Source organism: Denticeps clupeoides, unplaced genomic scaffold (assembly GCF_900700375.1).
Source record: "Denticeps clupeoides unplaced genomic scaffold, fDenClu1.1, whole genome shotgun sequence".
NCBI lineage: Eukaryota > Metazoa > Chordata > Actinopteri > Clupeiformes > Denticipitidae > Denticeps > Denticeps clupeoides.
In genome coordinates, this window is record NW_021629752.1 from 44874 (window position 1) to 116261 (window position 71388).

At 48.3% G+C, this 71388-nt stretch overlaps 5 protein-coding genes and 1 pseudogene across 6 annotated transcripts in view; 2 read left to right on the top strand and 4 right to left on the bottom strand.

Annotated features, from left to right (window-relative positions):
* Positions 1-722, top strand: part of LOC114773287 (titin homolog) — a 19190-nt gene extending 18468 nt beyond the window's left edge. The window contains exon 12 of the mRNA XM_028965812.1: positions 176-722. The gene's annotated coding sequence lies outside the window, so the exon portion shown is untranslated. The remainder of the gene's footprint in view (positions 1-175) is intronic.
* Positions 723-20449: 19727 nt separating this feature from the next.
* LOC114773291 (uncharacterized) lies at positions 20450-23753 on the bottom strand. Its single transcript, XM_028965816.1, has 4 exons — positions 22828-23753; positions 22336-22354; positions 22149-22241; positions 20450-21522 (listed from the first exon to the last, which is right to left on the bottom strand). The coding sequence occupies exons 1-4, from the start codon at positions 22990-22992 to the stop codon at positions 21080-21082; spliced, it is 720 nt and encodes a 239-aa protein (XP_028821649.1). The 5' UTR covers positions 22993-23753; the 3' UTR covers positions 20450-21079.
* A 150-nt stretch (positions 23754-23903) lies between these two features.
* Positions 23904-39956, bottom strand: LOC114773290 (multiple epidermal growth factor-like domains protein 9). Its single transcript, XM_028965815.1, has 6 exons — positions 39468-39956; positions 37790-37988; positions 29108-29247; positions 28568-28717; positions 26194-26463; positions 23904-25059 (listed from the first exon to the last, which is right to left on the bottom strand). Exons 1-6 carry the CDS (start codon positions 39583-39585, stop codon positions 24602-24604), a joined length of 1335 nt encoding a protein of 444 aa, XP_028821648.1. The 5' UTR covers positions 39586-39956; the 3' UTR covers positions 23904-24601.
* Positions 39957-40405: 449 nt separating this feature from the next.
* Positions 40406-55742, top strand: LOC114773286 (golgin subfamily A member 1-like). Of its 2 annotated transcripts, XM_028965810.1 has the most exons (24): positions 40406-40589; positions 40914-41159; positions 42096-42189; positions 42529-42603; positions 43480-43577; positions 43667-43699; positions 43783-43911; positions 44938-45107; positions 45186-45297; positions 45499-45594; positions 45680-45805; positions 46315-46410; positions 46488-46583; positions 47279-47374; positions 47892-48044; positions 48719-48814; positions 52626-52715; positions 52838-52940; positions 53041-53168; positions 53666-53824; positions 54218-54277; positions 54490-54714; positions 54824-54910; positions 55061-55742. In XM_028965810.1, exons 2-24 carry the CDS (start codon positions 41016-41018, stop codon positions 55139-55141), a joined length of 2547 nt encoding a protein of 848 aa, XP_028821643.1. In that variant the 5' UTR covers positions 40406-40589; positions 40914-41015; the 3' UTR covers positions 55142-55742. The 2 variants fall into 2 exon arrangements, with proteins under 2 accessions (XP_028821643.1, XP_028821644.1); XM_028965811.1 differs by lacking the exon at positions 42529-42603.
* Positions 55743-58770: 3028 nt separating this feature from the next.
* On the bottom strand, positions 58771-65405 carry LOC114773289 (uncharacterized). Its single transcript, XM_028965814.1, has 5 exons — positions 65290-65405; positions 64363-64522; positions 63970-64278; positions 61757-61916; positions 58771-60754 (listed from the first exon to the last, which is right to left on the bottom strand). Exons 1-5 carry the CDS (start codon positions 65329-65331, stop codon positions 59968-59970), a joined length of 1458 nt encoding a protein of 485 aa, XP_028821647.1. The 5' UTR covers positions 65332-65405; the 3' UTR covers positions 58771-59967.
* A 4357-nt stretch (positions 65406-69762) lies between these two features.
* The window catches only part of LOC114773288 (olfactomedin-like protein 2A), a 3242-nt pseudogene continuing 1616 nt past the window's right edge, over positions 69763-71388 (bottom strand).

Consider the following 71388-nt stretch of genomic DNA (forward strand, 5'->3'; position numbering starts at 1 on the left):
TCTACGGCAGAATAAACCCTGCCGGGATAATCAGCATTTTGCTTTATTGCGCTTTTTGTAATGATGAGATTGTAAAAATGTCCAGACAAAAGAAACATTCTGAAAAGGCGGTGGACAGATTTATTGTGGAAGAAATGCCTGAACGTGACTGTCGTTGTATTTTTCTTCCCTGTAGGCTGCCTTAATAACTGAATATGAACTCTTGACCGATGCCTTAACCTCCGACCCGGGGAATTGTGCTACGTTTGCTGCTGCTGCTGCTGATGACGACGACGACGTCGTTCTTTTCGTCCCTTTTTCCTCCTGCCCGAGTCACATACGTGTGCATGGTGCCTTTTCCCTCCAAATCTCTTCCTTCTGGCCGTGTGCAGGACCAAAGCGCTGGGCCAGTTCTGACGTGGACTATTTGTGGCAGCGGCGAAGGGAGCCGGTCGCTGTACCGCAGGCTTCATTTCTCCGAGGCGGCGCCATTGTGGGGAAGTCTGTATAGTGTATGTACGGGGAATAAAGTTCGCATGTAATCATGAATTCATATATTTGTACTGCGGAGTTGTCGGATTGAAAATATATTTTCATGCAGCTTCTTTTTTTAACGGAATGTTGGTGTCTCATGGAAACGTGTTTACATCCTGAAGGGAACGTTCCTCCACGCACAGGAGACAAGCGCTCACGTTATATCCATTATATCTGTCTTTACAGAAATAAACTGATAGAAACAGGAAGTGGCTGGTGTGGAATTATTACTGACCTTCTCATGCTGGTTGATGTGGTGTCAGATGCCACAAGGTTCCCACCAACTCGGCCATCATCGGGTCACTCATAAATACGACCGGAACCTGTAATTCTGATATTATGCTGCATTGGTGTCATGGTGTCGGGGCCATCTCCCCCAAACCCAGTTCCAATCGAGGAACGCTAGTCTACAGGCCTGGCCAGAACATTGCTGAGGTTGGTTCAGCAGCAGCTGGTCATAACATGGGGTCTTTCTCAGCCACTTCGTGTAGGAACTTTTTGTTTTGTAATAAAGATTTTTTTTTTTTTTTTTATTTCTCTTAAACATTTTCCACATTTTGCCTCCTGGAAATTCCACATCTTTTAAATGTCCACAAGGTAGCAGCCAAGGACGCCATAAAATCAAATTAAAATTTTATTTGTCTCATACACTGTATGATATGCAGTGAAATGCTTTTAGCGACTGCTACAGACCTCAATATTGCAAGTATACAAGGAACCAATATGCAAACATAACCAAATATTACAATTTTATGTCTTTAACATAAAACAGCTAGGGTGAAGGTGTGCAAATGGGTGGAGTCAAAGTATAACAGAAAAGAGACGCTGCCGGGCCTTTTTCACAACAAATTTGACTGAACTGGTGACAATCCAGACGAACTGTAACTTTTTTCGTTTTAGTTTAGTCTTTGCATCCAGTGGTCATTTTAAGCTTTATTAGTCTCTGTTTCATCCAAACTCAAGTCAATTTTAGTCTATAAAATTGTATTAATTTTTTTTATTAATGCAACTCTGTTTAAGCCAGTTAATATAGTCCCTGGTAGAACCAACAAAACCAACATTTTCTTTTAGTCAAACCCATCAAGGTTCGTGGTGTGGAATATTTGGTTATTACATTATTACAGTGCTGAACTCTCCACCAGAGGACCGTCTTCCTGTGAACTTTCCAAGGACACCTTCGAGTGGCACAGGACCAGTTTAATTGGTGCTGTCTCTTGAATGACTAGGAAATTCCCGCTGGTTCTAATTTTTCCATCCCGTTCTGATGTCTTGTTTGACTTCCTCCCGTAATAACAGGAGCCACCTTGCTGCGAGCAAACAGAGGGCCTTCTGTTTCACGCTTTATCAGAGGACCAAAGAAACCTAAAATAGCAGCTACCAGGTCCGTCTCCGTTCTCTTCTCACCAGTCTACAGAGCACATGTGGTACGTGAGATGAAATGCACAAACTCTCTTTATTCACTGTTTTGCAGAAAGACTAAGGCTGCAAAACATTGTCCCTGTTGCATATACACCAGTCAAAGTCTGGGCGGCCCAACTCGTGCATGGCTGCTGCATTTTTTACCTTATAGAATGAAACTGAAGACGTGGGAATATGAAATTAAATAGGTGAAGAAACAAGAAGTTGAAGATTTGCATCTCCAAATCGGGGAGCTTTTTCTGAGCATTGGGAGGGCGCGGCCCTGGATCCACCCACAGCATTACCTGTGAATTCATAAATGCACCGGCCTAGTGGGTAACACACTCGCCTATGAACCAGAAGACCCAGGTTCTAATCCCACTTACTACCATCGTGTCCCTGAGCAGGACACTTAAACCTGAGTGTCTCCAGGGGGACTGTCCCCTGATTGTAGGGCTCTCTGGATAAGGTATATGCTGTCAATTTAAATATAAATTGACCCCTGTCCAACACAGCCAATGGTGGGTAGACAGTGGTGACCTAGCGGGTAGGGTAAGGTCCCGTAAGGTCCCCTTGATGAAGGTCCCGTCCCCACACACTGTTCCCTGGGCGTCTGTCATGGTGCCCACTGCTCACCAAGGGTGATGGTTAAATACAGAGGACACCGTGTGTTGCTGAAGTGTTTCACAATGACAATCACAGCACTGCTCTGCCGCTGTTAGAGCGACCTCTAGAGGCCAGGGACTGCTACAGTAAGAATATACTAATAAGGTCTGGCAGAGAAAAGGTGCCTCTAGAACAAGACCAGATTTTAAGTGAAGTGATTGTCACATGTGATACACGGCAGCACAGCACACGGTGCACACAGTGAAATGTGTCCTCTGCATTTAACTCATCACCCTTAGTGAGCAGTGGGCAGCCCTAGGAGCAGATAAGCATCTTGGTGCCCCGGCAAGTTCCACTCAGCAAATGTGAAATATGTTTCGCAGGTGGGAGGTGGAAAAACGTCCCATTGCTGTGAAGAGGAAGCCGCCCTGAGCTTTCTGGTCATTTCCACTGTCGATTTCACAAATATCAGCTATTTAATCAGTCAGCGTGTAATGGTTTGCAGTAAAGGAAGCATGCTGCTCGTCTTTAAATTATAGCTCTGCGGTATCTCTAGCTCTATGCACTTACATAGATGTATATTGCACCTGCTTGTAATGTGCAATGGCTAAAAGAATAGATTTTACTGGACCTTTAAACGAATTGCATTTAAATGTCAGTGTTTTGGGGTTCTTTCTAACTACAGCATTCATCTGCAAATCCTCCAGATTTGATGGCAACAATGGAGGTAAACTGGCACATTTTGCCAACTGTGAATCATGTTGCACCAGCTTCAATTTAGCAGGATTGTTTTAGTGGACACAACAGGACAAAAGACCAAAAGTTCTACTCTATTCAGGGTAGAGGGTTCGGGCTTTAAATGTCCAGGTGGAAGATGCTTCTGTGGGTCTCGAATTATCGTCCAATATGGACCAATTGGTGGGGCTAGTGAGTCAGTAATGCTGCTTCTAATTTCCCGTCTTTTACACACACTAAAGATGAACTCGGCATCTTGTTAAATCCTGTAAAATGCAGTACGGAAGCCACTGGCAACCAGACACGCCCTGTTGGTGAAACTGGCCGGACAAGGAAATAATTAGGAGGTCCGTTAATGTCGGCGTTCATCAGGAAACAAGTTGTATTTTTAGCTCTAGGAATGGAGCACAATAAAACTCGCTCAAACAGCTTGGAGGCACTTGAAGAATTCAGACATGAAGTAAGAAGGAATCCATGAACTGGTTTCTCCTGATTCCAGAGCGAGAGACCATCTGAGGGACAATCTAAAAAAAGGAAAAGTGAAGTGATTGTCATTGAGAAACACTGCATGGTGACACAATGAAACATGTCCTCTGTATTTAACCGTCACCCTTGGTGAGCAGTGGCCACCATGACAGGTGCCCGGGGAGCAGTGTGTGGGGACGGTGTCTCCATCTAGGGGACCTCAGTGGCACCTTGGCAGATCGGGATTCGAACCAGCAACCTTCTGATTACAGGGCCGCTTCCTTAACCGCTAGGTCACCACCGCCCCCGCAATCAGCACTATTGTGCACTATTACTTCATCAGGTTCAATTCATGCAAAGTGCAAATATCAGCATTACGGCATTTTTCTTCTGATTTGGTCAATGACCTGATACGGTAGGAAATGTAGATTTACAAAAAAAGAGTTTTTTCATGAAAATATTTGTGTGATTGTATCTGCATATTTATGGAGTAATAAGTACTTTACTTTACTTTACTTCATTTAGCAGACGCTTTTATCCAAAGCGACTTACAATAGGAAGACACCAGCAATTCTCGTTCGATTTCTATAGAATATCGAGTTTACAAACTAAGAGCCCTGATAAGGCTTAGACTTGTCATTGAAGAGCATGCTCGGAGATTGTTTGGTGGTAGACTAAGAAAAATTATAATGTATTTATACATTTTGTATTTGTTAGTTCAATGTGTACGCATGTGCTTGTGTAAGTGTTAGATTTGTCTGATTGTTAGATTTTTAGTCTCCTTTCGTTTGCCGATCTGAGAGAGCGTGTAGGAGTGTATCTAGGTAGTAGTGTGTTGATGTAGGAGGGCGCAGTTCCATTTACAGCCCTGTAGGCAGCATCAAGGATTTGAACTCAATGCGAGCAGCTACCGGGAGCCAGTGGAGGGAGGTAAGAAGAGGTGTAACATGGGTGTATTTTGGCTGATTGAAAATGAGACGGGCTGCCATATTTTGGATCATCTAAGTAGACGTGAAATGAAATATGCGGTGAACCGGTGTGGGCTGGACGTGCCACTTCTTCACATCGACTTGAACTGAAGTAAAAGTGAAGAAAGCAACAGTGGTGTCATTTACGTAGAATTACGGGAAAAGCTGAAGAGCGAAACCGAGAGCAGAATGCCACTGAACTTGAAGAATAGTGGATCGTGGGTGGACGACTTGGCAGCAGGCCTGGCAGCTACCGCACTTTCTCCGGTAGGTGAGGCCTGTGGTTAACTGGAAGCTGAAATGTTGTACGTCCCTTCAAAAATACTACAACTGGACAACCAGAGACATTTTTTCATGGTGGCCACCCTGAACAGAGCAAAAGGCAACAAGACTACGCCACTGAACCCGTCATATATGTCAAATATGGCGGGATATGCCACACAGAAAAAAGGCAAGGTTCCCTTTGCAAGTGAACTTAAATGTGGATTCAAATGAATATTTTAACATTCTTTTACAACAATATTTCCAACTGGCAGCTTTAAATGCACTATTTTAAGGTCCCCTAGATCAAGGTGTCACCGCATGCTGCGCTGCTTTGTCACAATGACGATCAATTCACTTTCTAAGATCAACCTTTATTAGTCCCACAAGTGGGAAGCAGCACACAGTTGTTCAGCTCTTTTACTGCTGCCTCTGAAGATCGTGTGTAAGGATTATGGTAATAAAGTACCCTCTTATCATATCTGAAATAAGGGTGGAGCCACGGCCAGCTGATCCCGATACCAGGTCTGAGCCATCGGAGGGTGGAAGTAGAAGAGAAGGGAAATGCAGAATCCATCACAATTCACAAGTTGTCGATTATCTTTATTCATCAGCATCAATTTATATGGAAATTATAAGTATTTTTTTGTTTGTTATAATCCTGACTTTTTTGGAACCTCCAGCTCCACGTTCCAGACCGGAGTTTTGTGTTTGTCTGATGTTGCCTGAGTTCCTGATTCATGTGTATAAATGTGTCCTGCTGTGTCCTGGCCCTGTCCCGTCATTCATATTTAAATGCTGTCAACAACAACATTTATCTGCTGCATTTGACACCGTTAACCACAAGACTCTCTTGTCAATCCTGAAGAGGCTTGGAATTCGGGGCTCAGCATGGCAGTGGTTTGCTTCCTACCTTGATGAGCGATCTTACCAAGTGACTTGGAAAGGATCCACCTCTACCTCACGTAGACTCTCCACTGGTGTCCCTCAAGGCTCAGTGCTAGGTCCTCTCCTTTTCTCCCTCTACACGAGATCACTTGGTGAGGTCATTTCTTCACATGGATTATCCTACCACTGCTATGCTGACGACACACAACTCCTCTTCTCCTTTCCTCCCTCTGATCTTCATGCTGCTTCCAAAATCTCTGCATGTCTAACAGACATCTCGTCTTGGATGGCAGCCCATCACCTCCAACTCAATCCCACCAAAACTGAACTAATATTCATTCCAGCAGATTCTTCACCACATCAGGATCTTGCTATTTACCTGGACAACTCGCAGCTCTCTCCTTCTACAACAGCCCGCAACCTTGGAGTAACAATAGACAACCAACTCTCCTTCTCAACTCACATCAGCAATCTTTCCCGCTCATGTAGATTCCTTCTCTACAATATCAGACGAATCCGCCCTTACCTGTCAACCCAGGCCACCCAACTACTGGTTCAGTCCTTAGTAACCTCACGACTGAACTACTGTAACTCCCTTCTAGCTGGTCTACCACTATGTACCATCCCACCTCTACAACTCATACAAAATGCAGCAGCACGACTGATCTTCAACCGTCCCAAATTCTCCCATACCACCCCTCTGCTACGTTCCCTCCACTGGCTCCCAGTAGCTGCACGCATCAGGTTCAAAATACTGGTGCTGGCCTACAAAGCCAAACATGGAGCAGCACCATCCTACCTCACAGCCCTTATTACACCTCGCACTGCACCTCGTATACTCCGAGCCTCCAGTACTGCTCGCCTGGTCCCTCCATCTCTGAAGGTAAAAGGAAGTCGCTCATCTAGACTCTTCTCCATCTTGGCCCCTCGGTGGTGGAATGAACTTCCCCTCGAGGTCAGAACAGCTCAGTCACTGAGCACCTTCAAACGACAGCTCAAGACCTTCCTCTTTAGAGAATATTTAGATTAAATTGTAATTTTCTTGTTGTCGAACTTTGTGTACAGAATCCACAACAGAGTGAATAAAATAGATGTATTCATAGTTGGGGTCCTAGTGAACCGGAATTGATCTCTTCATCGATGGTAACTTGAAAGCACGTTGTAAGTCGCTCTGGATAAGGGCGTCTGCCAAATGCCATAAATGTAAATGTAAATGATTTATTTCTTATAACGCCCATAGTCACATACAGTACGTCTCAATGGGCTTTGACAGGTCCTACAGTTGACCCCGCCCCCACACTTGACCCTTCTGCACACAAGGAAAAACTCCACATAAAAACCTCTAGGAGAGAGAAAAAAGAAAGGAAGGAACGTTGGGAAGGAGTGATAGAGAGAGGGACGTCCTTCCAGGGTAGAGTGGGCCTGCAAGTGGTGTCTGACTGGTGATGATTTGTCCAATAAGAGAAAAAGTCCTACAGTTGTAGATGTGGACAAGTTCAAAGATTAGTATATAGAGTGCAGAGTAGGTTCTAGTCCAGTGTCATGGTCTACATTACGTGTCCATCATGATGCTGCTGGTCCACTTGAAGATCCCTGAAGCTGTAGTTGTAACGGTGGTGGTGGCTGTGGTGACCCTCTGGTTTGTTTCATGCTGAGTCGTCGTTTAGCAGTCGTCAGGAACCAGGATTCATCTGCTGGTCTCTTCACTGGAGTCTGCCAGTAGTCTGGGCGCCTGATTCCGTGTCAGACGGTGGTAAATACGTGGTAATGGTGGTATATTTGTTGTGAGCCGCTGGGTCAGTGACTGTGTATTTTTGGTTTTTAAATGGCTTTTCCTGCCCTGGCGGATTCATGACACTCATCCATTCAGTGCTGTTCACGTAGAGCGATTTGATCTCTGTGTGTTCCAGGATTGCTCCGGGCCAGGTTTTGTGAATGCCCTGCCTCTCATGCCTTTTAAAAGCAGCTTCTGTTGACTGATGACGTCAGGAAAACCCACAACTATCACAGATCTCCATGAATGAAAGGACTGGAAGCTGCTGCAGAAAGTCTTTCTACAAGCTCTGATCCTTGCAAAAGCATTTCTTTCCTGTAAATGGCAGAAATAAAATGTAATCTTGCATATTTAATGGTGCTACTGTAGCACAACACACAACTACATGGCAACAACATTACACAAGCATTAATAATACACTTTCCTTTCATAAATGACCTGTATCTTAATAATAATAAAAAACTATGAACGTATAAAATGATGTTTTGGCGCCATGTAAATACATTTATCATGTCATGTGATATTTATTTCTATTTTCCACTCCTCCGTTTTAAAAAGGGGGAGATAATGTGCATTAGAGGGAAGTACAGCCACCCAGAGGGATGTTAATTTAATGCGTATGAACGTGAGAGTGTGGGACGAGGTCAAACGCAGACAAGCCACACCGAAGCCACAAGAAGGACGTGCGTATAGACATCGAGAAGATGGGCTTCCCCACCGATACCGTCCTGAACGTCACTGTCCCCGTGGGTTCACAAACACGACAAATTAAAAGCTTCCTTCAGGGAGTCGTCGTGTTTGTGGTCGCCATGGTGCCAGGTCCTTTGCCAAAAAGTGATCCCCCCTTATAGAAACCTGTTGGTTGTCGTGTCACCTTTCATTCAAAACCAGAAGAGGTTCACAGGGTCATCTGAAATAAAATAAAATAATACCTACTGTTGTGAAAAGGCACATTTTCCACTGAGGCAAGTTCTGCAATTCTTCAAAGAAATCACATGTTGGTGACGCAAACCACTATAGATTTCGACATTTCTTTTTTTTGTTTTTTTTTCATTTTAGTCCCAAATACTTCTCCAAACTTCTAGTTTTCTGTTCAGCCACAGACAGAATGCTGACGTTGAAATTACAAAAAGGAGCATTGATATTACTGTGAAAAGAGGTTTAAAATCTTTCAGGTGCAACAATGTGGAGATAAAGCTTGCAGTGCTGAGAAGACGAAGAAGTGAATAGAGTGCTATAAATGATGAAATATGATGAGCTAAAACAGGGGTCTACCCTAATATTCCATATAATGGCATGGAATTCCATAGAAAATGTATATGGGATAAATATACAGTTTCTCATGCATGATATGTAGGGAACATTGTGGATGTGTTCCATGTTTAAATTACATCATTGATTACATAAGGGATGTGTGCACTGGGAGTAGGAGCTGCTAGACGGGATGGATGCTGCCAGGCTCTTGATGACATTGGCCCAGGTGAGATCTTCAAAAAGCTAAATTCCAGGAAATGTGAATGTGGCCTTTTATTTTGTTGGTGTTACATAACAAGGCCAGAGACCAGGCGCTCTCTCTCTCTCTCTTTATTCTGTACTTAGTGTTGGGGTGGTAGTAGCTTATTTGGTAACACACTCGCCTATGAACCAGAAGACCCAGGTTCAAATCCCACTTACTACCATTGTGTCCCTGAGCAAGAAACTAAACCCTAAGTTGCTCCATGGAGACTGTCCCCATAACTACTGATTGTAAGTCGCTCTGGATAAGGTCGTCTGCCATGATCCGGACTGGCAGGGGTTACTCCGGATCCAGAGTTCGGACCGGAGTTTCATGTTAGTCTTGTGTAATGTTATCTGATCGTGTTCACCTGGTGTATATTTATCTAATTGTATAAAACTATCCTGTTGGTGTCTGTTCGCCGTCGGGTCATTGTGCGTGTTCATGTTCCCTTGTCCCGTGTGTAGTCTGTATTAAACCCCTGTCCTGTGATCGTGCGAATGCGTCCTCCTTCATCGCCATGCCCACCCGTGACAGAATGACCCGACCATGTGGACGCAGCCGATCTACGCCCCGCTGAGATCCAGGGAGCCGTGGATGGTCAGGAGGACGTCTGCCCCACAGTTCCATGTTCAAGGTTCCATGTATGGACGTCCCCCGCCGCCGCCATCTCATCCGGATTCCAGCGACGCAGCTCCGGTAATCACCAGTGCCCTGCCCAAGCTCCAGTCCATGTTTTTAAAGTTTCCCCAAGAGTGACGGACTCTCGGCGGCCTACGAAAGCTACCGTGGGGTCGAGAGGATCTGTCACGCGGTCCATGTTCCCCCTGGCGATTCCGGAGGCAGGGAGTACCGACGAATCCGTGCGACCGGACCTCGATGGCCTACGAAAGCTACCGTGGGGTCGAGGAGACCGGTCGCGCAGTTCAGGTGCTCCCGGCGTTAACCGAGACGAGGGAGGCGGCGAACTTCCCAGCGGGGCGTACCAGAGACTGACCGGAGTGACTGATACCTGCGGACGGCGGACAGGATGCCGGTCCCCCACGGACAAGCCGTGCTTTGGCCCGGGCCTGACGCCGCCGGTGCAGGACAACCGCCACTCGTCCTTATGGACTTCTCCCCCCTTTCATGAACCGTTTTGTGGGGCACTCCCAGTGGTAGTGCCTTTGAGGGGGTAGTACTGTCACGATCCGGACCGGCAGGGGTTACTCCGGATCCGGAGTTCGGAGTTTCATGTTCGTCTCGTGTAATGTTCCCTGATCGTGTTCACCTGGTGTATATTTATATAATTGTATAAAGCTATCCTGTTCGTGTCTGTTCGCCGTCGGGTCATTGTGCGTGTCCTCCTTCATCGCCATGTCCAGCCCACCCGTGACAGCGTCTGATAAATGCTGTAACTGTAAATTGAAAAGCGCTGGGACCTGGGCGCCTTACTCTGGAACCTAACCCACTTGAGAGTAAAATACTCTCTATACTCTCGCTCTGCATTGAAATGGATTGGGGTCATATAAACTCATTTTAACATAGATTATTTTCTTCATTAATACATTTTTAAGTTCTAAATGTGAGGAGCCGAATGATTGAAACTCTCACAAGTGTTTCTTCATTCTAAGCACATACTAGTCAAATGTCTTATCATTGTTTCTTTAACACAAAAATAATTTTTCAAAATGAAGTCTATTTAAATAGAATATTAATAATATAATTCTTTATAGTCTTTGCAGTATGCGTCCAGAAAAGAATAATGTCTGTCATGAGACAGGAACAGGTAATGATGGTAGACAGAGCAGCCCAGAGAAGTACAACTAACTTGAAAGCACGTTGTAAGTCGCTCTGGATATGGGCGTCTGCCAAATGCCGTAAATGTAAATGTAATGTAACAACGTCTGCCACGAGACAGAAAAGAACAAGCGAAGGCGCTTCAAGTTCTTTCAACTGATCAAAAACATCTGGAAGCGCATTAAACCAGGACCAAAGACCACAAAGCGTAATATCAGACATGAGACAGAAACAGTGAAGCTCAGTCTAGAGCATCATATCCAAGAAGAAAAGAAGAAGCGAACCTGCTTCAAGTTCCTTCCATGGATCAAAAAAGTCTGGAGGCGTAAACAAGACCGAAGAAAATTAACATAGATGGAAATCAAGTACCAGCGACTGAAGCTAAGCAGGACACTTCTGGAAAACTCAATGTTAGAAATGAAAATAAAACGGCAAAGGAAGGAAAACAGAGCAGTCTTGAAAAGAAAAGCTGCAGCCATGATGGAGATAGAGGAACAGCAGAGCGGAGCGGTCTTGCAAGATTCAGCGGCAGCCATGATGGAGATACAGGAACTTCAAAGCAGAGCAGTCTTACAAGGTACAGCGGAAGCCATGGTGGAGACAGAGGAACAGCAAAGCAGAGCAGTCTTGCAAGATTCAGCGGCAGCCATGATGGAGATAGAGGAACAACATAGAGGAGAAGTCGAGCGAAGGACAATGTCAGCCATGTCAGCCATGATGGAGATGAAGGAACAGCAGAGTAGAGCAGTCAAGCGAAGGACAACGTCAGCCCTGAGAGAGAAACAGGGATAGAAGCTGAGCAGAGCGGTCGAGCGAAGGACAACGTCAGCCATGGCAGCCATGATGAAGATGAAGGAACAGCAGAGTAGAGCAGTCGAGCGAAGGACAACGTCAGCCCTGAGAGAGAAACAGGGATAGAAGCTGAGCAGAGCGGTCGAACGAAGGACAACGTCAGCCCTGAGAGAGAAACAAGCATGGAAGTAGAGCAGAGCGGTCGAGCGAAGGACAACGTCAGCCATGGCAGCCATGATGGAGATGGAGGAACAGCAGACCAGAGCAGTCGAGCGAAGGACAACGTCAGCCATGGCAGCCATGATGGAGATGGAGGAACAGTAGAGCAGAGCAGTCAAGCGAAGGACAACGTCAGCCCTGAGAGAGAAACAGGGATAGAAGCTGAGCAGAGCGGTCGAGCGAAGGACAACGTCAGCCTTGAGAGAGAAATAGCATAGCAGAAGCACAACTTGTGGAGCACCATTACTGATCTATCACAGTGACCTACAATGCCAGCATTCAACAAGTATAGATCTATAACGCGGTTAATAACACCCTTCTGATATAGATGATGCACGACCCATCTACTCATTATTTCATCACTGAAGCAAAGCAGATCAGGAGAGTTATAAAGCAGAACAAACCTTCATGAGACACAGATGAACAGATACAGTTCATCAACCATCATGTCTGAACTGCTCGGCCCGACAGCGCAGAGTTGCTGCAATGTTAAAAATTCAACCCTCGTTTAACGTTAACATAGAAAATGCAACGAGAATAAAAAATAACTAGAAGCCAAAATTCCAGGGGAAATTTTGATGGGTCTGTCCGGGCATTGGTCACAGCTGCGGGCATGGAATTTGTAAAATGGGAATTCTTTAATGTGGTACTGCCTTCGGACTGACCACTCCGTTGTTTCTTTACGTTTGACGGTCTTCGCGTGGCGGTCTTTAACGTAAGACATGTTCTTTTTTGCCATTCTCAGCACAATAATAAATGGTCTGTCTTTCTGACAGACCCAATGATGTTTAAAAAAAAATAAAGTAAAAGAATGAATCAATTTAGTATTGCAGCTTGTATCTCTTATTCTTTCCTGATCTTAAGATATATTTCAATGTTTGGTGAATTTACATTTATGGCTTGTACCAGATGTTCTTGTAAAAAAATAAAGGCAAGACCTGTTTTAAAGACCCTCAGTCTGATGTTACCTGGCATGAAAGAGGCATGATGGCACAATAGAGGTTAAAAGAATAAACGCTTTCTAGTTTATTAACACACCAGTAGATTAATATTGCAGCTACGTGTAAATATCGCATTGTGGCGGCGGAGGCCGGCCATGAGTTGGGACCAGCCTGCCTTGCGGGTGAGATACGTGCCGACAGGACGGGTGCACACGGGTACTATTAAAGGAGTTTGGTCTTTTACCAACTACTGAGGTGCCTGACACGTGACGTGGCCTGGCTGACACGCTTGATGTAACATTGCTATTCTCTTTTGGTTCCTTTACATGCTACACAATTAAACGGATCTCAATGTCTAATACAAAAATGTCCATTTCTTCTAGAAAGCACTGCTGGAAGGTTGCAGGTGCATTACAAAGTCCAAAGGGCATCCGCTCCCACTGGTAGAGACCCATTGGAAGTAGTCCCGCGGGTCTACTTCGACTTGCCAATAGCCGCTGGCTAGGTCCAGGGTGGAGTACCATATGGCCTTCTTCAGTCCAGGCAAGGATTCTTCGATACGAGGGAGCGGGAATGCATCCTTATGGGTGACTGCATTAAGCTTTCTTTACTTTACTTTACTTTACTTTACTTTACTTTACTTTACTTTACTTTATTTAGCAGACGCTTTTATCCAAAGCGACTTACAAGAGGACACCAGCAATTCTCGTTCGATTTCTATAGAATATTGAGTTTACAAACTAAGAGCCCTGATAAGGCTCAAACTTGTCAGTGAAGAGCATGCTCAGAGATTGTTAGGTGCTAGACGAAGAAAAATTATAATGTATTTATACATTATTTTTCAGTAGTCCACACAAAACCGCCCGGTCCCATCTTTCTTTTTCACTAGGACCACTGGTGCTGCCCATGGACTAGTGCTTTCTGTGACGATCCCACTGGCCAACATCCCTTGCAGCAGGTCACGGAGCTCAGGATACAGACTGGGGGGAACTGGTCTGTACCGTTCCCGAACTGGAGGGGCATCCCCTGTTGGAATCTGGTGCATCACTGCACTGGTCCAGCCATAATCCTCCTCATGGTCAGCAAAAATGCAAGTCCACCGCTGAAGCAGATTAGTCAGTCACTCCTGTTGGTCTGTAGTCAATCCGTCCCAACGTGATGATCGCTGTCCCCTTTGATACTCACCGAGCATATATCGACCTCCACTTCACAACCCCCGGACTGCCGCAGTACCAACTGTAGGGGCCCCTGGATGTCTGTCTGGTTTATGCGTGTGAACTGTGCCAGGGGTTTAAGATTTGGCAATTCTACTGGATAGGGTTGTGGGTTACAAACATGGAGGGGTATTCTGCCTGACCTCATCTGCACCAATGCCCGGCCGATCCTCCACTCTCTTGGCTCCCCTCCCAGATCTTCCACCATCACACAACAATTTGTGTGTCGAATCGCTTGTGGCACGCAAGCCCACACAATCATCTCGGTCTCAGTGGGCAGGAGGACTGATCCCTGGCGATGCAAACGAGCAGTTCCCTGGAATTCGGTCGTGAACATGTAGACTTGAAAGCTGCCAGACCAGGGTGGCCATTCTGGAAGAGGGCCTCCCAACAATGCGTAATCACGTTCATCCCAACGATGCCATAATCTGACTGGAGGTAGTCATTGTCCACTATAACGACCCCCTTCGCTGGCACCACCACCCCCCTATCTGAAAGTCCAAGATAGCATACCCAATATAAGGTAACTTCAGCCCATTGGCAGCTCTAAGAGTCAGCCAAGATATCTCTTCAGCCCCCTGAACTGGTTCCTTGCAGACATACTGTCGAAACAATGTTTCAATGAATAGAGTCACCTGTGAGCCGGTATCTAAAATGCAGGGGATTTTCTTCCCTTGGATCTTCACCTCGACCTCATGTCACTGTCCAACGTATGCGGGCTTAAGTGGAGTTTCTGTTTGAGTTCCACCCTCGGCCACCCGCCCAACAGTGGCTGAGGTGGTCAAAAATCCTGGGGTGGGGCTTGTCGTTGGGGGCACTCCCGCTGCATGTGGACAGGCCGGCTGCAACGCAGGCATATCGTCGCCCTTGGTCATCCCACCTAAGGGTCCTCTCTCGCCTTCGTGACTGCCAGTCATGGGCTTCAGACCAGCCATAGTCTCGTGCACTGGACTCTTCAGCGTCTTTCTCCAGCGAACTTTCTCAAGCAACATGGTTTTCAGATGTTTCTGTGCTTTTGTTTTGCATGGAGATTCAACACCTCCGTTTTCCAAATCTTTGTCAAATGGCAAGAGGTGTGAAATGCCTGCCACAGGTTCTTGTGATACCCTGCACCTCTTGGTCATCAACCAGTACATCATTGGGCCAACTTCCAAAGAAACATGGGACCTCTACACCACCTTCGAAGTTTGTAAAAAGTTTGCCATCTTCAATCCTCTTGAAGCGTCATCTGCTGGATTATCCTTGGAGCAAATTTACCTCCATTGCCAAGGGTTTGATGCCCCTCGGATGGTTGGTATTCCATTAGCTACAACTGTGTAAAACCTTTGATCCTCATTCTTGATGTTTTTTAACACTGAAGCACCGGGGCCTGGGCGCCTTACTCTGGAACCTAAACCACTGGAACCTAAACCACTCTCGCTCTGTATTTAAATGGATTGGGGTCATGCAAACTCATTTGTAAGATTTTTAACATAAATAATTACTATTAACATATATCATCTTTTAAATGAATACATTTTTAAGTTCTAAATGGGAGGTGTCAGAATTGGCTCCAGGTGATCGCAACAGCTGAAGCCAATTCTGACCGCCTATAAATGACTGTAACTCCGCCCATTCTGCAGCGGCGTCATTTTCGTGGACTCTGTGCACGAACTTGAGTTATTTGTATCTATTTATTTCCCAGCATGTCCCGCCTCTGCGCTTCCTTCCCCCGTCAGCTCGCCGACGCGACAGGAGGAGCTGAATGATTGAAACTCTCACAAGTGTCTATTTCAAAAAGTCTATTTAAATAGAATATTAATAATATAATTCTTTATAGTCTTTGCAGTATGCGTCCAGAAAAGAATAATGTCAGTCAGACAGAAAAGAAGAAGCGAACCTGCTTCAAGTTCCTTCCATGGATCAAACAAGTCGGGGAGCGTAAACAAGACCGAAGAAAACGAACAAAGATGGAAATCAAGCAACAGCGACTGAAGCGCAGAGTTGCTGCAATGTTAAAAATTCAACCCCCGTTTAACATTAACATAGAAAATGCAACGAGAATGAAAGTGTTTTAATGTTTTTTAAAAAGAATGAAACAATTTAGTATTGGAGCTTGTTTTTAGCTCTAGATTTTACATGTAGGCTGGGGGGGAAATAAGATATATACAATATACAAGCAGAGTATTAGGTTATAAGTGTCTTAGAGGGTATCGGAGGTCATGGCCCATGTGGTGTGCTAATCCTGTTAGCCGGTACGAAAGTCTGTATTGTCCACACATTTGTGTTGAAGCTGCTCTGTGTATTCTTTTGTTAGGCAGAGAAATTGTCTTATACTTTACATTCGTGCAAACTAAGTTAGGAAATCAGTAAATTTAAAAGGTGTTGATTTGAGGGGTAGAACGCGCGATCAGCCGAGACGTGGGCGCGTCGGACGTCTGATGACGCGTGTGCACGCGCACTCGTGACGTGACATGTGTGGAGATTGTCAAGACTCTGGACATGTGAGACACCATACGGTCACTCTCCGGATAGCCAACACACACCCGATGTAGTATGTAGTCAAAAGAAGCGTATTAAGTTCTGAGTAAACACCTTGTTGGCCTTCATTCTATGATTGGTTGAGTAAATTACTATATATATATAGATTATGATTAATAAAGTGAAGTGATTGTCATTGTGAAACACTGCGGCACAACATACAGTGCACACAACAGTGTGTGGGGAAGGTACTTTTGCTCAGTGGCACCTGTGCGGATCGGGATTCGAACCAGCAACCTTCTGATTACAGGCCACTTTCTGAACCGCTAGGCCACCACTGCCCCAATCCAAATTGAATTGACCAGCGTTCTATGATTGGTTGAGTAATTTCCTATATATAGGTTATGTTTGACCAGCCTTCTATGATTGGTTGAGTAATAATCTATATATAGATTATGTTTGACAAGCCTTCTATGATTGGTTGAGTAAATTCCCATATATTAGTTATGATCGAGCAACTTTATATATATAGGTTATAGTTGACTGACCTTCTATAGCTGGTTCAGATGTTATGATTAACCAGCCTTCTATAACCAGTTCAGTAAATTCTTGACCAGCCGTATATAATTAGTTGAGTAAAGTCCTATATACAGGTTATGACTGACCAGCCTTCTATAAATCGTTGAGTAAATTCCTATTTATAGATTATGATTGACCAGACTTCTATAATTGATTGAGTAAATTCCTATATATAGGTTATGATTGACCAGCATTCTATAACTGGTTGAGTTAATGCCTACATACAGGTCACATGATTGACCAGCCTTCTATAACTTAGTTAGGTAAATTCTTAACCAGTCTTGTATAACTAGTTGAGTGAATTCCTATATATAGGTTATGTTTCAACAGCCTACTATAACTACCTAAGTAAATTCTTGACCAGCCTTCAATAACTAGTTGAGTAAATTCCTATAAATAAGTTATGATTGACCAGCCTTCTATAACTAGTTGAGAAAATTCTTAACCAGTCTTCTATAACTAGTTGAGTACATCCTATATATAGGTTATGTTTGGACTGCCTCCTAACTAGTTGAGTACATTCTTGACCAGCATTCAATAACTAGTTGAGTAAATTATATAGGTTATGTTTGACCAGCCACCTATAACTAGTTGAGAGAATTCCTATTTATAGGTTATGTTTGACCAGCCTCATAACTAGTCGAGTAATTTCCTATGTATAGGTTATGATTGACCAGCCTCCTATAACTAGTTGAATAGATTATGATTCATGCTGATTTTTAGGCAGTGCTCCGCAGTATTTCCAGTGTTTGACTCTTGGTTTTAGTTCCATTAAAATCCATTAAATTGTACTTGGTCTCCTGTTTAACTGTCCCATTTAAAAATCTCATGGACAAACATTGTACATTTTGATTGAATCACCATCTTAGCTGTATTAGTATTGTACTTTTTTTTTACCTGTCTGCTACACAGAGACGTGAAAAACGCTGGGATTCCGCAAGCAAGAGGTCCAACAACTCACCTGCTCATTTATATATGATGTCTGCAAATCAGGGAGCTGCTGCTGTGATGGCAGCATTTCACACTCTTTTCTTCTCTCCACCACCTTCAGTTAGACAACGGGGACATTTCCAGCAGTCCTGGAGGTTTATTCTGAACACTTTCTCATCATTCACTGTGGTGGGCTGGTGGTGGGTAACACGCTCACCTATGAACCAGAAGACTAAGTACCGTTGCGTTCCTGAACAAGACACTTAAACCCTGACTTAACCCTCTGAATTAAGGCATCGGATAAATGCCACAACAGTAAATATAATTCACTCATGTTAATGAGCATCTATCTCATCAAGCGGTTGACGATGATGACAATAGTGAACAAAGCCGCCATGATGGTAAAAAGAGGAAAAAACACAGATTCATCAAACTTCACTTTCTCCTGTTACAACAAATGTGAATTATGTTTCTTGTGTTGGATTCTTCATCTTAGTCTCCATGACGAGTAGGTGCATCCAAAGTGACGCCAACGATGATGCCAACCAGGGTTTGGCTATCTTGTTTGCCTAAGAGTGACTCTATGATATAGTGATTTTATTCATGAGCTGAGCCCACCTCTTCATAACTGTGTCTGTGTTTTAAGTTACATAATGAGTGTAGTAGCATTAATAATAATTGCCTCAATGTGCTGTGCTGTGAGATTAAGTCAAGATTAGGTGCTGATCTACTGAGTTTGGCCTTCAGCCGTGTTCAACAATGAATGAAAGGGCAAACAGCACAGCGAATGAGTCAAAAAAGAGACACGAGAAAAGGCCGCCCTCCATCAGGGGCAGTGGTGGCCTAGCGGTTAAGGAAGCGGCCCCGTAATCAGAAGGTTGCCGGTTCGATTCCCAATCCGCCAAGGTGCCACTGAGGTGCCACTGAGCAAAGCACCGTCCCCACACACTGCTCCCCGGGCGCCTGTCATGGCTGCCCACTGCTCACTCAGGGTGATGGTTAAATGCAGAGGACAAATTTCACTGTGTGCATCGTGTGCTGTGCTGCTGTGTATCACATGTGACAATCATTTCACTTTTTTTTTTTTTATCACACAGTACAAGGCTGGTCAGGTGAAAAGCTCGCCGTTGCTTAATCTCAGAGTGGAGTCACGATCTCTCAGAATTGTCTGGTTATATAAAAAATTGTCATATTATATAAACACAGTGAATAAATTAAATAATATTATATATTAATAACCATGAAAAGCAATACAAAATTAATAGGAGTGTCATAGAGACCTGCAAATCAATCAAATGCATCTAAAGTCTTCAAAATACAACTGATACTTGATCAAGAACGATGGGTCAGCGTACAGAGAGGAGGCGCAACGACTGGCGGACTGGTGTAAGGTCATCAATCGTTTCTGAGCGTGGACAAAAACGAAGGAGATGATTGTTGACTTCAGAAGACAACGGAGGGACCACTCTTCACTGAACATCGACGGATCTTGTGTGGAGATCGTCAAGAACACGGGGTTCCTCTGTGTTCATCTAGAGGAGAACCTCTCCTGAAATCTCAACAGCCAAGAAAGCCCAGCAGCGTCTCTACTCCTGTGGAGACTAAGGAAAGCCCATCTCCCACCATCCATTCTCACCACCTTCTACAGAGGGACTGACCAGCTGAGGGACAGACACACTCATGCACACACTCACTCACACTACCCCTGTTATATTGTAATATTATCTATTATGCACATCAATATTTGCACTATTTTATTTTGCACATTTATTATTCATTTCATTAATTCATTATTTGTCTCATTTTTTCGTTGCACTGTCAGTGTCCCCTGGTTGTACTTCATGTTGCCCAGTTTGTCTGTGTCACACACGTGCACTTTATGTCAGTATGTAACGTTGTCTAATTGTTCAAACGTTCCATGTAGCACCAGGTTCCGGAGGAACGTTATTTCCTTTCACTACGCACCGTATAACATATAGCTGAAATTCCAATAAAGCTCAACTTCAACTTCAAAACTGATTACATTCAATTAAAAAAATCATATATGATGTGTATTCTAGAACACATTCTAGGGTGGTAGTAGACACACTCGCCTATGTACCAGAAGACCCAGGTTCAAACCCCACTTACTACCATTGTGTCCCTGAGCAAGACACTTAACCCTGAGTGTCTCCAGGGGGGGACTGTCCCTGTAACTACTGACTGTAAGTCGCTCTGGATAAGGGCGTCTGGAAAATGCTGTAAATGTAGTGTAAATAAATGCATTACTAGAAAAGGTGACTAATATACAACTTTCATTGATTAAAGTGACTAAAATTAAGACAGGCCGCCAGAAACCACTGATGTCATTTCCTGAGACAGCACAACTAATTTGACCACAGGACCACATTTTGACTGATTTTTAAAAATATTTTAATACATGAGACTCAAAATAGAATTATGAACACGTTGTTTATTTAGTACTTGGTATACCTGAGCACAGTAACAAATATTCATGTAAAGCAGATGATTTCATTGCAGAGCAGTTATGCGGCACTTTATTATTAAGAGGACATCAGTTTAGTTTTCTTTTCCCGCCCGGCAGAGGGAGCAGGCCAAAAGACAGAGACCAAAAAAAGTTCAATAAAAGTGTCATAAAACATAATTCATATCATTTCATATAAATACTATAACGTAGAAAATATTAAATTATTTAGTGGCCGATATTAGTCTGAGAACTTCTCCTGGTATAATTATGTCAGTGTTGACATGACAGTTACAGTAAAGATCCTTCTGCCATGATCTGTTAGGAACGTCCAGGGTTTGGAATGAAGGCATTTTTTTTTTTTTTTTACTCTCATTGTAAATCTTGTCAAAAACAAATGTAAAGCTTCATACGGAGTTACTTTCTTTCTATGGCTAGCAAAGGTTATATTCCCTCAGTGTACGTCGCTGTGGACGATAAACAGCAATGATGAAACATTTAAATTCTTACAACCTTATTCACAAACCTTTTTTTTTTTTAACTTTTGCCATTTGCTATGCGTTTTTGGCCTGTGCACTGTTTCTACGGCAACAGAGATTCAGGCGTAGAGGAAGGCCAGCTCCCAAAAGGATTTTGTTTGCGCTTGACCCCCAAGGTCCACCAGGTTGGGATGACTGACCACCACCTGCAGTTTGTCCCCCTCGCCCAAGAACAAGGTGATTTGGCTGTGAATGGTCTTCATCCACACGTCCGTGTTGGGGACGGTGTCCATGGCGGTCAGGATTGTCACGTTGCGCCCAGGCTGGTAACGGACCAACTGCTTCTTCACCTCGTTCTTCAGGACGATGAAGCTGTCTGGGTGGTCGAGGTGCGGCGTGCTTCGGTAGGTAATCTGCAGGTTGATGGCGTACAGGCCGCTCACCGGGATGATGACGGCACACTCGCTTTTGTTGTACATGTCGTGGGACCACTCCGATGATGGCAGGACGTTCCAAGGCAGAGGGCTGTTGCCGGGCAGCTTTGTGCCACTGGCCATCGCCACTAGAACAGAACAAGACGGCAGCAAGTTGTGAGCATGAAGGAAGAAACGTGAGGTCACTTGCATTGTGCAAGCGACATCACGTGACCCTCACTTCTGCTTCCTTGACCACATCAAAGGAATCGGCAGCTAATGAATTTACGTCAATACGCAGCGTATTTAAACCTCATTAACCTCATAATTCCTTTTAAGCGGTAATGGGTGTTGACCTCATGACCACCTCAACATCATTGTTCAGTTCTTCAGATCATTCTAGAACCCGTTTTGTCCTGCTGAAAGAGGACACCGCCATCAGGGACCACCGTTTAGGTAGGCGGTAAATTACAAAATCCACAGAACATTCACCAAAACCTCCAATCTTGGTGCTATTTTAATGAATCTGTGCCACCCAACTGGATCAGCAAGTTGGAGCATTTTATTTGGAGATGTTAGGACCTTCAAAGACCCCCACGTTACCTACAGAGACATGCTGTCACAGCTCTCACATCTCATAGAACATCTAGACCATCAGCCGACCGATGCTGGTCCCACAACCCGACCTCTGCCGAAAAAGCCCCAGTCTCCTGCTCCACGGCATTTGGACCAGGACCTGGCGCGGTCTCCTCGGCGTCTCCGTTTCAGCCCTTACCTGAGAGGCGGGCGAAGGGCTTGTGCTGATCTCCACCCGTCTGCCTGGTGCCAGGGAACTCCCGCTGCTCCTGATCTTCATGTGCACTTTGCACTTTAAAAGGAGAATATATATATATACATTTATAGCAGCCGCAATAATCACTACTTATTACAAACCGTGATAATGAAAAACCAGTAATAATTACCAGACTCCACGTTTAACACCTGCAAACAGAAGATATGAATTTAATAACTGTGCTTCTCAGCGAGCATCATATTTTCCTCCTGCAGCCATGCCTGGTCACTTTTGCACGCTTATTTGCTCTATTTGCACGTCTGCAACGCCCTGATCAGAACTTCAGATCTGCTCAAATCCCCATATTACCCAGCTGCATGTGCTCACTTGTCTCTTTCTTTACTGTACACAGGGACAGTGGTGGCAACCAATCACGACAAACAAGGCTGCAGGTTGCAGGTTCGAGTCCTGACCCGCCAGGGCACCACTGAGGTCTGGATCTGGTAAAAATATCAACTTTCTCCCAGGGCCCCAATTCACTTATTACAATTAAAATGGAGGATGTAATAACAGAAAGGTGGATATAATAAACTGCCCGGTTTTTAGGTGGGCGTGGTCCCCCAAAAGAGGAGACGAGAAGTGATGATGCTGCTGGTAATAAGGTTATTGTAGTAATATTTACCTCTCGCTGGGTTCGAACCAGCAGCAGCGCCAGCGTCGCGCCGGCCAGCAGCAGGAAGCCGCCGGCGACAAGCGACACGCACGCCCGGCGCTCCGCGGAGCCGCGCTGTGGTGGCGGGGGCTTCACCAGCGGCTGCTCGCACTGCACGTCCGTCAGCGCCGACATGTCGTCAGAATGCGCGCTCCCGGCGCGACGCCCCGCCTATTTATCGGCGCCGGTGGGAGGGGCCGAGACACGCGCCACCGTGGCGGAGCAGCATGCAGGCTGCTGAATGGTCCTACTGTGTTTAACCATCACCCTGCAGGGATTCGAACCGGCAACCCGCCAGGCCACCAGATGAGTACCTTGCATGTCTGGACTCATCATGGTCCAGACTCTGAGGACCCTTCATGGTCCAGACTCAGAGGACCCTTCATGGTCCAGACTCTGAGGACCCTTCATGGTCCAGACTCTGAGGACCCTTCATGGTCCAGACTCAGAGGACCCTCAACTGTATTTATCCATCACCCTGCAGGGATTCGAACCGGCAACACACCAGACCACCAGATGAGTACCTTGCATGTCTGGACTCATCATGGTCCAGACTCTGAGGACCCTCAACTGTATTTATCCATCACCCTGCAGGGATTCAAACCGGCAACACACCAGACCACCAGATGAGTACCTTGCATGTCTGGACTCATCATGGTCCAGACTCTGAGGACCCTTCATGGTCTAGACTCTGAGGACCTTTCATGGTCCAGACTCTGAGGACCCTTCATGGTCCAGACTCTGAGGACCCTTCATGGTCCAGACTCTGAGGACCCTTCATGGTCCAGACTCTGAGGACCCTCAGGTGTTCCAGGGTACACCGTGCTGGATATTATACCAGGAATGTTCCAGCAGCCCCTTCCATGCTTAGTTCTGGTGTTCTGGATTTGGCTCGTGTTGTCATGCTCGTTGCTCATTAAAAGAGGGTTAGTCTGCCTGTCCAGTTTCTGTCTGGTTTGGTATTGGTCACGTGACCCACGTCAGGTTGCCTCTGACGCCCCCTATTGGCCAGTACGTGCTCCAGGAAAAGAGACACTTCCTCAGAATGAACAGAATGGACCGTGTTTTATTGAATCGTGAATTCTGTACAAAGATACATGGTATCAACTCGTACGTTCACGCCCTGGAGGACGTCCAGTAAACTAGTGAAACCACCAACCGTCTGTACATCTTCATCATCTTATTTACAGAAACGCTCGCAGAGTCTATTTACAACAATGTCCTTCTTCTATTATGCTTCGTATGGTCAGAAGAAGACGCGATGGTCTTTCATGGCTGTAAACAGTCAGGTGATGGATCTCCTCCATCAGAGAAAGCCTGTACAGATTTCCGACCAGTCTGATCAGACCACATCCGAGCTACGGAGAGGAATGTGTCTCGCGGATAAAAAAAATTGGGACAGGACCAGAACACCGGAACAGCAATAAAAAAGTGTAAGTGTCTTCATCTCATGGAGGATAAGTAGAGGCCGTTTGGTACAGAGCTGTCAGTCTGGATGTTGATGGAGCTGAGAGGTGGTGAGAAGTTCGAGAACCTACACCATGACTGTAAAGTTCAGATGGTCAGTCCAGGTTCCTCCAAGGACATGGACAATGAATAAGGACGATAAAGTAAAATGGTGTCCTGCATGATATAAGGCCATGACCAGGTGGGCCTATCTGGCTGGATTCTTCACTCAAGACCTTGTAGACGTTGTTCCCTCTGCATGTTCAGCCAGGATCGTTCCTCAAGGTTCCTCGGTTTCTCACACCTTATACATGTTTGCCGAGGCGCTGAGTGCCAGTTGGCCATTGGTCGCCACCGGGCACTGCTCCTCCTCGAGGAGCCCTGAGGGATCAGCATTGGGGATGCTGTCATGGTAGCTGCTGAAGCTGATGTTGTCCTCCTTCAGCTCGATGGTCCAGAAGGGCGCGTTGAGCTTGCGGTTGCGGTACTCGCGGTAGGTGTAGACGGCGCCCACGAACCCCATCAGGAGCACCACCACCGCGATGATGACGGCCAGAAGGATCACATTGAACTGGGTCCAGGACACCACCGACAGGGCCGCCGCGGTGGAGTTGCGGGTGGGGCTTCCCAGGCTGGTGAGCAGGGCCCGCGTGGCCGGGGTGGAGCCGGCGCCGGTGGAGTTTCGGATGGTGGAGGACGTGGGCGGACCTGCCGGGCTCGTTCTCGCCTCCGCCGTGGTGGATGGAACCGGCCGCGCTGAGAAGAGAAGTTGACACAGGAGGACGCGGATTAGAACCAGCAGCCAGAACGGCGCCCGTGTTGTTCTAGCCGGTATCAGTATCGGTTTTGGTGCAGCCCACCTAATTCCTTCACAAGATGGCATGTTACTGTGGAAGCTGGAGGAGGAATGCCAGCGGAATTCCGACCGGTATGAGGCATGAATAAACACTAATTACACTGATGATCCGTTTCCCTCACTATCGAAAGAAAGAAGGTACGTGTGTGTGTCTTTCTGTTTATCTGTCTGTCTGTCTGTCTGTCTGTCTTACTGTCCTTTTCTCTGTCCATCTGTCTGTCTTTATGTCTGTCTGTCTGTCTTTCTGTCCTTCTCTCTGTCCACCTGTCTGTCTTTGTCTTTCTGTCCTTCTCTCTGTCTGTCTTTCTGTCCTTCTCTCTGTCCATCTGTCTGTCTTTGTCTTTCTGTCCTTTTCTCTGTCCATCTGTCTGTCTTTATGTCTGTCTGTCTGTCTTTCTGTCCTTCTCTTTGTCCATCTGTCTGTCTTTGTCTTTCTGTCCTTCTCTCTGTCCGTCCGTCTGTCTTTGTCTTTCTGTCCTTCTCTCTGTCCATCTGTCTGTCTTTGTCTTTCTGTCCTTCTCTCTGTCCATCTGTCTGTCTTTGTCTTTCTGTCCTTTTCTCTGTCCATCTGTCTGTCTTTATGTCTGTCTGTCTGTCTTTGTCTTTCTGTCCTTCTCTCTGTCTGTCCGTCTGTCTTTGTCTTTCTGTCCTTCTCTCTGTCCGTCTTTCTGTCCTTCTCTGTCCATCTGTCCTTTTCTCTGTCCATCTGTCTGTCTTTGTCTTTCTGTCCTTTTCTCTGTCCATCTGTCTGTCTTTATGTCTGTCTGTCTGTCTGTATTTCTGTCCTTCTCTCTGTCCATCTGTCTGTCCGTTTGTCTGTCTGTCTTTCTCTCTGTCCATCTGTCTGTCTTAATGTCTGTCCTTCTCTCTGTCCATCTGTCTGTCCGTTTGTCTGTCTGTCTGTCTCTCTGTCCATCTGTCTGTCTGTCTAGAACATCATCATGCAGGCACCTCCTGTTTCTGTCTGGTTACTTCGGTGAAGACGGACTCGATGTGACAATAGTGACACAAGTGTCCCACGCCGGGGGACCTACCCCTGAGGGTGCAGTTGTGCGTGCGGGCGTCGCCCGTGTACCCCGGGGCGCAGAGCTCGCAGTGCTGCCCGGCCGTGTGGTTGGCGCAGCTCAGGCAGCGGCCGCTGTCGGGGTGGCAGAGGCGCGGCGCTGAGCGAGGGTCGGCGTTGCCGTGGCACTCGCAGGGCGCACACGCCCCCCCGGAGCGGTGGAAGCCGTCGGCGCAGCGGGCGCAGGTGGCACCGGAGAAGCCCGCCTTACACTCGTCACACGCGGCGTTCCCACGGGGGTCTGTAGGGGTCACACACACACACACACACACACACACACACACACAGAGTCAAGTGTTCAGCCAGTCAAGTGACAAAGTGACAGTCAGTGTGGTGACAGCAGTTCATTTTTACAGGTGAGGGTAGTGGCCTAGCGGGTAACACACTCGCCTACAAACCAGAAGACCCAGGTTCAAACCCCACTTACTACCATCGTGTCCCTGAGCAGGACACTTAACCCTGAGTGTGTCCAGGGGGGGACTGTCCCTGTAACTACTGACTGTAAGGCGCTCTGGATAAGGGCGTCTGGTAAATGCCGTAAATGTAAAATGTAAATGTAGTTCCTGCCACTAGGTGGCGCCACAGTCCCAGCGCACGGCTCCATGGCAACGTGGCTACAGCTGATCCTGGATCGACGCCGGTGGAAACCACGCAGGCAGCCGAACTGACGGAATTCGGGTTTAACTAAGTGTGGAGACAAAGACATAGTTGGGAAGTGAACACTTTTATTACCGCTTTTATTACGGGACAGGTTGTACCGGACATGCGGTTTAATAGTGAATTTAGTTGTGAGCCGACCTCGGACTCGTGTGTGTTCTACAGAATCCAGGGTGGACGTGCTGCTGAAGATGAAGATCAGCCGGATTTAGCGTCCAAACCCTCCGCTCAGCCGGTCTACATCCAGACGGCACATTAAAAGCCATATTTTTATAAATATTGTAAATATATAATACAAGTGAACGGCCACGTCGTGCTGGGGATCAGGTCTAAAATATTCACGTTCCCAGTAGAAGCGCTGGGCTCACATGACCCTGCACCCCGAAATTAATACTACAAGGTACATACACGGTACATGCTCTTCATTTACAGGCTGTACAGTCATCCAAACACACACACACACACACACACCACATACTCACACATACACACACACACACCACATATACACACACTCATACACCACATACACACATACACACCACATACTCACACACATACACCACATACACACCACATACTCACACACATACACCACATACACACCACATACTCACACACATACACCACATACACACCACATACTCACACACACACCACATACACACACACATACACCACATAATCACACACCACATACTCACACACACACCACATATCCACACACACACACTCTCACACACACATACACACACAAATACACACCACATACTCACACACACACACACATTTCCAGCATTTACCAGACGCCCTTATCCAGAGCGACATACAACCAGTAGTTACAGGGACAGTCCCCCCCTGGACACACTCAGGGTTAAGTGTCCTGCTCAGGGACATGATGGTAGTAAGTGGGGTTTGAACCTGGGTCTTCTGGTTCGTAGGCGAGTGTGTTACCCGTTAGGTCACTACCACCCAATATATATATATATATGGGAAAAAATGGAAAAGTGAAGACAATGTTTACTTTCCCGTTTTATCTTGACAAAAATGTCCATTAGATGAACCTGCAGCCACCAGTGGGTCACACATGATGGTTGGTGTGCAGGTTGGACCAATTGCAGGGTTGCTTCTCCAACCAACTTACCCCCTCTCGCTCTCTCTCTTTGTCCCTCTCTGTCTCTCTTCCTCTCTCTGTCTTCCTCCCTCTGTCTCCGTCTCCCTCTCTCTGTGTCTCTGTCCATCTCTCTGTCTCTGTGTCCCTCTCTCTGTCCCTCTGTCCCTCTCTCTGTCTTCCTCCCTCTGTCTCCCTCTCTCTGTCTTTGTGTCCCTCCCTCTGTCCCTCTCTCTGTCTTCCTCCCTCTGTCTCCCTCTCTCTGTGTCTCTGTCCATCTCTCTGTCTCTGTGTCCCTCTCTCTGTCCCTCTGTCTCCCTCTCTCTGTCTCTGTGTCCCTCCCTCTGTCCCTCTGTCCCTCTCTCTGTCATCCTCCCTCTGTCTCCCTCTCTCTGTGTCTCTGTCCATCTCTCTGTCTCTGTGTCCCTCTCTCTGTCCCTCTGTCTCCCTCTCTCTGTCTCTGTGTCCCTCCCTCTGTCCCTCTGTCCCTCTCTCTGTCTCCCTCTCTCTGTCTCTGTGTCCCTCCCTCTGTCCCTCTCCATTACAGGTGTTTGTAATTGAGAGCCTGGCGACTCACCGACATGGCAGCTTCCGGAGGACGTGAGGTCTGAGCAGGGGCAGGGCGCGCAGGATTCGGTCGACCCCTCGCCAGGCCGCCGGTACGAGTTCGGAAGGCACTCCTCACACTTGGGGCCGTGGGTGTTACCCTGGCAGTCCAGACATCCGCCTGAGACAAACAGCAGAGGGCGTGACTCCGCCGCACCACATTTACATGTCCACATGGAACACTGACCGATTCATTTTGTCCCCAAAGAATAACGCTTCAGTTACACAACACGTTCATAGATGATCTTCATGACACCAAAGCAGAAAGTAGAACGACGGTGATCCAGGACCGTGAAGATCAGGAATAATCACGGTGAAGACCATGAATAGACTTCCTGTCAGGTCACTGTTCCTGTAGTGAATACGGGGGCGTCCCATCTTCCCAGCACTAGCACCCTGCACACGCGTCCCTAATAAGAACCACCAGGGGACCGTCCCCGCACTGACCTTCTATGGTACCAACCTGAATGTTGTCTGGCCCGAACCCTTTTCTGAGTCGTGGGGGACCCACCTGACTGGGGGTGGCAGCTGCTGGTGTGGTTGTTGCACTGGCACGGCTGGCACCCGGTGCTGCTGAAGCGGAAGAAGCCGGGGTGGCACTCGTCACACTTGGGGCCGTACACTCCGGTTTTACACGCACACGCGCCGGAGCTGCGGAGGAACACGCCCGTTATTCAGGAACGGAAAAAACGCCACAAATATTAAAAATTACATAGAAATTATGAAGTTTTTCCCACGTGGTGCTAGTAGACCCAGAAGACCCAGGTTCAAACCCCACTTACTACCATGGTGTCCCTGAGCAGGACACTTAACCCTGAGTGTCTCCAGGGGGGGACTGTCCCTGTAAATACTGACTATGAACCAGAAGACCCAGGTTCAAATCCCACTTACTACCATCGTGTCCCTGAGCAGGACACTTAACCCTGAGTGTCTCCAGGGGGGGACTGTCCCTGTAAATACTGACTATGAACCAGAAGACCCAGGTTCAAACCCCACTTACTACCATGGTGTCCCTGAGCAGGACACTTAACCCTGAGTGTCTCCAGGGGGGGACTGTCCCTGTAAATAATGACTATGAACCAGAAGACCCAGGTTCAAACCCCACTTACTACCATCGTGTCCCTGAGCAGGACACTTAACCCTGAGTGTCTCCAGGGGGGGACTGTCCCTGTAAATACTGACTATGAACCAGAAGACCCAGGTTCAAATCCCACTTACTACCATCGTGTCCCTGAGCAAGACACTTAACCCTGAGTGTCTCCAGGGGGGGACTGTCCCTGTAAATACTGACTGTGAACCAGAAGACCCGGGTTCAAACCCCACTTACTACCATGGTGTCCCTGAGCAGGACACTTAACCCTGAGTGTCTCCAGGGGGGGACTGTCCCTGTAAATACTGACTATGAACCAGAAGACCCAGGTTCAAACCCCACTTACTACCATGGTGTCCCTGAGCAGGACATTTAACCCTGAGTGTCTCCAGGGGGGGACTGTCCCTGTAAATACTGACTATGAACCAGAAGACCCAGGTTCAAACCCCACTTACTACCATGGTGTCCCTGAGCAGGACACTTAACCCTGAGTGTCTCCAGGGGGGGACTGTCCCTGTAAATACTGACTATGAACCAGAAGACCCAGGTTCAAATCCCACTTACTACCATCGTGTCCCTGAGCAAGACACTTAACCCTGAGTGTCTCCAGGGGGGGACTGTCCCTGTAACTACTGACTGTAAGTCGCTCTGGATAAGGGCGCCTGGTAAACGCCGTAAATGAACGTTGCTGTTTGAAATGGTACGTTCATTTGGATGTTAAAGATTAAAGACACGAATGTCCAGCTGGCATTTTGAGGTGAAGTGAAGGTCCAGGCCGCGAGGCGGTGTACACACCGCGCCCCCCGTACCATAAAAAGCCCCGTCCCACCCCCACCCGCCGCCGCGAATGATGGATAACCGAGGGAATGACGACACCCCGGGTCTTTAAAAAGGGACAGGACCTATACGACCGCTGCAGCTTCCACCAGAAACATCCCACCTCGTTTCACATCTCCATTCTTATAGCAATGTCCTCTGTTCCGACATTTCCCTGCTTTTGGCATGAAGGCAGATGGGGAGGGAGCGACTTTATTTCCTTACGAACATGTAGAAATTGTAACGTGACGCGTTATGCGCAACACTTTGCGGCTCCATCCATGCTGTATAGTGTTGGTTTCACGGTAACACGTTTTTGTGGTAAATCTGAACGCAGGCGGTGTGGGGTCTGCTTTACACAGACGCACCTTTTTTACACAATAGCACAACTGTAGAAGGTGACCGACGGTTTTCATGCCGTACTGATCCTGCCGTGGCAGCGGAACTGAGCATCAATTAGAAAAGGCGTGGCGGGCGCGTTCTTTATCCCCGGAGGACGTAGAGCTTCCACTAATCGATACGGCCCCCAATCTGAATATACAGTCTGGGTGTGTGTGTGTTGGTGTGTGTGTGTGTGTGTGTGTTTCCGGGGCTCTTCATCAAAAAGGAACGTGCAGCAGCTACAATCAAACATCAACACTGAATAAACTGCGCGTGTGTGTGTGTGTGTGTGTGTGTGTGTGTGTGCGTGCGTGTCTGCATGCACGGGCAACAACAACTGGTGACCATTTTGTGGTTAGCATGTACGTGCGTGTGCATGGACCCATGGACCCGTGTTGCCATGACGACAGTCTGGGAAGTGAGGCATGATGGGACAGGACGGTGACATACAACCCTCCCAGGCTTTCACTCACAAACACGAGGAGGCGGCGAGCGGCGGCTGCAGGATTCCGTGATGGAACGAATTTCACAAAATAATAATCCTTCGTCACACGGAAAAACCGTAGTAACAAGCACGGCTCCTCCTCCGTCATCCTGCAACTCCTGCCCCTAATTCACATGATCGTGCAGGACCGTCCTACATGTCAAGTTGCGTCTACCTGTCACTTGTTCGTGCTACAGATTAGATCTAAAAGGGTAAAATCCATCCTCCCACGACTAGATGTTGAGTAGACCGGCGGGCCGGGAGTCTTATATTCATGACAGCGCTGCATTTGCACTCTGTGTTGGGGACGCACGCAGGCTGAACGAATGGCGAGTCCACGCGAGACGAGAACGAGCATTACACAACGCCCTCCTGGCGAGGCGGGGAGCCTCATGAATCTTTCACCGTCCCGGGGGCGGGCCGGCTGCATGCTAACTAGGTCAGTGTTACACAACGGCCGGGCCCTCCTCCGCTGCCATGGCGATGCCGCCTGCGGTCGCCGCGGCAACCAAAGCTTCAGGAACTACTGCCGCGCTTCTCGACGGCCACGGATGGAATACTCGTATCAGGCGTGTTGAGTTGAACTGGCAAAGACGGTCGAGGCCGTGGATGTACAGATCCATCAGCATTCCACCCACACACTTCATTAAAGAGTGATTTTTAATACCTCCAGATTACATTATAATAAATTAATAAACCATAGCCCTGAATGGCTTCATATTTTCACATTGGTTTATACTTATATTTAAGATAATCTTATATGTATAATAACCTAAAACTTTTTCTAGTCAATTTTTTTTAAGACATATGTGTTGTGTCCTTGTCATATGAGCTTCACTGTGACTAATAATGGATCAATGAGGTCTCAGGTGTGTGTAAAAAGAAGCCCAGAACCCCACTAGAGCTTCACATCAACTGCAACTAGACCTCTGCAAACATGCCTCACGTTCACCCTGAGACTAAAGTGTTGATTATCAAGAGGCTGAAGACCAGATCCACTGCTGATGTGGCAGACACCTTCAATGTGTCTCAGCGTCAAGTACAGAGGATTAAAAAAAAAAAAGATTTGAAGAGACTGGGGACGTTTTTGACAAGCCCAGGAAGACCCCGCAAGGTAACTGCAAGACGAGAGGACCGTATGTTGGCTCGAAAATCCAAGGCCAGCCCATTTCCCACTGCAGCAGAGCTCCACGAGACCTGGTCACCTGAAGTCCCGGTGTCAACCAGAACAGTCTCGAAATGGTCTCCATGGTGGAATAAGTGGCCAGAAGCCACCACTAACAACCGTGAAAAACCATGTGGCATTTGCCAAGGCCCACGGCCTGCTAAAAGGATGGAAAAGTGGCAGAAGGTGGATTTTTCAGATGAATCTTCTGTTGAATTACACCACAGTCGGTGCAAATATTGCAGGAGACCTACTGGAGCTCGCATGGATCAGAGCTTCACCCAGAAAACACTGCGGTTTGGTGGTGGAAAAATCATGGTCTGGGGTTCCATCCAGTATGGGGGTGTGCGGGAGAGGCAACATCAACAAATCTGAGCTACCTTTTATATTTGCAGGAAATTTGTTCCGTTTCTGTACCGGCAAAAATACCAAAATTTGACCTTTCTGTCTTGATTAAATGATAAATCTTTTTTCAGTGAAACTAATTCATTTCAATGCAATAAACATCATTTGGTAGGTTTCAGCTTTTCATGTGAGTTATTTCTAACACCAATCGTCCTGAACACCTGACAAATCATCTATTACCACGAACGCCCAGCTCAACCACCAACGTCCTGAACACCGGACAAATCATCTATTACCAGCTCAACCACCACGTCCTGAACACCAGACAAATCATCTATTACCAGCTCAACCATCAACGTCCTGAACACCGGGCAAATCATCTATTACCACAAACGCCCAGCTCAACCACCAACGTCCTGAACACCGGACAAATCATCTATTACCAGCTCAACCATCAACGTCCTGAACACCGGGCAAATCATCTATTACCACAAACGCCCAGCTCAACCACCAACGTCCTGAACACCGGACAAATCATCTATTACCAGCTCAACCACCAACGTCCTGAACACCGGACAAATCATCTATTACCAGCTCAACCACAACCACAAATCATCTATTACCACGAACGCCCAGCTGAACCACCAACGTCCTGAACACCGGACAAATCATCTATTACCACGAACGCCCAGCTCAATCACAAATCATCTATTACCAACGTCCTGAACACCGGACAAATCATCTATTACCACGAACGCCCAGCTGAACCACCAACGTCCTGAACACCGGACAAATCGTCTATTACCAGCTCAACCTCCAATGTCCTGAACACCGGACAAATCGTCTATTACCAGCTCAACCTCCAATGTCCTGAACACCGGACAAATCATCTATTACCAGCTCAACCATCAACGTCCTGAACACCGGACAAATCGTCTATTACCAGCTCAACCTCCAATGTCCTGAACACCGGACAAATCGTCTATTACCAGCTCAACCTCCAATGTCCTGAACACCCGACAAATCATCTATTACCAGCTCAACCACCAACATCTGGAACACCGGACAAATCATCTATTACCAGCTCAACCACCAACGTCCTGAACACCGGACAAATCATCTATTACCACGAACGCCCAGCTCAATCACAAATCATCTATTACCAACGTCCTGAACACCGGACAAATCGTCTATTACCAGCTCAACCACAACCACAAATCATCTATTACCACGAACGCCCAGCTGAACCACCAACGTCCTGAACACCGGACAAATCATCTATTACCACGAACGCCCAGCTGAACCACCAACGTCCTGAACACCGGACAAATCGTCTATTACCAGCTCAACCTCCAATGTCCTGAACACCGGACAAATCGTCTATTACCAGCTCAACCTCCAATGTCCTGAACACCGGACAAATCATCTATTACCAGCTCAACCATCAACGTCCTGAACACCGGACAAATCGTCTATTACCAGCTCAACCTCCAATGTCCTGAACACCGGACAAATCGTCTATTACCAGCTCAACCTCCAATGTCCTGAACACCGGACAAATCATCTATTACCAGCTCAACCACCAACATCTGGAACACCGGACAAATCATCTATTACCAGCTCAACCACCAACGTCCTGAACACCGGACAAATCATCTATTACCACGAACGCCCAGCTCAACCACCACGTCCTGAACACCGGACAAATCATCTATTACCACGAACGCCCAGCTCAACCACCACGTCCTGAACACCGGACAAATCATCTATTACCAGCTCAACCATCAACGTCCTGAACACCGGACAAATCGTCTATTACCAGCTCAACCTCCAATGTCCTGAACACCGGACAAATCATCTATTACCAGCTCAACCACCAACATCTGGAACACCGGACAAATCATCTATTACCAGCTCAACCACCAACGTCCTGAACACCGGACAAATCATCTATTACCACGAACGCCCAGCTCAACCACCACGTCCTGAACACCGGACAAATCATCTATTACCACGAACGCCCAGCTGAACCACCAACGTCCTGAACACCGGACAAATCGTCTATTACCAGCTCAACCTCCAATGTCCTGAACACCGGACAAATCATCTATTACCAGCTCAACCATCAACGTCCTGAACACCGGACAAATCGTCTATTACCAGCTCAACCTCCAATGTCCTGAACACCGGACAAATCATCTATTACCAGCTCAACCACCAACATCTGGAACACCGGACAAATCATCTATTACCAGCTCAACCACCAACGTCCTGAACACCGGACAAATCATCTATTACCACGAACGCCCAGCTGAACCACCAACGTCCTGAACACCGGACAAATCGTCTATTACCAGCTCAACCTCCAATGTCCTGAACACCGGACAAATCATCTATTACCAGCTCAACCATCAACGTCCTGAACACCGGACAAATCATCTATTACCAGCTCAACCACCAACGTCCTGAACACCGGACAAATAATCTATTACCACGAACGCCCAGCTCAACCACCACGTCCTGAACACCGGACAAATCATCTATTACCACGAACGCCCAGCTCAACCACCACGTCCTGAACACCGGACAAATCATCTATTACCACGAACGCCCAGCTCAACCACCACGTCCTGAACACCGGACAAATCATCTATTACCACGAACGCCCAGCTCAACCACCAACGTCCTGAACACCGGACAAATCATCTATTACCACGCTATGCTTGGCTGTAAAACTACACACTACAGTGAGGGTCTGAGGTCTGGCTAATCAGATTTGCTACTTGGGGGAGAGAGCGGGTCTGAAAAGAGGGTCACGGCGATTCACCACTCTGTAGGAATTCTGCTTTCTTTGCAAAATGAAATATTAAAATACATTTACAGTGGTAACACATATGCATTTTGTTCACATGTCGTTATGTCAAGAATATGCCACAGACAAAAAAAAATGTCCTTCTCCTTTCCAACCAGGCAGAATTCAGCAGAAGTCCATATTTCTCCCAGCCTCTCATCCGTAATGTGTCACCATGGTGACATCATTGTCCCCTAGTCCCTGTTCGTTGGCATGTTGACGTGAACGAGCTTGCATCAGGTTTCCTGGAAGCTACATACTAATCAGCGATTCGATTCGATTGCGATTATCAGTGCCTCGATGTCGATTCATCACGATGCATGCCATAAATTTTCTACATGGGCTAAAATGAGCAGAAGAAATGTTTTAATTGTTCTCTTCCAAGATGGCTGCCTGTCACCACGAGTAACTTTTCAGAACAAAATGTCTAATTTCACTGCAGTGACGGAAGGTACAAAACTGACATTATTGTTCTACTGCAATACAAACCGACAGTGAATAAGTAAATGTCAGTTTTCAGTGTTTTATCAACTCAGTCACAGTCGTTTTCTTTTGAAAAAGGTTACAATCACTTTGAAGGAGAACAATACAAAGATTCCATTCAAGGCCTCGATTGTCAAGATTCAATTAAATAACATTTGTAATTGTAAACATTTGATGTAACTATAGACCTGGTTTGTAGAACAATCATTTATGTCTAATGCCTTTCTATTAACATTTATTATTAATGTTGCATTTCAAAACATTTATTCAAATATAAACAGTGAACAACAACCCTGACGTCATTAGAAACTGAGGTCCCCGGGTCATGTCTCACTTTCAAACAGCTGCTCATGTACGGAGGAGGTCGGTGGAGGCTCTGATGGCTTAATCCCCTGAAGATCGCCGTCATATCCAGACCCCCGGTGCATGAAAGCTTGTTAAAATTAGACCAACTCTTGCCTCATTTTGGAATGCATTATCAGATTGTGTGTTTTATTGTGCAAAATGTATTGTTTTGATGTATATTAAGAATTTTCGGGACAATGTCCTTGTCATTAAGGAACAAGCTTGCAACCACATGCAACCCCTGAAATGAAACCCCCCCGAAAGCACGACTGGTCTCTCACCGCCCTTTCCCCTCTCGCTGAAACCCGACCAGGCCCCACGTGCCCCGTGGCAATCAGCATCTTCACCTCGACACCTCGATTTCACGACCCTTAACCCCCATGGCGAGTCCCCGCCCCCACCGGAAGCAGCCACGCCCACGCTCAGTATGCCGGGGGAAATCTTCATAGCAAGGCCTGAAGGTGCCGAGATCAGGATCAAACCATGTGACTGCAGTACTGGACTGTGAGTGTGTGTGTCCAGGTAGCCCGAGGCGTCAGGTGACCCCGTGACCTCCGCATGTTGACTCTCTGTGTTTATGGCGCTGACTTCATTTACCAGCGTTTGGATATCAGCAGCAGCTCCTGTTTCAGACTGGCGCTGTTATTGCACCGTTAGGACTATGATATTGTGCCAATTATCACGTTTCTAGAATCTTCTTCAACCTGAATCAGTTCATGTAAGAATGGAATTAAAAAGCTACAGAAATGTATTAACTTGTTACGTATATTAAGACAGAAGCCTTTTATAAGCTATATAATAGGGATGTAATGATGCACCAAATGTGCGATTTATTCGCGAAATATTATAGAGTTTCAATTTTATCAAGATTGCAACAAAAACCGCATTTCATAATCTTGTACGATTGACCAGAGTTCCATGTTTGCATGATTACCATGATTCTCTTGAAAGTGACGTGATTGTCATTGTGAGATACTGCAGCACGGCACCCGCGTCCTCTGTATTTAACCGTCACCCTTGGTGAGCAGTGGGCACCATGACAGGCGCCCGGGGACCAGCGTGTGGGGACGGGACCTTCATCAAGGGGACCTCGGTGGCGCCTTGGCAGATCGGGATTCGAACTTTTCATCTGTGATTATCGGTAGGAATGTCTCCTTGCTGTGTCCCGCCCCCGCTATATAATAATGGCCGTGTTCCGTGTATTGTTAAAAGATCTGTTCTATCGCCCCTCACCTGTCACAGAACTGGTGCTCCGCCCCAAAGGAGTCGCAGCCGCAGGGCAGGCAGCCGCTGGTGCCGTTGGTGAAGTGCGCCTCCTCGCACTCCTCACACTGCAGGCCGGCGTAGCCCGGCAGGCAGGAGCACTGGCCGGTGGCCGGGTCACAGTCCTCGGGGTCCTGGACGCCCTCGCCGCTGCAGTTACACGGGAGTTCTGTAAAAGGACCCAGATTACGCGCCACAGATGTAGGTTATCAATGTAGGTTAAAAATGTCCATCAGATGTAAGACGTTTAAGCGCAGTAATAAACGGTGTAGATGGAGGGTGATGGAACTAAATCCACACATCCCTTCTGCATTTACGGCAGGGGGCGGGGCTTCTGCGGTCTACATATTGAAATAGCCGCTGCTCACAAGTACGGAGCTTTTGGCCACTTTACATTTAACATTTACGGCGTTTACCAGACGCCCTCATCCATCCTCATCATACAATCAGTAGTTACAGGGACAGTCTCCCTGGAGCAATTTAGGGTTAAGTGTCCTGCTCAGGAACACGATGGTAGTAAGTGGGATTTGAACCTGGGACTTCTGGTTCATAGGCGAGTGTGTTACCCGCTAGGCTACCCAGAAGACCCAGGTTCAAATCCCACTTACTACCATAGTGTCCCTGAGCAAGACAATTAACCCTGAGTGTCTCCACGGGGGGACTGTCCCTGTAACTACTGATTGTAAGTCACTCCAAAACTGGGTGGTAAATAGATTAAATATTACAGGGTTCCATTGTTCCAGGTTCCAACATATATTCAGTTATTCATGAGGCATGATCACGTCAGTAAAACAATGTCAGAAATATACTCAAATCCAACACATTTTACCGTGGTGAAAACCGCACAGCCCCAGATCCCTCTTTTGTTGTTTTTTTTTTTCAATCTGGTTTAACAAGATTAGTGTCTTCTGGTGAAAAATCAGCTCAGCGGCTTGATGGAGGCTTGATGGAGGCTTGATGGAGTTCCTGTGCATAAATCGTCGGGACGGTTCGGAGTTCAGTGAGTTTATGTTGAAAACAAAAAACGTTATACTGGAACCAGTCCACGCGCTGAGGTCACCTGCATCTCAGCAGGCCAGCCTTTTTAGGAAGACTACACAACCCATAATCCTCCATTACAACAGCATTACCCATAATCCATGAGCTCTAAGCAGCTTAAGAACCCCCTCCCCAGACTGACCGACAAAAACATAAATCTGTGCAAACGGGGTTAGGAGGAGATCTTTCCGGGGAGAGTCTGGGGTCACCGTTTACGATCAGCACCACAGGCCGGCCCTAATGCCCTTCACAGGTCAGAGGGCACCCAGGGTGACCAAGCCCGGTCCTTCAGGCTTCCATCCTCCTGATTCGGCTGGAGAGAGAGCTTGGGTCAACCGGGCAATTTTCTGCGCTGGGGTGTCATGATGCCACACAAGTCCTGCCTACCATTTTTACTTTCATTTTATTGCCCGGAGGGCCAGGGCAGTCATGATTAAAAAAACATGTTCTAATAAGATCTATTTGGAATGAAAATATTAGAATGAAATATGATGTGAAGGCACAGTATAACACCGTGCACCTTGCTGAGAGGTGCAGAGCTGTGGTTAACGCCTCCATCCATCCATCCATCCATCCATCCATGCGTGCAGAGGTTCTCAGGTGGCCTCACCTTGGAAGCTGTCCGTCGGCCCGGGGAAGGGGACATCGGTGGAGATGACGCGCGGCGCGATGAACAGGATGAGCTGCAGCGCCGGGGATGCGAACATCATGCAGGGCAGGCGGCGCATGTCCGCCTCAGCTCTCCATCAAGGGCTCTCCTCCTCCGCGTTCCAGGAAATAAAAAGATTAGCGACGGTGGTGTAAAAAGAAAAGATACTCCCGAGTGCGCCGGAGACGCGTCCTACTCCACCATGTCTGCGGAGGCCGACCTCTCTTTTCTGAATGGCCGCGGCGCCTCTGCAAGGTGTTTGGTCCGATTCCACCTCCCGTGACGGGGACCGGCGCGCTGAGTGACGGGCCGGCGGGCCAATCGCACTGGGGGGCGGGGCCGGTGCGCTGAGTGACGGGAACCTGGACCAATCGCACAGGAGGGCGGGGCCGACGCACTGGCGTCTGATTTGCCAATCGGCATGTGTCAGGCTGGTCACAGTGGTTCCTTATTTCTTTATTTATCTCCCCTGCAACATGGCACAAGATCGAGTGTTGGAATAATGTTGGGAAGTGTATCCCACCACTGGCAACTGAGATAAAAATTACAAGAAAACGTTAGAAAATGCTTCGAACAAACATTTTATAGTCTGCAGTAGCTATTTCATATTGTATATTATTGTATATGAAATGGTATGTTGTTACATTCCACTTCTGCCAGTCACTTTTGATTTATTTCTTTTCGAATATCAACGAAATTATGTCCTGTCCTGTATATATATATATATATATAGATAGATAGATAGATAGATAGATAGATAGATAGATAGATAGATAGATAGATAGATAGATAGATAGATAGACGCTCTGATTTCGCCCATTCAGGCTTCAGCCCCGCCCCCGCCCCCACTGACCAATCAGCATCCCGCAGGCCGCCACGTCACCGCGGTTCCTGCTACGTCACCAGTCGGCTGTGAACGCGGAGGTGACGTGCGGAAGTTGGTGAAGTGCCGCGCTTGGCCGCGGAAAAGGCAACGAAGCGCGGACACGCGGGTCCGCCGGGACCGTGGGAGAGTTCTGCGCGGTCGTAGCGCGTCGGAGGGCCGCGGACGGCGCCACTCTCGCCCGCCCCGGAGCTCTCACGGTAGGGGCCACGCCACTAGCCTCCGCCGCCGATTAGCCTGATTAGCTCCGCGGCAGCGCCGAGGCGGGCTCGGTTCTTGTCGGTTGACGGTAACGCCTCCACCGCCTGGTGACGTTGCACCAAGTCCGCTGATGGGTGACGTGACGATAAGGTCACCTGTCTGTCTGTCTCTCTGTCTGTGTTGTTGTGATGATGATGATGACGACATCTCTCCTCCTCCTCCTGATGAACGTGACGTCACCAGCGTGTTTTGTTGCTGTGTAATGACGTAGATAAGGTGTAATGTCCGCGCAGTCCGCACCAGGTGATTCTGTTCTGATGAAGGTGACGGGGACGATGGCAGGACGGGGGGACTTCGAGGGCAGGACGGAGGGACTTTAAGCTGGACCTCGGCCCGGGCCGACCCCGGCACGCTGCTGCTGAGAGATGTTCGCCAAGCTGAAGAAGAAGATCGCAGAAGAAGCGGCCAGCACCACCAGCACCAGCACTCCCCGCACCGGCGGACGGATGCCGCGCTCCATGAGCAAGGAGTCCATCACGTCCGTGGGCGCGGATTCGGGGGACGATTTCGTGAGTCTCGCCACCCGTGACACCCACACAAATCCACGAGCAGAAGAAGGTCCCCCATAATACCGCAATGTCGGCATATCCGTAAGCACAGACTGATAAATACGGACGTTGCACCGCAGATAACAGTACCGGCGTTGTGGTAATATTTACTCTGGTTTTACGCTGGTTATCGTGTACGGTGTATAAACCAGGAATATCTGGAGGAAAAGCCCGATCCTGGTCTGAGCGAGGATGTCACGAAACCAGAGTAACCAGAACCTCGGCGCTCAGTTTACCGTACCAACAAGAACACACCTTCTCACCAGCACAAACACGCGCGCACACACTTCTCAAATAATTCATATACGAGAAGATTCGGCCCGTCAGGAAAGTGGATCCGACCTCCGGCAGGCTGCAAGGTTCCGGTTACCTGTGGTATCTGAATTATTGAACCTGCTGTTGGACTGGAGGCTCGTACCAGCAGCTTGGTTCTGAATCGCTTACGTAAAATCACCTCTTCGTATTAATGCCGCATAATCATTTCCTCTCGCGTCGATTTCCCTCAGTAAGGCTTCTTCAGTATCGATTACTTCCATTTACGGCCTTACCCAGACGGGGACAGTCCCCCTGGACACACCCAGGGCCCACGGTGGTAGTAGGTGGGGTTTGAACCCGGGCCTGCTGGTTCGTAGGTGAGTTAGCTGCTAGGCTTCTACCACTCCAACCATAACTGTTCGTATTTAGGGCGCTAGTAGCCTAGTGGACACTTCCGATTATGTTCGATTAGTCGCCTACAGTGATTATGATGATGATGAATTGATTCATTCATCTGACAACACTGTGTGTTTGTACTGATTAGGGCAATTGTTTTGATAATTGATTAATTTACTTTGACTAGTCGGTTAGTTTGGTTTTATAAATGAGTCTCTCTGTGTGTGTGTGTGTGTGTGTGTGTAGGCCTCAGATGGCAGCAGCTCGAGAGGAGATGATCTCTCCTCACAGATCCTGCGGAGGAACGATCAGATTCGCAAGCTGGAGGCCAAACTCTCAGGTAACAGAACAGCCACGCCCCCTCCACCCCCTCCTGGCTGCTGATTGGTCCAAGTGAAATCCACACTTCTATTATTTTAAAGGACAGAAACGTCCATCACTGTGCTCTGAACGGGTTCAGGAAAATGCAGCCTCTTAAAAAATAAAACGTCATTGTTACTCCCCTCCATTTATTTATCTACTCAATTCATGTGTCCCTTTGTTTTCTCCTGTGTTTGTCCTTCCTCCTTTCGTGTCAACTTTCACTTTGTGTGTGTGTGTGTGTGTGTGTGTGTTTTGTGTGTGTGTGTGTGTGGTATGGGCCCACCCTGACACTCCACCCTCCCTTCCCCACCCTTAGACTACGCAGAACAGCTTCGGCTACTGCAGAAGACCAAGGACAAGCTTGAGGTTGCGTTAGAAAAGCATCAGGATTGTACGTACCTCCTCCCGTTTCCACCTCCCGTCCCCCCCCCCCCCTCGCTCCCTCGATCTCATTTGCATTTACCCCGCCCCCCCTCCCTCCTCCTTCCATCCCGCCCACAACTCGCACCCTGCCATGGCACCATTTTACAGGGATGGGCCGAGTTCTGCGTGGCTGCTCCGCCACGGAAGAGTGGAGTGCAGACGAACTCTCCTGTTGTCTTAAATAATAAAAAAACACATGATCCATAGTGAATACTCAAGTTGTTAAAACACTGACCTTCATTTTGGACTTGCATCATCTTCTGGAAAAGCTCCGGTAGACATGGCGCATTTCTGAGGTGAAAATGGGGTCAGAAACGACGCCCAGCTTAACAGGAGGGTTGAAGCCGAACGAATCCCATCCCTGTTTCCTGGACAGAGCTGGTGATAGTTACTGACGGAGTATTGGCTTAATGTGTGGGGGTATCAGCCCGTGTCACTACTTGTTACCTTTTCTAACAAGCTGTTCGTAATCCGATGGAGCTTAAAATACGGTCCACCACGACGCTCCTGTAGGATCTCTCCAGGGTTGGAGTCGTTTTGTTCTCTGTTCAGTTACCCCTTTATCTCCTGTGGAACATCATGTTTTTATACAGCCTGGAACGTTGGGTGTCGGTTATAAATGCCGAGACAGGGTGGTAGTGGCCTAGTGTCTTACACACTCGCCTACGAACCAGAAGACCCAGGTTCAAACCCCACTTACTACCATCGTGTCCCTGAGCAGGACACTTAACCCTGAGTGTCTCCAGGGTGGGGGGACTGTCCCTGTCTGGATAAGGGCCTCTGGTAAATGCTGTAAATGTAAATGGTGCGGTGGAGCGGTCTTACACGTGCCGTCTCTACCCAGCATCCATGAGGAAGCTGCAGGAACAGAACGAGGCCTACCAGTCTAACAGAGCCAAGATGGCTGAGGGCATGGCCTTAGCCCTGGACAAGAAAGACCAGGTGAGGCGTGGACGGGGTCTGCAGCATCTGCCGGTAGGTCGGGCTTGTGCCACTCCGTCGTAACGCTGAAGTTTCTTTCGTGTGTGTAGGAGTGGATGGAGAAAATGGCCTCGCTGGAACAGGTAACTTCATCTACGGCAGCAGCACCACGGCGCATTTTAGCGTTATGTGTATTTGGTAGAAGCTGCTGCTTCTCCCTCCTCAGGAGAAGGCGTCTCTGTCTGCGCGGCTCGCTGAAATGACGGAGCAGAGCTTGAGTTTGTTCCAGAAGAGGGACGATCTGGACGAGCTGGAGGGCTTCCAGCAGCAGGAGCTTGCAAAAGTCAAACACATGGTGAGCCCCTCGAACCCAAGTTACAATAATCAATCATACCATACTGTGTTTATTTATAAAGCACTTTAAAACAACAATGGAGCTGACCGAAGTGCTGTACGTTAAAATTAAATTTTTAATTTACAAGGGACAGGACCCACAGGAACAGAAGGTTCAGTAAAAATAAAGAGAGAACATGCAGCAATTTAAACAAAAGGTCGGGTTAAAAGCCAGTGATTGACGGCGCCTGCCTGACGCTGATTGGCGGGTCATTCGTGAGGCGCCCACTGCAAAGGCAACAAACCTGAGAGAACGGGGTGGAGTGTAGGTGTAGGAGTAGGTGTAAGTCTGACAAATGGGCTGGAGCCGAGCCATTCAGTCATTTAAAACCAAATATAAGAATTTTAAAACAGAGATTGACACCTGAGTGAGCAGTGGGCAGCCATGACAGGCGCCCGGGGAGCAGTGTGTGGGGACGGTGCTTTGCTCAGATCGGGATTCGAACTGGCAACCTTCTGATTACAGGGCCGCTTCCTTAACCGGCAGGCCACCATTTAAGGTCATCCACCTCTTGACATCAGTCAGACAGTGGAGAAGAGGTTGGATAGAGCACCGCATGTTACACTTGACCGTCATCTGCATAGAAATGAAAGGTTTTCGAAAAATAGCTCAGTTACAAGAGGAAGTTGGTATAATGACAATAAAAGAGGACCCCGCATGGAGTCCTGTGGAACCCCCACGGAAGCGCCATTGAAGCTCAGTTTGCCAGGAAAGTGCGCACTGCATTATGGGATCTGTTATCATATCGCCGGGCCATAATAATAGATCTATATAAGTGATCTTGTGGGGTGTGGATCACTTGTTCTCCTATTTTCCCAGTCCTATCTGTACATAGCAGTCACACTGAGACCTAGTGGTCAGGCGTGGTATTGCAGGTTTTGGTAGAAGTGGTTTTGTCTGTAGTCTGCACATGAACTGAATCGTGAATTGAAGTGTTGGCCAGTGTGCAGGGATGTTGTCCACAACTGGACTTGATATTTCCTGCAGCTGTTAAGGAGAGAGGAGCAGCTGGGCCAGCGAGAGCGTGAGCTCCAGCAGAAGGAAGGGCAGCTCCAGACGGCCAGGAGCTCGCTGGCTGAAGCCCAGGCCAAGCTGCACAGGCTCGATGGAGAGCATCAGGAAAACTGCAGGATCAATGAGCAGCTGCAGGCTGAGAGGTGAGGTTCTCCACCTTCTCCACTCCTGGGTATTGAGTGTATGTGTGTGGGTGTGTCACCGCCTTGCTGTGCCGGCAGGCAGGATCTGCTGCGTGTAAGGGACCAGTCTGAGCAGAAGGTCGGCGAGCTGGAGGCCAGGAGCCGGGACCTTCAGGAGCTCATCCAGCAGGTGTCTGAGGACTTTCAGCAGGTCAGTTGGACTACCGAAGATCCCTGAAGCTGCACAAGAGCCATATCTGATGTCTCAAAGTTCAAACTGTTAGAACCATAAGCCACTGTGATCAAAGTCCAGCGGATACAGCAGGTTGATGGTCATATCTCCATAACATAAACGTAGCGACAAAACTCATGAGATTTGTGGTCTGTGGTGTGCTGAAGTGTGTATGTTTAGTCGCAGAAAAAAGCCCAGGACCTGGAATCCTCTCTGAACTCCCTGCAAACAGAGCATGAGGAGCTCCAGTTGGAGCATGAACAACACAAACAAAAGGTGTGCGTCTTTCTCTTCGATTCTCTCACACACACACACACACACACGCACGCGGCATTGTCATGTACGTTCCTCTTCACGGCAGGCGGCGGTGAGGGAGGAGGAGAGGGAGTGTGTGCTGTCCGAGCTGCAGGAGAAGGTTTCTTCTCTGGAGAGACGACTGGAGGGGAACCTGTCGCAGGACGAGCACCTGCAGGAGCTGCTGAAGGAGGTTAGACCACACCCACACATACCCACACATTAGTGCAGCAGGGACTGGTGGATGGGACACGGAATCCCAGAAGGACCTTTGGCAGCACTGTGGTTGGTTGCGGTGTGAAGGACACTCGCGCTCCTGGAGGCCATTGGTGTCCTAGCGGGAAAGGAAACGGACCCGTAATCGTAAGGTTGCCAGTTCGAGTCCCCGAACCACCAAGGTGGCTGCTCACCAGGGTGATGGTTAAATGCAGAGGGCACATGTCACCGTGTCTCACACACACACACACTCACACACACTCCATTTACATTTACGGCATTTACCAGACGCCCTTATCCAGAGCGACTTAGTCTGTAGTTACAGGGACAGTCCCCCCCCTGGAGACACTCAGGGTTAAGTGTCCTGCTCAGGGACATGATGGTAGTAAGTGGGATTTGAACCTGGGTCTTCTGGTTCATAGGCGAGTGTGTTACCCGCTAGGCTACTACCAGCCTGTCTGATTAAAGCCTTTCTATGTGTGTCAGAAATCCTCTGTGGAGCAGAGGCTGGAGGAGGTTCGGGTGGAGCTCCTGCAGGAGAGGAGCTCTCACGCCGACACCGTCAGCTCTTTGGAGGCCCAGGTAGGTGTCACCTTCATCTCCGGCACGTCCTGCTGGGGTTGTGGCGCGTTAATCGACGCGCCTCTTCGCCCTATCAGACATCCAGACTGAACGGCAGCGTGGCCGAGCTCCAGATGCTCCTCAGACACAAAGACGACTCCAGCAAGGCCTACAGGGAGAGGACAGACGCGCAGGTGGGTGGAGTAAAAGTACAGTGAGCTGAGGCCTGTTGCTCGGGGACGTCACCTGCTTTTGATAGAAATGGAGCGCAGCAGTAGACACAAGGACAACAGCAACATTGATTTCTTATGAAGCACAAAATCTGAATTTTTGGGGGAAACAGTAGAGCCCAACCCACTTGGGGCATAGTTTGGGGTTTCCTCCTCACCTCCTTCGTTGTCTGCTCATCAGAGGGACGCGATGGCCTTTTCAACCTCGCTGGCGAGAAGATTAATCACGACGAACTGGACGTCCTCTAAACCTCCCAGCCCAATTCACTGGATACGAGATGTTCTTTATTTCGTTAAACTGGAAAGGATAGGGGGTTTAGGGGTTTAGGGGTTGGGGTGTAGGGTTTTTTTTTTGGTGTAGTATCTATGTATGTATGTATGTAATGTATATTTTGTTCTTTTCCTTTTGTTTGGTTATTGGATGATTTGTCCAATAAGAGAAAAAGTCCTACAGTTGTAGAGGTGGACAAGTCCAAAGTGTAGTATAGAGCATCTGTCCATGCTTGTAGGTCCTGGACAGGGCAGAGTAGGTTTTCGTCCAGTGTCATGGTGGACATTGTGTGTCCATCATGACGCTGCTGGTCCATTTGAAGACCCCTGAAGCGTTAGATGTCCCGGTGGTGGTGAATGTGTGGAGAGTTACTCCCGTCTCCCCACAGATCTCGTCCCTGGAGCAGCAGGTGGACGAGTTCACGCGGAAACTGAGGAGCGCCGAGCGGCAGCTGGCGGACAGCGAAGCGCACGTACAGACCCTGGTACGTAGCGCCACCGTTCCCACACAACTCAGATGAGCAAAATCACCAAAACAAGTTTACAAGCAGCGAAGGTGTTTCGTGTGTTTGTACACATTTTTTTTTTTTGGTGAATTGGTGAAAGTGTCGCACGTTGATAAAAGGTTCATTTGATTCGCACGTCTCGGCCACCGTAGGGAGCACCTCTGACCAAATGTAATCGTTGCCCGTTCGTCCATCCCTGTATGACGCGTGAAGTTTCAATGGGGCAGCGGTGGCCTAGCGGTCAAGGACGCGGCCACGTAATCGAACGGTTGTCTGTTCGAATCCCTGAGGTCCCCTTGATCTCGGTCCCGTCCCCACACGCTGCTCCCCGGGCGCCTGTCATGGTGCCCACTGTCACCAAGGGTGACGGTTAAATACAGAGGACACGTGTCACCGTGTCATCACTGTGCTGTGACAATCACTTCGCTTTAAACTGAAACAAGTCACCATTTTGTGGTTTCTAGCGTGACCTTTGCCCCCCGTCTGTACCCTGCAGCAGGAGGGCTGGGTGGAGGAGAGGGAGCGGCTGCAGCAGCAGGTGGGCTCGCAGCGGCAGAGGGGCCTGGAGCGCTGTGGCCAGCTGGAGGAGCAGCTCGGCGTCCTCCGGAGACAGCGGGACGCGGAAAACGCCGCGTCGCAGGCGGCCCTTGTGAGTGGGGAAACGTCGTGGTCTGGATCGGTCCGATTTCCTGACTCTGTCATCGCGTTATTGCCGGAATTACGTTTTATCCGGAGCAACTGCACAGCCGAGAACAAACACGTAAAGTGAACTTGGTTTCAAATAAGAAGCCAAATCATGTGCAGCCGTCCCCTGTGTTCCTGAGCAGTCGTCCTCGGGTGGGGCCGCATCGAGAAGATCCTGTTCCTCCTCTGGAGCTCACCTCGGTTCTTCATCGTTATTACTGTTATGGAGCATATGGACAACTTTACATTTACCGCATTTACCAGACGCCCTTATCCAGAGCGACTTACAATCAGTAGTTACAGGGACAGTCCCCCCCCGGAGACACTCAGGGTTAAGTGTCTTGCTCAGGGACACAATGGTAGTAAGTGGGATTCGAACCCGGGTCTACCCGAGGCTACTAACACCCTATTACAACCCCAGCTGGGTTTCTATATCCAGACAGAGAGAGAGAGAGACTCACTCTTCGGGAAGCCTTGTGATGTCAAAGGTCATGAATAATTAACAAATGACCTGGAGACACCCCGAGTGTCCCCAGGGGGACTGTCCCTGTCACTACTCTGGACAAGGGCGTCAGGTGAAGGCTGTAAACGTAAATCTGCGTCTGTGGGAGTCTCACCCCGTCGTGTCCTCCCCTGCAGACCGAGCTGGAGGACGAGAAGACTGAGCTGCTGCAGAGACAAGAGGACGCAGAAGTGCGATTGCACACAATCGCTCAGGAGCTGGAGCAGGCCAGGGTATAACACACACACACACACTCTCACACACTCACATACACACACTCTCACACACTCACATACACACACTCTCACACACTCACATACACACACTCTCACACACTCACATACACACACTCTCACACACTCACATACACACACTCTCACACACTCACATACACACACTCTCACACACTCACATACACACACTCTCACACACTCACATACACACACTCACATACACACTCTCACATACACACACTCACACACTCACATACACACACTCACATACACACACTCTCACACACTCACATACACACACTCTCACACACTCACATACACACACTCACATACACACTCTCACATACACACACTCACACACTCACATACACACACTCACATACACACACTCACATACACACACTCACATACACTCTCACAAACACACACTCACATACACACTCTCAAACACTCTCACACACACTCTCACAAACACACACTCACACTCTCTCACACACTCACACTCTCTCACACACTCACACTCTCTCACACACTCACACACACACTCTCTCACACACACACACGCACTCTCTCACACACTCACATACACTCTCACAACACACACACACACGCACTCTCTCACACACTCACATACACTCTCACAAACACACACTCACATACACTCTCACAAACACACACTCACATACACTCTCACAAACACACACTCACACACACTCTCACAAACACACACTCACACACACTCTCACAAACACACACTCACACACACTCTCACACACACACACACACACTCTCACACACACACACACACATACACTCTCTCACACACACACACATACACTCTCTCACACACTCACATACACTCTCACAAACACACACTCACATACACTCTCACAAACACACACTCACACACACTCTCACAACACACTCACACACACTCTCACAAACACACACTCACACACACTCTCACAACACACTCACACACACTCTCACAAACACACACTCACACACACTCTCACAAACACACACACACATACACTCTCTCACACACACACATACACTCTCTCACACACACACATACACTCTCTCACACACTCACATACACTCTCACAAACACACACTCACATACACTCTCTCACACACACGCACTCTCTCACACACTCACATACACTCTCACAAACACACACTCACACACACTCTCACAAACACACTCACACACACTCTCACAAACACACACTCACACACACTCTCACAAACACACACTCACACACACTCTCACAAACACACACACACACATACTCTCACAAACACACATACACTCTCTCACACACACACATACACTCTCTCACACACTCACATACACTCTCACAAACACACACTCACATACACTCTCTCACACACACACACACACTCTCTCTCTCTCACACACACACACGCACTCTCTCACACACTCACAAACCTCACATACACTCTCACAAACACACTCACACACACTCTCACAAACACACACTCACACACACTCTCACAACACACACACTCACACACACTCTCACAAACACACACCACATACACTCTCACAACACACACACTCACACACACTCTCACAAACACACACACTCACATACACTCTCTCACACACCTCACACACCCCACACCCCTCTCTCTCATCACACAACACACGCACCTCTCTCCACCACTCACATACACTCTCACAAACAACACCCTCCCACTCCACTCTCACAAACACTCACACACCTCTCACACACACACACTCACACACACTCTCACAAACACACTCACACACACTCTCACAAACACACACTCACACATACACACACTCTCACACACTCACATACACACACTCACATACACACTCTCACATACACACACTCACACACTCACATCACACACTCACATACACACACTCACATACACACACTCACATACACTCTCACAAACACACACTCACATACACACTCTCAAACACTCTCACACACACTCTCACAAACACACACTCACACTCTCTCACACACTCACACTCTCTCACACACTCACACTCTCTCACACACTCACACACACACTCTCTCACACACACACACGCACTCTCTCACACACTCACATACACTCTCACAAACACACACACACGCACTCTCTCACACACTCACATACACTCTCACAAACACCACCTCACTCCCTCTCACAAACACACACTCACATACACTCTCACAAACACACACTCCCACACTCTCACACAACACCACACTCCCACACACTCTCCCAACCACACTCACACACCCTCTCACAAACACACACTCACACACACTCTCACAAACACACACACACACGCACTCTCTCACACACTCACATACACTCTCACAAACACACACTCACATACACTCTCACAAACACACACTCACATACACTCTCACAAACACACACTCACATACACTCTCACAAACACACACTCACACACACTCTCACAAACACACTCACACACACTCTCACAACACACTCACACACACTCTCACAAACACACACACTCACACACACTCTCACAAACACACACTCACACACACTCTCACAAACACACACACACATACACTCTCTCACACACACACATACACTCTCTCACACACACACATACACTCTCTCACACACTCACATACACTCTCACAAACACACACTCACATACACTCTCTCACACACACACACGCACTCTCTCACACACTCACATACACTCTCACAAACACACACACTCACACACTCTCACAACACACTCACACACACTCTCACAAACACACACTCACACACACTCTCACAAACACACACTCACACACACTCTCACAAACACACACTCACACATACTCTCACAAACACACATACACTCTCTCACACACACACATACACTCTCTCACACACTCACATACACTCTCACACACACTCACATACACTCTCTCACTCACACACACACACACTCTCTCTCTCACACACACACACACGCACTCTCTCACACACTCACATACACTCTCACAAACACACTCACACACACTCTCACAAACACACACTCACACACACTCTCACAAACACACACTCACACACACTCTCACAAACACACACTCACATACACTCTCACAAACACACACTCACATAGACTCTCACAAACACACACTCACATACACTCTCTCACACACACTCACACACACACACACTCTCTCTCTCACACACACACACGCACTCTCTCACACACTCACATACACTCTCACAACACACACACTCACACACACTCTCACAAACACACTCACACACACTCTCACAAACACACACTCACACACACTCTCACAAACACACACTCACACACACTCTCACAAACACACACTCACACACACTCTCTCACACACACACATACACTCTCTCACACACACATACACTCTCTCACACACTCACATACACTCTCACAAACACACACACCACACCACACCACCACTCTCTCTCTCACACACACACACGCACGCTCTCACACACTCACATACACCGATCACATACACTCTCACAACACACCACACACACGCTCACAAACACACACTCACACACACCTCTCACAAACACAACACACACACACACACACTCTCTCACACACACACATACACTCTCACAAACACACACTCACATACACTCTCTCACCACACACACACACTCTCTCTCTCTCACACACACACACACACTCGCTCACACACACTCACACGTTCAATCCGCCCGCTGCTTCGTCCGCCGGCTGGAAGTTGACTTTCCGTATTGCGCTCCCTCCCCCCGCCAGGCGGAGCTGAGCAGCAGGCAGACTGTGAGTGTGGAGATCGCCAAAGCCCTGGAAGACACCCGCAGACAGAAGGAGGAGCTCCAGATACAGGTCTGGGTTTATTGATCGATCGAGTTTTCAAAAAAGACAAATAAAATGTGACAAAATCGTTAAATATCACACGCATAACAAACAGCGTCTCAATCAGCAAAGACCATTTCGTCTTCTGGTAGGTGGGCGAGATGTTCACCACCCAGCAGGTTCTGCAGGAGGACGCGTCCAAGCTTTCTGATCAGCTGCAGGCAAAACACACGGAGATCCAGGTCCTGAAAGAAGGTGTGGACCTGACCTGTGGTGTGTCTTCGGAAATAAACGTGTGCTCGTACAGTGTTGTGTGTAAACACTGTGTGTGTGTGTGTATGTGTGTGTTTCCTAGTGCTGCAGGCAGCACGTGGCGATGTGGACCAGTTGAAAGCCGACGCCGCGGACCGGGAGCAGGTGATGTCCTCTCTCCGCCAGGAGGTCGTCTCCCAGACCGAGCAGCTGGACTCCTGCCAGTCGAGGGTCAGGTTCACACGCCGCACTGCCTGCTGGGAGATTTCCCTCGAATAACGTTGCTCATAGTTCGTATGATTCGGCCCCGTATGAGCCGAACGGGTGTGATTGACATTAAAGCATTTAATGTCAATCATTTACCAGACGCCCTTATCCAGAGCGACTTACAATCAGTAGTTACAGGGACAGTCCCCCCCTGGAGACACTCAGGGTTACCACCCAATATATATTAGCTAGCGGGTAACACATTCGCCTATGAACCAGAAGACCCAGGTTCAAACCCCACTTACTACCATCGTGTCCCTGAGCAGGACACTTAACCCTGAGTGTGTCCAGGGGGGGACTGTCCCTGTAACTACTGGTTGTAAGTCGCTCTGGATAAGGACGTCTGGTAAATGCTGGAAATGTATACTAGTTTGTCTCTTTTTCTTTTAATCCTCGTCAATGTCCTTAATTGCTGTAAATGTTGTGATGTGACGTAGTGGGTCCCCTGTGTTGTACTGCAGGTGTTGGACCTGGAGGGGGAGCTGGAGAGCTTGAGCGAGCAGCTCCAGACCTCTGAGGTGTGTGACGAGGAGCAGAACGGCGCGGTGACCGTCGACGACCTTGATCACCTGCAGAAGGTCAACAGGGACCTGGAGCTGCAGCTGAGTGACAAGAACAAGGTGTGTGTGTGTGTGTGTGTGTGTGTAAAATTCCTGCATGGATCGCTGCTAAACGGAGCAGTTGTTGATTTATTGAAGTTCACTTGTACAGGTATGAAGATCAGATATGGACACGCCGGATGTAAAAAATGTTTTTGTGACGTTTGCGTGTAATACGGCAGGGTGGTAGTAGCCTAGTGGGTAACACACTCGCCTATGATCCAGAAGACCCGGGTTTGAATCCCACTTACTACCATTGTGTCCCTGAGCAAGACACTAAACCCTAAATTGCTCCAGGGGGGGACTGTCCCTGTAACTACTGATTGCAAGTCGCTCTGGATAAGGGCGTCTGATAAATGCTGTAAATGTAAATGTAATAAAACAAGTTTTGTTTGTATCTGTGTGCGTTACCAGACTATAAAGCAGCTGCAGCAGAGACTGGCGGAGCTGAAGAGGACGTTGCAGAAGGAACTGGTGAGTGGACCCCCTGCAGGCCCCAGTCCGTCCGGCAAAGTTCTCGCCGCAACATTCTCATTTACCGCTTTCACCAGACGTCCTTATCCAGAGCGACTTACAATCAGTAGTTACAGGGACAGTCTCCCCCTGGAGACACTCAGGGTTAAGTGTCCTGCTCAGGGACACGATGGTAGTAAGTGGGGTTTGAACCCGGGTCTTCTGGTTCGTAGAAGCTGAAGCCGGAATCGGAGGCGGACTGCAGGCCGCAGGAGAACCGAGGCGAGCGGCAGGACGACAGACCCAACCAGGACACCGCGGCCACCGCCCCGGGCCCCGGCCCCGTCACGCAGAACACCACGGTCATCAACAGCGCCGACCTGACGGACACGCGCGAGATCAACTTCGAGTACCTCAAACACGTGGTGCTGAAGTTCATGTCTTCTAGAGAAGCCGAGGTAAAGAGCGAAACGCTGATGTCACTTCCCGTGCCACCTGAAGTGTGGCAGGTGGGACGGTCACCCTCCGGTGGGTAGTTTTTTTTGACGGTTTGTCACCGCGCTGCAGGCGTACCAGCTGATCAGAGCCGTGTCCGTGCTGCTGCGCTTCACCCGCGAAGAGGAGGACCTGCTGAAGCAGACGCTGGAGTACAAGGTGGGTGGAGAGACGTTGGTGAACCGGAACTTGGGGGAAGAAACGGCTCAAAAGTTTCTATTATTTTACTTTGGTAAATTTGACTTTTGTGGGTTTTGGTAAAAGAACGTTGCGTGTTAAAAGGTTCCCCCGTGTCCTCTCGGCCCTCAGATGTCGTGGTTTGGATCGAAGCCGGCCCCCAAGGGCATCGCCCGGCCGTCCATCTCAGGAGCGACCGACCACTGGAGCTGAGCGAGGGGCCGACGCCCACCGGGCCGGTTCCGCGCCCCGCAGAACGTTCCTGTTCTTCTCATGACAACCTGCACAAGAGTGCGGCGGGAGCGTTTCCTCCTCGCGCCGCTTCTGCAAGTCAACTGTTGATATATGAAGAGCTGTACACGAGCATCGGCGGGTCCCAGAGGCGGAGCCAGTATTTTACACACCGTCACCAGGACTGTGTGTGTGTGTGTGTGTGTGAGTGAAACGACCCCATTTGGAAAAACGGAATGACGAGTATTTATCAGGAACGCTGCATGCCTCGGGACGACGTTGGGTCCTTTAAGCCCCGCCCTCCTCACATCCGGCCTGTGGTTCCCAGGAGGTCGGAGCAACATCCTGTAAAAATGGTCTTTGTACCGGGGACAGTTCAGTATTTTTTAAACGAGGACTCGTCCTCCTTCCCGCACTTTTTAATCGTCCTTCTGCTCCGTGATTATTTTAATTCTCGGCTGCCACTGCGGTAGAACGTCTCCTCTCTTCGGTTCGATTTGGCGCCGGTCAATCATCAGTCGACAGGTCTGTAGAGGACCTCTGATTCCTCCGGGTTTGATTAAAGTTGCTATTTTGAATGCTTGAGGTGTTTTTTTTGTTTTTTTAATAAATACAATTTATTCTAGTTTATCCTAATAAAGCCGTCTTCTGCCGTAATTAGGCAGGCGAGCGTTGATGGTTTTTATTGCACCAGGCACTTCACGGCGGCTCCGCCCTCCCTGGCGGCCTCAGTACTACTCGGTATAGAGCCACGCCCTCCTGACGGCACGTTCCATCCAAACCCGGATTAAATACAGAACGTTCATTTAAAAATCCCGCTCGTCAGATTCGTGCATCGTCTCCCAGGGTGGAGAGTTGAAGACGGCCCCGCCCCGGCCCCTCAGACGCTCGTCCTCGCAGTGAGGACGTGGACGATGGGACCTACACCTCCGACCGCACAGGCCTCGGAAAGAAGGCAGGATTAATGACCACAACCGTTCTCCTCACGCAGGGACGTGGTCCAAACAGACGCTTCAGCACATACAGTCACACCATTGTTGCCATGGCGACGCGCAACACTGCTTCAGCCAAAGCGGTCGTCTGAGGGCTTCTCGAACCCCCCTGTAGATGTTCTTCAGGTCCACCCCGTTCCGGTCCAGGGGTCGCCGCTCTTGAGGGACGTGAGAACCTTCAGCACCTCCGCCCGCACCTGGAGAGAGCGGGCGTGGCCACCTCCAGCAGAGAACCGGGCCTACCTTCACTGCTCCTTTACCTCCAGCAGATTCATTACTCTAAAGTGACGTGATTGTCATTGTGAAACGTGTCCCCTGTATTTAACCATCACCTTTGGTGACAGGCGCCCGGGGAGCACCATGGCAGCACCTTCTGATTACGGGGCCGCTTCCTTAACCGCTATAAAGTGAAGTGATTGTCACATGTGATGCACAGCACACAGTGCACACAGTGAAATTTGTCCTCTGCATTTAACCCATCACCCTGAGTGAGCAGTGGGCAGCCATGACCGGCGCCCGGGGAGCAGTGTGTGGGGACGGTGCTTTGCTCAGTGGCACCTCAGTGGTACCTTGGCGGATCGGGATTCGAACCGGCAACCTTCTGATTACGGGGCCGCTTCCTTAACCGCTAGGCCACCACTGCTAGGCCACCGCTGTCTCCACTTCTAACAGAACTGTACAGGAAACTAGAACATGAAGGAAATAAAGTGCCCGCCAACCCCAAATAACAATAAATTACATTTCCACTTCGCGCCTGGTACTAACTTCTGCCTGATTCCTATTTCGCGAATTCACTAAAACCGGCAGGCGGGAGAGGAGCAGAAACGTCGATTAATCGACTGCGTTGATCGTCGTGTGACCGGCAGAATCGCGGATTCTGGAAGGATGTCCACCTCGGCGGCGTGTTCGCGGCCAGGAGGAGCGGTTCGACGCGAAAACTGTCCCCGGGGAGACGGACGGCGGGACGTGGCTTCTTCACTTCCCATCGGCAGCCGCTTCCGCGTTCCAACGCTGCCACGTCACTGGCCCCGCCTCCCAGGAGTCGAGGCGGCGTCCCAATCCTTCACAAGCGCCCTACGCTACCTTTCTCAACTACTCCCAGACAAATATATATATTATTTCAGAATAAATGCAGGAGGTAATGTTTTAGTCACCATTGTCAAGATTAAAATAAAATGCTCGAACGTGAATGTGTTTGGAATTTAACAAAAAATCCAAAACAAATGTCAGCTGTGCAAAGGATTCTTACCGGAATCTTATATTTCCAATATGGACTTCTAAAATGACAAGTTCTATATATATGTTTAAATTATTCTTATTTCTCTCATGATATTAATGATAGTAATATCCTTTCCAGCTGGTTTAAGGATGAGCCACTTGTACCTCATCTGGGTACAGTTTACTGTAGCAGGTAAATATGGTGAAATCAGGAATATGCGAGACCAGAATCGATAAAAAAAAAAACACGCAACTTTTGGCTGGTGTGGGTCAAGTTGGGGTTGAAGGTTTTCGGATCAACCGTAATTCTGTGAAATGTCCTCAACCGAAAATGCATAAACGGCCTTTAAGGACACAGGACAACAAGGAGATTTTTTTAAAGAAGAGGTCCCTCTCTGAACCACAGGTGGCGCTATAGATCCACCCAGCGCTCCACTCTTACTGCCTGTTATCCTGCTCCACACGTTGCACAGAAACATAAATGCATACTGATATAAAAAGAAACATTCTTTTAAATGACCCTGCTGGTTTTTATTAAAACCCCAGAATGTGGTCTAATGATGACTTGTGTCATTTTACCTGACATGTTGTAATATGTAATAATGCGAAATGCTCACAAATAAAAATGATAAAATCAGATTCCACTTTATTGCTGTTGCACCAAATAAAGGTATTTTCATGCCACCAGAATTAGACTTCTGAAGTTCCTTAAACATGAAACATGCGCCAGCGGTGATTTAACCTGATTTAATATGCAGTTGAATAAGAAACATTTCATTTCAGAGATTCGGATATGAATATGACAGACAGGAAGTTGTTAAAAGTGATGCTCATAAGCAGTTTGGATCCTCTGTTTGCTCACCCGCCTCCCCCCTTCTGGCGACTTTAAAAGCATTCCTCCTGATTTAACACCCCTCCCCTGCTGGAAAGCGGATAGGAATTCAAATGGTTTCTTCTGAAGTCAGCAGCACATTTCAGAACAAATCAGAATATTTTAAAGAAGAAATCTGTGATGGTCCTTGTTTTGTGAGTTTCCTTGTGGAAATAAAACCATAATCACCTCATTTGTTTTCTCACGCAAACTCTGGATGTGGCACAAATACATATTACATTTACAGCTTCTCCACAGAGACTTACAACCAGTATTTACAGGGACAGTCCCCCCCTGGAGACACTCAGGGTTACGTGTCTTGCTCAGGGACACCGTGGTAGTAAGTGGGGATTGAACCTGGGTCTTCTGGTTCATAGTCAGTAGTTACAGGGACAGTCCCCCCCTGGAGACACTCAGGGTTACGTGTCTTGCTCAGGGACACCGTGGTAGTAAGTGGGGATTGAACCTGGGTCTTCTGGTTCATAGTCAGTAGTTACAGGGACAGTCCCCCCCTGGAGACACTCAGGGTTAAGTGTCCTGCTCAGGGACACGATGGTACTAAGTGGGGTTTGAACCCGGGTCTTCTGGTTCATAGGCGAGTGTGTTACCCGCTAGGCCACTACCACCCTATAGTTATGCCACGTTTCATGCAGACAACCATAACCTGAAATATTACCATTCATGCCTGCACTTCTTACCAATGCTCTGCCCTCCAATAAACCGAGGACATCAGGCCCACCGTCCCAACCAGAAAACATGGCGTCTAGTCCACCCTGTGCTTCCCACTGCAACCGTGCTGGAGGATTGCTGGTGGTCCAGTGAGGATGGCAGAGGAGAGGTCAAAGGGCAACTTCCCAGAAACGATGCACGGCTCCATCCCGATGTCTGCAGTGATGCTGACGTTTCTTCTTCTTCTCATGTCCATGTAGGAACGGCCGTATTTTCCCAGCTCCGCGCGGCGGGCGGCCTGATAATCGCCTGTGATGTGCTCGTGTGTGTTTACACGCTTTATCAGCGGCCGCCGGACGTCCTCTCCTTCTCCTTTCCAGGCGAGAAACAAAAATATTTGCTTCTCGGCAGGCTGGGAGCCATCTCCAATCTCCTCGATTCGAGGCATTCCTCAGATCCACCAGTGGGCCGCCACTGGTCTCCAAGCAACAACGGCCTAAAGCGACTGGAACTGCCACGTTCCGTCATTCGGTTCTCCAGTGGCCGCTCAACGTTCTAACCACAGAGAACCTCTTCAGTGAAATCGTGCAGAAAACGTCTTACGTTCAGGATCTAAGCAGAACATGGCCAAAATGTTAAATTTAATTGTATATAATGTGTTTGAGGAGCAGAGTTGTTACTCGCTCGTGACAAGACAGTAGCCTTAACTCAGCAGGATCTGTGGTGTTCTGGCAGGTAAGGAAGCGGCCCCGTAATCAGAAGGTTGCCAGTTGGAATCCGGAGCCGCCAAGGTGCCACTGAGGTCCCCTTGATGAAGGTACCGTCCCCACACGCTGCTCCCCGGGCGCCTTTATTGGATCGGATGGCACTGACCCCGCACGTAAAGTCACGGCCCCAGAAAATTTAGTTCGGTGCCACATGATGCCACAGCATTTGCCAGAAGATCTTCTCCAGAGTCAATGTTTTCAAATAGATTTCCTAACAAAGAAATATGGGGAATAATAGTGAAGGTTGGAGAACCACTGGCTCAATGGTTTTTATTTTAATGACCGTTATCTTCAGCCTGGAATTGGACGTTCTGTGGACTCCTGGTCCCCTAGGACCCCCATACAGAGCCTTGGGTTTTTTTTTGATTTGGGAAGTGGGATGATCTCAGTGCCCCTGACTGTCAGCCGGGGATCTAGAACTTTCCCTGCCTCCTTCCGGGGATACAGGAGACTGGAGTGAACTCTGTTCTTCGTTCTTCCATGAGGGACATCTCTGGAGGTCGACCTGTAGACAGAGCCGGGTCCATGAGACGACGGCAGAATAGCAGTTGAGGCGATGGCTGTCAAGTCCATGACTCTCCAGAAGAATGATGGGGCCGAGGTGAGAATGTGGACCCTTGTGGTGAGGATTTTTGATCCCTGGGTCCCTCGTCCCTCACCTTCTGCCGTTGAGTCCATTCCACATCCACGCTTGCCCTGGTCTAGACTAGCAGAAGGATTCTCGGGGCCTACAGCATGAAGAACGGCGCATTGCTCTGCCTTGTTTACTGCTTGTCCAGTGTAGCCCTGGTCATCTTCACTGAGATGGTTCTTCTCTGTTTGGTTTGCGCAGTCCTCTTGATCTTCTTCCCCCCTATTTGGTTTGTCCGTGCTCTCGTCCTGCTCTCGTTGTGCATTTTTGTCTGCTGTGTTGTTCTTGGCACCCTCCGAGTCCTCCAGCGTTTGGCTCCATGTGAAGACCCGTGGTGTTGGGGTCTCTGGGCCGTACTCCCGTGGTCTGTTCTCCGTCTGATCTTGCTGCGCCTGGTCTGCAGCAACGTCTGCGTCGCTCTGCGTTTCTGATCTCCTCCCCAGACACCTGTTGTGTGGAGAGTTCTGGTTACTGCTGGAGCTTGTAGCGAGCCGGCACCTTCACCCACGCTGTAACCAACCCGTACGTGTAGAACGTCTGGAACGTCTCACCTGCGTTTGGGCTCCAGCGACGAGGGCCGAATATCGCTGAGACACAGTATCTGCAGGCTTACCTTGCATTCCAGTGCAGCTGGAGCAGAGGTTCCGCTGCCACTCAACTAAATCTAACATGCGTGTCCTGTCAATCAAACTTATCTTTTAACATACAGGCAGCATGAATAAAGCAGATCGGTTATCTGACAACCGTGCTTTAATGTGCCTTGCTAGGCGAGATCAGGCTGTGCTGTTGCCAGATTGGGTGATTCATATTCAGAATTTTGTGCACATTTTTTTTTTTGCTGAAAAAAATCCTGTATCTGGCAACAGTGGGAGGCTCTATAGTCTCTATACTACTGGCCAGTATCAGGCTGACCTACAAGCCCAACCTACAAGTGAAACCTTCTCCCCCTGACCGATGCTAATGATCTGCCTGGACTGGGATGGGAACCACCTGGAGGCCATTCGATCGGCCCTCAAATCCCTCAGAGACAGAGGGATCATATTCCTGGGGAGTTATGAAATTTTGCCCTCAGTCTCAGCAGCTGCCCTTTTCGCTCAGTAACAGGGCTGTGAGATCAGCTCGGTTTGGGCGCGGCCGAGTGCCGTGCACGAGTCATGGTACAAGGCCAATAGAACATTCTACAAAACATCTTAAATTCGTACTATCAACATTTAAAGATACTTCAAATTTAAAATGCAGTCACCACAACCAGCCCTGGGTCTCCAGGGCTCCACACCCGCCAACCAACGAACCTGGTGCCATCATTTGTTGGCGTCGGACACCCGACTGCATTGTTAAAGATCACCGCGCTGGCAAAAACACGTTCCCCTGCCCTGCCATGCATCCCTACCCCACAAAATACAGAGAAGCTCCACCTTCGTAGCATAAGAAAAACGGTGAAGGTCATACCGGTCTTCAGCGAGGTCACGGATGGACCTCCCCTGTGCTGCCTCCCGCTCCTTCTCCGCCGCATCGGACGACGAGGGCAGGTACAGGTGGAGGGCGGAAAGGGACACGGATTTCCCCAGACCATCTCTGGAGCTCCTGACCACTGCGCACCTGGGAGTTTCTCCACGGAAAACATGAACAAGGTATGGTTGGTCTGAGGAGCAGCACGTTCCCTCGGCGGTGGGACCTAATGCATCACTGGAACGATGGCCTGTTTCGATTGGCAGGGGTCAGTTGGTGTGCAAGTGTGCCGCAGCTTCTCATTTTGGACCAGTGATCAAAGGGCCTTTTGAAGCTGCCAGCCCGGTAAACAGTGTGGTCAGGCCCACTTTGAGGCCGGAATGGCACGTCACCTCCAGATGCAGCACCAGCACACTGACTACCAAGCCTCAAATTCCACGAGGGCCTATCTCCTGGTTTTCCCAGGTCACTGTACTCAGGTCACATTTTATTGGTTTACTATAAAACTCCCAGATGCCTCGTGTCACGTAAATTCATTCGTTTATAGAGCACGTTTAGTTGACCAAAGTGCTGTACAGGCAACAACACACGCAGAGTAATAAAGCATAAAAGCAAATCAAATAAACGGACAATGTATTCTGACCACATCATAACTCTGGATAGACTTTCTATCTAGGTCCCATACGCAACAAAAATCTATATTTTTCAGTATATTATGTGACAATATACTTTGTGTGTATTCATATACTGTGAATTGTACATATTAATATACGTTGATATATTCTATAATAATATAATTTATGTGTAAGCAATGTATAAATATATAAAACATGATATATGACAATAAATGAAAATACTGCAATTATTGCCGTTTTCATATATTGAATAAACACATTGTTATACTGTTTCATATATTATTAAATATATACTGAAAAATGTCCTGCATTAAATGAGATTATACGTTGAAAAAGGCGTTGCAAATGGCTTGATGGGGACGTTTATTACATCAAGGTTAGATTACTGCAGCACATTACTGTCTGGATGTTCTAGTAGGTGCATGAGGAAACTCCAGCTAGTACAGAATACGGCAGCCAGAGTTCTAACTAGAACTAGAAAATTCTTACAAACATTAAAATCCTACTTTTGACCTATAAAGCTCTAAATGGTCTCGCCCCGCAGTACCTGAGTGAACTTTTAGTTCTTTACGACCCGCCACGCCCCCTTCGATCAGTGGGTGCGGGGTCACTACTGGTACCCAAAGTACAGAAGGTCACAGCTGGGAGCAGATCCTTCTCCTATAGAGCTCCGCAGTTGTGGAACGGCTTGCCTGTCAGTGTCCGGGATTCAGACACAGTCTCGGTCTTTAAATCTAAACTGAAAACACATCTGTTTAAGTCCATTTTATCACACAGTCCCCCTGTTAAGCACAGACAGTCTTTAACCTAGTTAGGCTGTCCTAACTAGGTGTGTGGGGTGGCCTAGCGGTTAAGGAAGCGGCCCCGTAGGTGCCACTGAGCAAAGCACCGTCCCCACACGCTGCTCCCCGGGCGCCTGTCATGGTGCCCACTGCTCACCAAGGGTGATGGTTAAAAGCCGAGGACACATTTGACGAGACAACCCGACATGAATTGTACCAAAGGGTCCACCATGACACTGGACTAAAACCTACTCTGTCCACTGTCCTGGACCTCCAAACATGGACAGATGCTCTATACTACACTTTGCACTTCTCCACCTCTACAACTGTAGGACTTTTTCTCTTCTTGGACAAACCATCATCAGCCCTGCACAGACACCACTTGCAGGCTCACTCTACCCTGGAAGGATGTCCCTCTCTCTATCACTCCTTCCCAACGTTTCTTCCTTTCTTTATTTTTCCTTGTGTGCAGAAGGGTCAAGTGTTGGGGTGTCAACTGTAGGGTCCCTCAAGCCCATTGAGACGTACTGTATGTGATTATGGGCTTGATGTTGTTCTGCAGCGGCAGTTTAGAAGAACAGGAATATGCATTGTTATGGGGACCCTGAAAAACATTTGAACGTTTACTACCAGGTTATTGCAGCCTCTTGAACTTAATCTGCAGTGGAGAATGAGGGTACAGAAAAAGCAGGTGGTAGAAAATGGCCATAAGTCACCAGGAGAGCTGAATCAGGGTTTTTGGTGATTGCCAGAAAAGCAGCATGAGAAGATGGAGGAGGCGAGTAATTAACACTACCTGGTAGGTCCTGGCCTGGTCTCTGGAGGCCGGTGTCTGCAGGTGCAGTACTTGGCCTCCGAGGTCCTTTCTGAAGGAGCCCTCCCCTACTGCCAGAACAGGACGGGGGTCTCCTTCTGTCTCGTCCTCTCCACGGTCCACTCATCACTTCCCTGCCATCGTCCTTCATCTCCTGCTCCCCCAGGGGGGACAACGTCCTCCCCCTCTCCTCGCCACAGCTCAGGCTGCTGTGTGATGTCTCCGGAATTCTTGGAGACCACGTTCGACTGCTGCATGACCTCTGCACGAGGGTGCACTGGATCCCCAGCACTGTGGAGACATGAACAAATTCAAATGTCCTCGATCTTATTTAATGTGTCACCAGATCGTCCAGTAGATGGTTAGGAACCGTACCTATGAGAGGACATAACCCACTGGCTGGCTGACACACATCCAGTGAAGGTCTGAGGGATGCCCTCTGAAGCCCTGCTCTGCCATTGGCCAGCTCAGGGACATTCTTCTGCCGAGGCCTGTCCAGCGAGGCTCGAATGCCAGTGTGTGGCATGGGCTGAGACTTTGGGAGACGACAATTCACACATGAAGACACGCTGCTCTGGAAACGTTTGTTCGGTGCTACGTGGTGGGTTCATGAACACATGGGCTGATGGTCCAGCGCGGCGCCATTAATTTCCCATCACGGCAAGGCGCCCCGTGTTTATTTTCACATGGTTTATTACAGGCCATCGCATGACTGAAGGCACTTTCTGTCACGGCCAATGTAGTTCCAACGCAAGCAAAGGAACGAGATCTTCTCCAGGTTGCACGCCGCAATTACGCCATCTTTAATATCCGCACCGTGTGTGTGCGCGTGTAAATAAACAGTGTGCAACATGCAATGCTGCATCAGATCTTCGGACCCACAATCCCCTGTTCACCCAGTAGTTAGAAGAGTCACATGATACGTGCTGCATGCCTGTGGGTTGGTTTGAAGTCAAAAGAAATGTAAAGATTTGGCTACTAATTAGCGGCTGGTGGGCCCTGGTCACCTTCATGGTGATGAAGGGTGGTCGGACCATGATGGAGGTCTTCAGGCATTATAATGCCTGGCCAGGGGGGATATTTTCCTGTCGGCAATTGGCATCATTTCTAGATAATTTCGGTCTGAAACAGCCACACACGGAGCTGTCACTCATGCCTACAGGCTCCACCCCTTTTTGAACGTTGCTTAATGTTCTTCACGCACCAACAGAAAGATCCAGATAACAGACTCTCGCCACGCCGACTGTAGAACTTCAGAACGCATCAAGCAGAGAGTGAGAGGAACCCAGATTGCACTCTTACCTGCTGAAGAGCTTTCAGCAACGTTACGGGACGTCCTGACATGTTCTCCTGCCCTTCCGTCTGTTGACGCTTCACCCTTCTAAGCTGTTGCCTGGGAGACAGGGATCCGGGTTCAGGGTTCCTTTCTCGGCTGGCCGTCGCCGTAGCAGTAAAATAACAAGACGCCTCGGGCGCAGAATCTGCTCATGTCGGTGTCAAATAGCAGAGTTTGTATGGGTTGAAAGCCGGTACCCACAATGCATTGCGTTGTGGCGCTCTGGCATGTTTACTAAGAGACTAGGCCTCGTGCGGGCAGCTCTCGAGCCCTGCCAGACGTTCCAGACGTCCAGATGCTGCGCTCGGGGACCGTCTGCGTGCCGGACAGGGGCTGATGGGGACCAGCTGTCTCCACGTCTGCCAGGCTGGTCCAGCCTGTCCTGTCTCCCCCGTCTCATTCCGTTTTTTCCACCTCTGTGTGAAGGACACAGTTCGACCTGATGAGTTGAATACGGTCACCGATCCCCCTGGGTCTCCGTCCATCCGTCCGTCTGTGTGTGTGTTGTTCACTGCTGAGGACAATGTCCAGTCTCCTTGGTATGAACGTAAGACTTGCATTTTTCTCTGGGAACTGAGTGGAAGTAAATCTGAACAAGCAGCAGGTTAAATCCAGGAAGTGTCGTCAGGAGTAAAAAGTTCGAGTTGAAAGGCCTACACACCATACATCATCATTATTACATCAAAGAGTTATTATATCCGCCATATATCTAGACATGACAAGCATGCTGTTCTGTTCTGGAGGTCTCATGAGTGACGTGTGGAGATGCAACAAAGCCCAGGAGCAAAGGAACCACCCGGGAGGATCCCATCTCATCTTATCTCATATCTCGGCTTCTTCTGTTCCACCTTGCGTGGATCTCATGTGGACCAGGATCTTGGGAGGTACATAAAACAATATTTGTTTCATGTAACATAATTCCAGTTCGGGGCTCCGCGGTCACGGTCCTGGAGAAACCCGTGACAGAACGTTTTCATTCCAACCTTCTGCGCTTTCAACCTGCCACAAACAGAAAGCGGAAAAATTGCGAAAATTATTCCCTCTTATTTATGTGCCGACTAGGGATGAACAACGTGGAAAAATGTATATAAGATACTTCACTAGGACCCCCAACTATGAAAACAATCTTTTTATTCAGTCTGTTCTAGTTTCTATACAGAAGTCAGACGAGAAGAAGGTTACAAGTTCATCTAAATCTTCTCTAAAGAGGAAGGTCTTGAGCTGCCGTGTGAAGGTGCTCAGTGACTGAGCTGGAGGTTCATTCCACCACCGAGGGGCCAAGACGGAGTGTGATATGTACGATGTGTGATATGGACTATAATTCAGGCTCATCACTGTGAAGGTTCAGATATGAAGAAAAAAAAATCTTCTGCTCCCTTCAAAACTTCAGTCATTTCCGTCAGACAGCAACAGTCAGAATGTCTGGTACGGACGGCGGGGAAAATGGGAATCATCTGCTTTTATTCCGGCTCCCTGTCTTTTTACAAGTGAAATTGGGAGCAGGTCTGACAACATCTGGCCTGAGGAGGAGGAGGAGGAGGAGGAGGCCAGTAAATCCTGTGTGAGGCCGAGCTTTCATCATCCCCGGTGCTCCTCACCATGTGTGCAGCACTCTTGTGTTCTCTGAAACACGGCACAGAACGTTCCTCTCACGTCTCCCACATGCACTAATCCTGAAGTGCATTTAACCGCCACCCTTGGTGAGCAGGTTGCGGGGACGGGACCTTCATCAAGGGGACCTCAGTGGCAGCCTGGCTGACCGGGATTCGAACCGGCACCCTAATGAAATGTCCAGGGTGCAGCATGAATATGCAAAAAGCACATTAGATAAGACTGATATAGCAGAAACACAGATTTCCAACTTATAAAGTGAAAGGTTATATTATAATACAGGCAATATGAAGGCCATCATCTGAAGAGATCTTGTCTTCTCCCACTAGAGATTAATCGCAGAGCACAACACCCAGGGTCAGTCTCCAGTTGTCCCGACTTTCAATGAAGCCGGCGCTTGTTCTGGCGCCGGGTCTGCATGTTGTTATCTCCAAAAGAACACTTCCATTTACGAGCACAACTAGAGCGCTTCTCGGTGCACACCGACGCGTGACCGTCCCTGACGTGACCGGTGTTTCACCGGCGTCCTCGGGACGGTGGGCGCGGACAGGAGACAGTGACCCCCACATCTGCGACCCATTCACCACAACTGCAGCTAAACTGACCGTATCCCATCCAGCGACGAGTAGGAACCCCCACACCCCCCGACATGGTTGCATTTCACTGCATGTTGTGCTGCGATAATTACACTGCAAAAAAAATTTTTACTTTTTCATAATTCCAAACCTATTTCTTTCGTTTATTTCTTTCCATGGCAAATTAACTTCCTAAATGCCAGGTCTAAACCTGAACTCTGGGACTGCATTTTTACGGCAGCTATCGGCACGGCCTCACACCTCCGAGGACCTTGTGTGGGCGGAGTTTACTTACTCTCCCTGTGCGGGTTACCTCCAGGTTCTCCGGTTTTCTTCCACTGTCCGAAGGTACGTACACTCGGAGAACTCTCATTTGTCTTGAGTGGTGTGTGCGTCCTGACAGGCTGAGGTGCCACCGAGGTCCCCTTGATGGAGGCACCGCCCCCACACGCTGCTCCACGGGCGCCTGTCATGGTGCCCACTGTCACCAAGGGTGATGGTTAAATACAGAGGACATGTGTCACCGTGTCACCGGGTGCTGTGCTGCACTTCACTTTCACACAAGGAGCCATGTGTCCAAAATGAGCTTGACTTCGGAGAAATGGCGGCAGACAACGTGCATTTAATTACTCAGGCTGATGGGTGGATCAGAGCATTTCACAAAGCGGGACTTTCGCCGAAGCGAAGTCCTGCATCTCGGACATCCTACCCCGTTCCTCACTTGAGCTTCATGCCAGATCTTTTTATCCACGTTCTTGGCCTGACACCGGTGCACTGAATAAACTGGGGGACTGTACAATATATCTTTATTATAATTTTTTTTTGCCTGCTATGTTTTGTTGTAGCGCGACTGGACCTGGAAATTATTCATGCCGTTTCACTAATAATAATTTCATCATTTACCAAACAGAACTGAAGTTAAACATGTGATTCATTAACAGGGTCCCTGGAAATGAAGTACAGAACCGTGCAGAGTTAACACCATCATCCACTTTGTGGTTCCTGACAGGTGAGTCCAGGTCATTGAACTAAGAAGTAATCACTTTCCAGAGCTGGACGATCGTTCTCGTCACTGTTCCTCAGACAAGAGCACCATGGAGCACCAGAAGGCTTTGCAGACATTATTTGTTCAGTTTAAATAATAGGCCGCCCTCTTGGAGGGAGTGGATGTCTCCAAATCAGAGGGGCCACTAACAGAAGATCACATCCTGGTGAGCTCATTTATAGGGATGAAACGATGCACCATGAATAATGCAGCAAAGCATGAATAAAACATGAATTTTGGTTAAAGGGAGACAAGTTATACTTCGCACATTTTGCATAAATAAAGTTACATTTGACTGCATCTTGTTCTGTTCCACAACCATAAAACGAATGACATGGAATCGCAAGTGGATGGTGTGATGATTGAGAAGAGAGGTTTGTCCCTGTACTTAAGTCTTCCAACAGAATGTCCCCTGCATGTGATAAAAAAAGTCTGGTGAATATCAAATGAATATAATGGCAGATAAATGTCATCAGCAATATGATTTAATGAAGTATGAAGTCAGAGTGACGTGATATTCAGGGTGGGCCATTTATATGGATACACCATAATAAAATGGGAATGGTTGGTGACATTGAACACATTTTATAAGTGGTCAGAAACTTGTAGATAACTCATGAAAGAATAAAGTTATGTTAAAACCAATTGTGAAATTACCAATAAATTTGATGTGTCACATGACCCTCTTCCTATTGAAAAAACAAAAGTTGGATCCAAGATGGCCGACTTCAAAATGGCCCCTATGGTCACCACCCATCTTGAAAAGTTTGCCCGCTCACATATACTAATGTGCCACAAACAGGACGTTATTATCACCAACCATTCCCATTTTATTAAGGTGGATCCATATGAATGGCCACCCTGTACATCGGCGCGCATCTGGCGTTCTCCTGCAGAGTTCAGGCGCACGTGATGTCTTCACATTTCCCCACCGTCGCCAGTTTGCCGGCCATCGGCACGTGCCGTGAATCACGCCGGTAAAGCAGGAAACCGCTTGGAACAGGACCTTCACACCATTCAGAACAATTCAAATGAACGTCTTACTTCTTCTGGCCTACCGAAGATTTGATTGTTTTCCGTTGTCTGTTGCTGTGAACTGAATCATAAATACTTATTCTTTTTATATTCCATTTATTTACAATCGTGGAATTTTATTTATTTTATTTTTTTTACAAAAACTTACACATGCAAAATGGAGATTCCTTCTATCAAAAAGCAGCCAACATATATCATGATTATAATAATAATCATTCTGCGTTTGTTCTTTCTGGCTTCTATGCAAGTGAATACACGAACCCATCTTTCCTTGTCCACGTCTCCAACGTCATAAAAGTTTTTCCCCCCAAAGGTTCATCTTCTTCCACCAATCCAGCCTGAGGTTCCATCTTACTGGCCTACGAAGTGGATGTTGTAGGTGACCTGGTGGCCGTTGTCCCAGGCGTACAGCACCTTCTCCTTGGGGTTGTAGTCGATCTGTGTGGTGAAGGCGTGCTGGTTGGTGAAGGGCAGCCGGGGCGCGGCCTCGGTGTTGGTGTGCGTGTCGTAGGCGTAGGCCACCTCACCCTCCTTCTGGTTGTACACGTCGATCGCGTACAGGACGCCGCAGATGATGAAGCAGTTGCCATACGAGTTGCGCCTCAGCCCCGTCCTCCACGTGGTCTCCTTCCTGGTGGAGAGGTCCGCAGGGTCCAGCTTGCTTATGACGATGACCTCGTGCTGGGAGTAATCGTCGTCCAGACACGGGTAGATCACCCAAAGGCCACTCTCGTCCACGGCAAAGTCGATGTCGGAGTGTCCCCGCCATTTCCAGGGTGTGGTGTCCTCGTAGACCACATCATGGAGCAGAGTCCAGGCCGCCACGTAGCGCATTTTCAGGTCGTACTTGATGATGTTCTTGGTGAAGGCGCGATTGTAGTAGAAGGCTCCGTTGTAAACAACATGTCCTGTCCCGATCCAGTTGTAGGGCAGCTTAAAGAGGTTGGTCCACCGGCCTGGACACAACGAAACGTACAAGTTAGCATGTGACCTAATGAGGGACGATTAGAATGTCTACATTGATCAAATGATGGACATGTTACGACCTGGTCCACTAATCCCCATCCACCAGACCACAATGAGGTCCCCTTGATCTCGTTACCGTCCCCACACGCTGCTCCCTGGGCGCCTGTTATGGTGCCCACTGTCACCAAGGGTGATGTTAAATACAGAGGACACGTGTCACCGTGTCACCGTGTGCTGCGCCACAGTGTCTCACAATGACAATCACGTCACCTTCACTTTGAAGACCATGTTCTTCTCTTTTATCTTAAATCTGCTTGTTGAGTGAAGGTACGTCACACCTGAGATTGAAAAAGTGTGATATTTGCTCATGAGTTCTAAATGTTTTCAAAAGGTTCTTTCAAAAGAATCCACAGTTGACACCATCAGCATTCTGTTTGATGTCAGATGATTGACGTTATGTCCCCGCGTGTTACAGAGGAGAAGCTCTGTGATGTGAAACTCACATCTGTTAACACGCACGCTGGTGGCCCGCCAAAACAAATGAAAAGGGCATCCGCTAATTCTTCACGTCTTCTCCTCGTGCCTTTAGTTGCTAAAATAAACCTCGCCAGTCCAGAGCCACGCCGCTGGCCTCAGAGTTCGTTTGTTTGGCCCCTTCGGGTTACCACATTAATTCAGAACGCGCCTGGCAGCCAATCGGGATGGAGATTTCATCCCCCGACCATCTGATCGGAAGAACAGCCCATTAAAGCAAAGTAAACAAAGGCTGGAGGAAATTCTCCAGAGGTCCACCACGCCCACCTTGCTTGAAGGCCTCCAGGCTGCGGAACTCC

Excerpts from the sequence above, each read along its gene's own strand:
- LOC114773291 (XM_028965816.1), bottom strand. The coding sequence starts at position 22,992 with ATGTCGGCGCTGACGGACGTGCAGTGCGAGCAGCCGCTGGTGAAGCCC. Across the intron at positions 21,523-22,148 it reads GCCCTTCGCCCGCCTCTCAG|TGGCGATGGCCAGTGGCACA; the intron begins GTAAGGGCTGAA and ends GTTCTGTTCTAG.
- LOC114773290 (XM_028965815.1), bottom strand. The coding sequence starts at position 39,585 with ATGCGCCGCCTGCCCTGCATGATGTTCGCATCCCCGGCGCTGCAGCTC. Across the intron at positions 26,464-28,567 it reads CTCCGGAAGCTGCCATGTCG|ACCCCCGTGGGAACGCCGCG; the intron begins GTGAGTCGCCAG and ends TGACCCCTACAG. Across the intron at positions 25,060-26,193 it reads GCACAACTGCACCCTCAGGG|CGCGGCCGGTTCCATCCACC; the intron begins GTAGGTCCCCCG and ends TTCTCTTCTCAG.
- LOC114773286 (XM_028965810.1), top strand. The coding sequence starts at position 41,016 with ATGTTCGCCAAGCTGAAGAAGAAGATCGCAGAAGAAGCGGCCAGCACC. Across the intron at positions 45,298-45,498 it reads TGTCTGAGGACTTTCAGCAG|TCGCAGAAAAAAGCCCAGGA; the intron begins GTCAGTTGGACT and ends GTGTATGTTTAG. Across the intron at positions 45,806-46,314 it reads TGCAGGAGCTGCTGAAGGAG|AAATCCTCTGTGGAGCAGAG; the intron begins GTTAGACCACAC and ends TATGTGTGTCAG.
- LOC114773289 (XM_028965814.1), bottom strand. The coding sequence starts at position 65,331 with ATGTCAGGACGTCCCGTAACGTTGCTGAAAGCTCTTCAGCAG. Across the intron at positions 64,279-64,362 it reads TGGGTTATGTCCTCTCATAG|TGCTGGGGATCCAGTGCACC; the intron begins GTACGGTTCCTA and ends ATGTCTCCACAG. Across the intron at positions 61,917-63,969 it reads ACCAGGCCAGGACCTACCAG|AAACTCCCAGGTGCGCAGTG; the intron begins GTAGTGTTAATT and ends TTTTCCGTGGAG.